Source organism: Lepidochelys kempii, chromosome 24 (genome assembly GCF_965140285.1).
Source record: "Lepidochelys kempii isolate rLepKem1 chromosome 24, rLepKem1.hap1, whole genome shotgun sequence".
In the NCBI taxonomy this organism is placed as follows: domain Eukaryota; kingdom Metazoa; phylum Chordata; order Testudines; family Cheloniidae; genus Lepidochelys; species Lepidochelys kempii.
Window position 1 is genome coordinate 10,879,817 of NC_136403.1, and position 69,450 is coordinate 10,949,266.

Sequence of the window (69,450 nt, forward strand, 5' to 3'; positions counted from 1 at the left end):
TAGAAAAGCTGAAGGTCCAGCCAGGTGCCAGATGTCAGCAGCATGAGCCGCAGAGTCTGAATTCAGTTACTGAAATGAGTTACAATGAGCACAGCAGTGTTTAATCTGATGTGAGTGCTTGCTGCAGATCACTCTGTTATATCAGCGCAATTTATCTCCTTGCTGGATCTTGTGAGCCCAGCGGGTTTATTCCGTAGTGCCCTTTGAGTTAGCCCATGTGCCCTTCTCTGTAATACTATACCAGGAAGAGTGACACCACTGTGCCAGGCAGAGAGGTGGTTTGTCAACATGGCCCAAGCCTTGCGGTCCCGTTGGTCATCCTCCGCAGCCCAAAGCTACTGACTTCCCAGAGGGCTGGGAAATGCCTGCCCTTCTGTGCGGGGTGCTTGGCCAGCAGCCAGTGTGCTATCGAACCTGCTAGTTGTTGTTCAAGCTCTCAGAGTTGCCATTGCCTGTAAAAGAGGATTTATTACTCACTTGCAAAACGAGCCCTCCATTGACCTCTGCCATGGGAGCAGCAAGAGGCCTTCTCCCCAGGCTTTTAGAATCCAAAGGGTAACCCCACACTGGCTGCACTGTCTCACCAGACAGATGTGCAGCCAACAAAATGGAACGGAGCAGGGAGCTCTGCTTTCACTGGCCAGGCCAGCAATTACATGAGCACTTGATTCCTGCAAAAAGAAAAGGAGTACTTGTGGCACCTTAGAGACTAACCAATTTATTTGAGCATGAGCTTTCGTGAGCTACAGCTCACTTCATCGGAGCTGTAGCTCACGAAAGCTCATGCTCAAATAAATTAGTTAGTCTCTAAGGTGCCACAAGTACTCCTTTTCTTTTTGCGAATACAGACTAACACGGCTGTTACTCTGAAACCTGTCTTGATTCCTGCACTGTCTCAAGGCAAACACAGAGGCCGTTGAAACCACGAATGGCTGAGCTGGGAAGCAGCGAGTTGGCTTAGAGGCACTGGCACTGCTGCTGATAGAGCTGCATAAGCCCGCGTACCAGAGGAGAGCAGTCGGGCTCCACTGAGTCACGGCTTGGCTAGCTCTTCTCTCTTTCATCACTCCCGTTCTTTTGGCAGCACCATCTGTAAAAAGCCTCTTGGCCTAGAAATGACAGAAGCTGCCACCACTTCTCCAGCTAGGATGCTCACTTACGTCAAGCCGTCTCTTTGTGTGCCAGCCTCTTCACTGATGTCCGCACGTGCCATTGGGCGGCTGGGCCTGGCTCCTGCTAAACTGTCTGTTTGGTTAGTGATTGGCGAGTGCATATTTTTGTCCTATTTTGGACTCTAGAGGACTTTCTGGTGGAGCTCCTCTCTTACAGTTCAGACCTTGAGGGGATCCTCTGAAACTTGCATTCCCAGATAGTTTGGCTTATGCTCTAAGGCCCCGATTCTGCAAATGCTTGAGCGTGTCACTGTGCTCTGAGGAATAGTCACTGGGGGCCACTTGCATGAGTCTGGTTACTCCCATACTTCAGTGTTGGCAGGACTGGGGCCAACAGTAAGGTTCTTAATAGCCTTGTTGACTTCAGGGGGTAATACTGTGGTAACAAAGTGACCTCACACCTTATATTCTGTTACTATTTATTTAGCAAAGCTGAGACTGTGACTGGAATTGTTCTTAAAGGCGTAAGTGTGTCAGAGCAAAAAGTGACCTCTCCTGCAATAATCACCTAAAAGTAACTCTCCTTCCATCTCCTCACTATGACATGCAGAATTGAAGGCCGCTCCCTGTGGGAGTTGTGCTGTACTGATACAGAGGAACCAGGAGAGTGGGAGAAGGAAGTTGGCTCATTTTGTGGAGAGTTAGCACTGGCTTTTCAGGCCTCAGGAATAGGAGTCCCTGGCTCTCAGCTGGGAAGTGCTGATTCTCTTGCAGAGCTTTCTCTTTCCTGACTTTCTCTTTCCTAACACTGGCAGCTGGTTTGACTTGTGGGTTCTTTCTTTTCCAGGGGTGTCTCTCTTTGGTCTGGCTGCCTTGATTCTCCCGGAACAGTTCCCCTATTACTTGGCATTTGTGAAGTCACTCAGCCTGGGGCCTGCTCTTATCTACTCTGCTAAGTTTGCCTTGGCTTTCCCCCTCACCTACCACACCTGGAACGGAATCCGACACCTTGTGAGTAGCCTTGATGGAGCTGCATGTATGTGTCTGTCTAAGGTGCAGGGGTTTGGGTGGGTATCTGGGGTAATACTTTCAGAAGTGCCTAAGTCCCATTTCCCAATGTGACTTAAGTCACTTTGGCACTCCTGAAAGTGTAACCTTTTGTTTAATATCCCCAGCTTGTAATGTCATTGTCCTGTGATGATGTGAGATCTTCCAAAATGACTGTTTTTCAGTGTCAATATCAGCTCACAATAGCCATGTTCTATTATATAGTAATATTATATTACATCTGTCTGTGATCTATTTTAGTCCCTTTATAGAAACCAGCCCTTAATATTTTCCCTGGGCTGAAACTTGGAAAACCGTCTCAGTGAAGGAGAACTTTGCAGATTTAAAAAACAGCTGAAGAGAATATTGGCTCCGCAATGTAGGAACAAGATGTGCTGCAGATAACGATTGTCTTGTGTTTCTGTAACTTCAAATATGTTTAGTTTTACAAAATCAAAATTGCAGAGGCAGCTGGCTCATAGTGTGACCTGATCCCTTCTGCTTTAGGGGAAGTGTGGCAAGTGTGGCTTCAGCACTTCAAACATGGATTTGTGCTGCACACGTTGGGTGCCCACTGTGTTCTCATCTTGGTGGCATAAGTATTGATTCCCAGAGTTTGTATCTTGCTTCTGGTATTACCAGATGCTTATGATGAAAGAAACGCATCATGCACCTGGCAGAGCTGTCCCTGTAGTGATCAGTGGCACCCTGAGGAGTGAGGTGAGGGGGCTTTGTAAATCCCGCAGCTGGAGAGACTGGTTGACTCTGGTATGGCTGACACTCCTGCAAACATTGTTCAGTTTGCAGCCTGCCAAGAATTCCAGATCAGATCTGCGAACATGAGGCCTGGCCCAGGGCTCCAGCATTGATCCAGCTGGCTGAGCCCCATTTGCTCATGGACTTGCTGTCAACCAAATAGAACAAGCCTTAACAATCATCTCATTAGGGCCTTTGAGTCAAATGTGGGTTGAAAGACTGTAACTGTGTATTTACATAAAAAAGGCAATGAAATGGCCTCCAAATCCATGTTAAAATAACTAGCAGTGCTGACAGCTGGCCAGGCTGATGGCTACATTGCACAAATGTGGGTCAGGGAACGGTTAATGCTTACATTGTTAGGTGTTGCATTTCCTTGAATAAATTGCAGTGCTGTGGTGGGGGGATTTGGGGGTGTGTGCATGTGCGTGCGTGTGCGTGCATGCACTCTGGTCGCTCCACTGCTGGAGAGCTGGTTATTGTTGTGCCTGGGCCTACATTCAGCCCTGTTATCACAGCACTAGCAACATAAACCAAAAACGCTGCCAGCTTAGGCTGAAATTTCCAGCTCTCTCCACCCTTAACTTAGACTTTTAGTGCATTGGTACATATTCTGATCACCTGATAGCACCTGTATGTGATACGGAGCAGTCCTACATTGGCCAGGGCTAGCAGCAGACTGAATGACCAACTAGGTCCATGTCTGACACTGTGGTGATTGACTCAGACCCCGTGTACAGAGGCACAATCAGAGAGATATTAAGACGATGAGGAAAATGACTCCTGAATGCTGCGTTCCCTGTCTTTGAGGGGATGGGGCTGACTGCATGGGTGGCTGGGTTAGGTGCAGTGCTGCTCTCTGGTAAGATTCCCCACTGGAGAAGGGAGATGCCTCCTGTGACTGATTTTGGCTCTCCTGTGGAGCTCCTTGGCGTAATACTGAGTGGGGTCAGGAAGTTCCCATGTACAGAGGGACAGCTGAGGCACGGAGTGACTATTACATCCAGTGTTTTCTGGAGTGTGGACTAACTGTGGTTGCTCACTCTGAGACATCTGGGGCCTGATTTTTCCAGTGGTGTCTCCATTAGATTTTCGTTTAGAGCTGAGGCTACCTCACACCTTTGAAAACCAGGACATTCTTGGGTTGATCACCCAGCATCAGTGGATGCTTAGAAAGTTTAGGCCTAAGTAACTAGCACAAACTCATACAGGTAGTCAGTGGCAGAACTGGGAACAGACAAGATGGTCTGCCTTGTCTGTTGCTGCCTGCCACCTCAGTGCATTACTGATGGCTAAGGCTAAGTTTTAGTCGGGTATTTTAAAGTCATGGGCAGTAAACAAAAATTCACAGCCAGTGACTTTTACTAAAAATACCCGTGACTAAAACTTGGATGGGGAGGGGGCTTCCCAGGGGCCCAGCGAGTGCTGGGGTAGTGCGGGTGGCGGAGCCCTGCCTGCTGCCTCTGCTGCCCCTGCAGCTCCCATTGGCCACGGTTCCCCGCCAATGGGAACTGCGAAGCCAGTGCTCTGGGCGGAGGCCTCGCACAGAACTGCCTGGCCATACCTCTGCCTAGCAGCTGAGCGTGGGGGATGTCGCAGCTTCCGGGGAGCCCCCCAGGTAAGCGCCACCCAGAGCCTGTCACATGCCCCAACCCCCTGCCCTGTCCCACACCCAAACTCTTCTGGTGCTGCAGGGGTCAGTGGCCTGAGACTGCCCCAGCAGCGGCTGGTGCGGCTGGCGCAGGAGCTGCCTGAGCTGCCCCTGAGCCAGGTGCACCAGCCGCTGCAGAAGTCACAAAGGTCACGGAAAGCCACGGAATCCGTGACCTCTGTGACAAACTCGCAGACTTGCTGATCGCCAGTCAGAAACCAGCTGGAACCAGCTTCGCTGGGACAGGGTTTGTCATTTGTGTGATGAATGAGTCACTGTAGCTAACTCCACAGGGCATTATCAAAGGTTGTTCATTTCTGTTGGGTCATCTAGGCCATTCCCAGGATGATCCTGGGCAGCAGCATCTCTAATGCTCTGTCCAGTCTAAGTGCTGGGGCTCGCACTGCCCCTGTGCGCAGCCTGCACCCTTCACCCTAGAGACTCCTACAGATCTTGTCATAGGCTCAACTGCCCCTTCCTCACTTGGGCAGTTCTGAACACCCGACTGCAAATGGGAGGGAGTGCAGAGAACACACTACTCCAAGTGGGATCTCGACAGCTCCATAGTCAGAGGGGCTGTTCCCTTCTCTGGCTTGTTCTTTGCATATTTTCTGCAATGCACTGATGGCCCTGGCTTTGGAGGCCTGGCATGCCTGGGGTTCGGTTGCAGACTGTGTGAGTGCCCCCGTGTGATGCCCTGATTCTTTGCTGAGTGTGTCTCTGTTCTCTTTGTCTCTAGATGTGGGACATGGGAAAAGGATTTAAGATTCCCCAAGTCTACCAGTCTGGAGTCCTGGTCCTGGTCTTGACCCTGCTTTCCTCTGCTGGACTCGCAGCCATGTGAAGGCGCCTCCCTCCTGAAGGCCCTCCCTTCTCCTACAAGGATTTGATTCATCTGGTGATCTGGTCCAGACAGAGCTCAGTGTGTATATGGGGGGAGGGCAGGAGGGACTAGAGACTCCTAGATAACTAAATTGTTGAGGCAAGATGGTGCTTTCCCTCTTTGTAAAGCATGTGAATGATCAGAGTTTGCTTATCACTAGCCCTGAGTGATGTGCTGTCTCCAGCTATCCTAGCCCAGCGAGATCTCAGAACACCCTTCCAGAATGCCACCAGCAGGAGTCCCAGTCCAGGATGTTCAAGACTCTAGGTAGCCACAAGCAGCTGGTAACTGACAGCTGATTCACAGTTGATTCTTATCCACCTAGAGCATGCTCAGAGGAGCTGCCTTTCTTAATTAATTGCTGTTCTTTCAAACTAACTCTGGTTCACTTGCTTTCTGCTCTGCCCTGAAGCTTGAGACAATACTGGCACTGTGTGCCCCCTCACTGGGCCTGAGGGGGGTTGGGGGAGGAGATGTGAGTGCCTCTAGCCTAGTGTATGTGTGTAGGCTCACATAAAAGACAACTCTCCCCATTCATGCTGGCGCTGGGTCTAGGGCAAGCACAGACTGAGCCGCCGACGCCAGCGCCCATGATGCTAGCAAGGGGAATAAGGAATTTGACGCTGTCCTGGGTAAAATGCCTAATTGCTGGAATCTGGCTTTCTGCTGCAGTCAGCATCCTGTGGGCTTTACAGTGGGGAGAGGGGCAGCCTGTAGTGGGCCCAGTGCTTGGGGGCTGGGCATGTTGAGTTCAAAGCGCTCTGTGCAGCAGCTCACAACTCTTCCAGCAGATGAAGGATAAGCACCCGTATATTTTTGGAGTCTTCAATCAAATGTGTTTTTTTTTTCCCCTCTGAAAATAAATCTGTTCTTTGAACCTTTTGGATGACTGCCAGTGCCACGGTCTCCCTCTCACTGTGCACTGTCACTCCGGCACGTGTGTTTGTAACAGACCCACCCTTCCTGGTAAAGCAGGCTTGCTCTTTCACACCGCACGCTGGCAGCTGAGGAGTTGTTACAGATTTTCAAATGAGCTGCCACTTCGGCTTTTCAATAGACTCTAATGAAACATCTGAAATCTGAACAGACATATGGAGTATTTACCCTGAGAAGATGGCGAATGTCGTGTTCTCTTCAGAGAAGCAGTGCAGAGGTGTGTGATGTGACTTGGGAGTCAGGGCCCTTTAATTTCATGTTATGGAGCTCATAGTGACTGGCTGCCCCTTGGGTATGTAGTTGAGGAACCTGATACTGTGGGCCTGCACCCCAAGGTCATTTACATTGATGTGAAATGCTCCTGCCTCAGTATGGTGGCATTTCAGACACAGTCTGTGCTCACTTTGTGCTAGGGTAATGGCTGCCCCAGGTGCAGGCTGCTGGAGAGTCTGCTCAGGGGGCTAGAGATTGCTGTTAAAACCCAACGTGCTCCAGTAGTTGTGTTTACACTGTTCTGCTCTTCCAAGTGACTGTAAAAATGGCCCCTTCCTATTCAGGGGCTCTGCCTCCTCTATGGAGCAGTTGGAGCTGTTGACTCTACTGTCTGTAGGAGAGGTTTTCCTCCCCCTCCTGTCGATGTGGTGGAGCCAGCATGGACTATCCTGAAACATGAATTCCTCTGTCTCCAGAGTGGCTCCAGGACCAGCAATAGCAGCACAAGGTTCCTCTCACACTGCCCCACACAATGCTTCAGCTCTGGGTGCTTTGGTGTCCAGTGACGATTTGGCCTCGGAGAGTAACAGTGAGGTTATAACTCCCCTGACAGCTCTAGGCCCTAGTGTGGGTTGCCATTGGGTTAAGATGCATGTGGCTATAACCACTCTAGTCAGTGCTGGTGACAGAGCAGTGTGGGGGGAGTGCCCTAAAACTGTCAGTGAAGGTGCAGACCCAGAGAGGCAGTGGTGCATGGGCACCTCTCCCGGAGGAGGCAGAGAGATGATCCCTCTTCCCGTCCAATGTCATGGAGCCAGCAAACAGCGCTGCCTTTTGGTGGCTACCAGCTTTAGTCTTTCACTGGTAATTCCCCACCCCAAGTGAGCCAGGCGAGTAGTGACCAAGCAGAAGCATGGACTGATCTGGAGGCCCCAGTGGTAAGGTCAGGGCCTGGTGCAAGTGGTGACTGGATAGAGGAGTGTCTGCTTAAAGTGCCCTGAAAAGCATTTATACAAGATGGGGTGTGGGCACCATGTCTGTGCTGGATCAGGGGGCCTAGCAGGGGATGAAAGGGTTTTTTTGCTTTTAGAAATATTAGCAGCCTCCAGTCTGCTTGTCTTGGTTTTTCTGGGGGATGTCTGTCCAGGAGTCTCAGGATGTCTATGAAGGGAGCACTAAAAGCCCTAGTTAAAAGGGAAGGGGTGGAGTCTTGCAAAGGCTTCCTTTATCCAAAGGGTTAGTCACTGATGTTAGATTCATAAATTCCAAGGCCAGAAGGGACCACTGTGATCATCTTGTCTGACCCCTTGGATAACACAGGAGAGAAACGCCTCAAAATCAGTCGAAGAGCAGAGCTTTTAGAAAAACGTCCAAACTTGATATAAAAATTGTCCGTGAGGGAGAATCCACCCTGAGCCTTGGTAAACTGTTCCAATGGTTAATTACTCTCACTGTTACAAATTGACACTTCTTTTCAGTCTGAACTTTTCTAGCTTCAACTTCCATCCACTGGATCGTGTTATACTTTTCTCTGATAGACTGAAGAGCTCATTATTAAATATTTGTTCCCCATTTAGATATTTAGAGACTTCGATCAAATCACCCCTTAACCATCTTTTTGTTAAGCTAAGTAGATTGGCCTCCTTGAGTCTATCACTGTAAGGCAGAAGTGGGCAAACTATGGCCCACAGGCCCCTCCTGCCCAGCCCCTGAGCTCCTGGTCGGGGGAGGCTAGCCCCTGGCCCCTCCCCTGCTGTCCCCCCCTCCCCTGCAGCCTCAGCTCACTCCGCCGCCGGCACAGTGCTCTGGGCGGTGGGGCTGTGAGCTCCTGGGGCAGCACAGCTGCCGAGCCCAGCCAGACCTGGTGCTCTGTGCTGCGTGGTGGCAGCATGGCACGGCTGTAGTGCCGCCAGCCACCGGTGCTCCAGGCAGCGCAGTAAGGGGTGCCGGGGCAGGAGAGTTCGAGGTTGTGATCAGAGGGTGGGGGTGTGGATGGGGGTCAGGGCAGGAACAGGGGTTGAATGGGGACTAGGGTCCCGGGGGGCAGTCAGGAAGGAGGAGGAGTTGGATGGGGTGGCAGGGGGCAGTCAGGGGACAGGGAGGAGGGGTGGTTGGATGGGTCAGGGGTCCTGGGGGGGATGTGTGTGGTGGGGATAGGATGTGGAGGCTGGGCCACAACCCCCTCTCCTAACCAGTCCTTCATACAATTTCTGAAACCCAATGAGGCCCTCAGGCCAAAAAGTTTGCCTGCCCCCTGCTGTAAGGCATGTTTTCTAATCCTTTAATTGTTCTCATGGCTTTCTAAACCCTCCCCAATTTATCAACATCCTTCTTGAATTCTGGACTTCAGAACTGGACACAGTATTCCAACAGTCCAGTGCAGAGGTAAAATAACGCCTCTACTTCTACTCGAGATTCCCGTTGGAAGTGATCCAGAGATTCAGCTGATTATCCACCATGATCCTCCAATCTTTTCCAGTCAGTGCTTCCTAGGAGAGAGGCCCCTGTTGTGTAAGCATGACTGACATTCATTGTTCTTAGATGTATATGTTTACGTTTAGCCATGTTAAAATGCATATTATTTGCTTGCACCCAGTTTACCAGGTGACCTGTCCTCTTCATTACTTACCACTCCCCCGATTTTTGTATCATCTGCAAACTTTATCAGTGACGATTTTATGTTTTCTTCAAATTTATTGAAACAAGTGTTAAATAGCATAGGGCGGAAAACCAGTCCCTGCGGGATCCTACTAGAAACACCTGCGTGATGATTCCCAGTTTACAATTACAAAATTGCAAAACATAAAACAGCAAAAGCAAACACAGGAGTGTAACAGTCTGAACAAACCCTTCCTTCTGCCAGGTGTTCAGCTTTCACTTCTGGCTCCTGCGATATCATCCTCACTGGTTCCTCATTCACCACAGAGGTCTCCAAGCCCAGAGAAAACCTGAATCTCCAAATTCAAAAATCAAGCGGGGACAAATATCTTTTTTTAAAAAAAAAAGAGCTCTAGCCCTCCCCTCCGCATCAGAAAGTGTGTGTGTGGGGACGATGGACACAAACTCAATCCCACGTGCTTTGTAGCTGTATTCTGCAGCCATCCACTGATGGCAGCTCAGCAGGAGTTACCTTCTCTCAGAATGAAAATTGTATTTCAGCCCTTAAACCAATTTCATGTTGCAGTTGCTGAAATGACTTTTAATTGGAGTCCTCTTGATTTGAAATCAAGAGATTTGGCATATGCCAACTGTTATGTTTGGACTTTGCCATGCCTAATTACCTCTCACAAACGCTCCCGGTACCAAGTTGGCTTCAATGCAGACAGAGAGATGGGAAGACATGCTCTGAGTTCTGGGGAATCAGGGCAGCCCAGGACCCTGGTAACTCTGGGGGAGAAGCAACAGAGGCAGGCGCTGGTTTTACAGTTGCAGAAATTGGGGCAGCCATGTTTTCATCGTGCCCTTTCTGGTGCGTTGCCTACAATTTTTCTGTCCATTTGAAACCTGCCTTGTAAAATCTGACCCTGGGCTTGCGTCCCACCCTAAGAGAGTGGGGTGGATGTCACTGGCCGACTGGTTAAATTCCTGGCGATTGTTCTGGGCTCGCTAGGAGGCACTGGGCAGGAGTGGGGTGTGGCTTTTATTTGATGGGAGGCATGCCAGGGTGGGTTTGGGAGGATCCAGTCCTGTGCACCCTTGCCCACTCATGCTCCACAGCTGCTGCTGCTCAAACTGTTCTTCAGGCTGGGACTAGCAAAGGGAGGTGAGTCGGAGTGCGAGGGCAGATGGCAGGATGAGTATGGAGGAGCCTAATGCTGGGCCCTGGTGGTGGCATTGTCTAGCTGAGAGGCTGGGAGTGTGAGTGCCATAGCCTAGCTCTAGGTGGTGGCCAGTCAGGAGCGGGTGCACTGAAGGCCTTGGCCAGGTGATGCATTTTACAGCTGAGGCATGTTGTCCTCCAGCCTGATTCTTCTTAAATTATTTTTCTGTAATGAAAATTGATGCTAATAAAGGTGCTGCAGGGCCAGCTTCCCTTGGCCACAGGTCTTGCCCTGGAGAGCTCCACCCAGCCTCCATCTCCGTTCAAGCTGTGGCCTCTCTGGGGCTGCTGTTAGGGAGCTCGAAGATGCCCGTTAGGAAGAGCAGAAGGCCCCCTGCTCCCACAATCTGATAGCTGTTCTGTGCATTGCATCCCCTCTCTGGCTCATGCCAATCCTGGGCTGGGTTCAGACCAGCTGCTGAAAGGTGTTGGGTTTCCTAGCCCCTGCCAGCCCCCCGCGGCCCCCCCCCAGCCTGCCGCTCATCACTGCATTTTAGACAAGCACAGGGGCCCTACAGTGCAGTGAAAGCACCCCTATCCCCCAGGCTTCAGAAAGGATGATTCTTCTGCCAGCGCTGAGTGCGTTAGGCCTGGCTCGCCGTCCCCCATGCTGGGCAGAGAAGAGCCAGCCTGAAAAGGTGAGGCTACAGGTGGTGCAATACTGAGGGATTGCAGCCTGTATCCCTTTGGGACAGAGTCAGAACATCACTGAGCCCCCCTGGGGACTGGCGCTGCGTTTTTTTCCATGACTCTAGACTGCCCCACATTGGATGTTGTTCCAGGGGTGAGGGAAGCTCCTAGCTGTGCTAGTAGAAGAGCCAGCCCTGCAGGAAAGCACTCAACACCTCAAACTTGGTGAGGCCGCTTGTGGCTGAAGGCTGCAAGGGCATCTCACCAGGAGCCCCAGAGCTGCACCTAATCGGCCTGAAATGGAGAAGATTGCAGCCCCCCTGCAATTAGAACAAAGACAGGACCTGTGGAGAGCAAGAGGCCCAGCATACTGTGTTCTAGCATGGTCTGATAGTGCAGCATTGAGCATGCTGTCAGGAGCCAGAGTGGATGGGCGGCAGTGGAGGGTGAGTGGCCCTGGGTACTAACGTTTGGGGGAGTGGAGGCTGTGCGCCGGCCCGTGGCCCTGGGTGCTAATGCTTGTGGGAGTGGATGGTGAGTGCCAGCCCATGGCCTGCCACTGATCATAGAATCATAGAATATCAGGGTTGGAAGGGACCCCAGAAGGTCATCTAGTCCAACCCCCTGCTCAAAGCAGGACCAATTCCCAGTTAAATCATCCCAGCCAGGGCTTTGTCAAGCCTGACCTTAAAAACCTCTAAGGAAGGAGATTCTACCACCTCCCTAGGTAACGCATTCCAGTGTTTCACCACCCTCTTAGTGAAAAAGTTTTTCCTAATATCCAATCTAAACCTCCCCCACTGCAACTTGAGACCATTACTCCTCGTTCTGTCATCTGCTACCATTGAGAACAGTCTAGAGCCATCCTCTTTGGAACCCCCTTTCAGGTAGTTGAAAGCAGCTATCAAATCCCCCCTCATTCTTCTCTTCTGCAGGCTAAACAATCCCAGCTCCCTCAGCCTCTCCTCATAACTCATGTGTTCCAGTCCCCTAATCATTTTTGTTGATGCTAATGCTGGTAAATGAAAAGTGAGGGGAGAATTTTTTTAGTTTTTTTTAGTTTTATTTTTGGGTTGATTACAATGAACACACACGCTGGCCACATGGTACTGTCGAATCATCAGCATCACTTGGGCTCCTTCAGAACCAATCACCCTCTTGCCAACCTGGGCATCAACCCTGGCTGGTTTTGTTCCCACGCTCAGGTTGAAAAGCGATTTGTGCATATGGGTGAATGTCCCTGTGAGGCAGCATCTTGGTCTGAGAGCCCCAACCTTGGGGCTCGACAGGCTGGGAAGTCGATTGTGTCACTGCTGGGTCAGTTGGGCTCACTCTTATGTGGGGGGAAGCTCCTACTCGCAAAGAAACTAGCTCACAAACAGGATTAAAAGTTGAGATTTACAGCTAGATGGAGGGAAAGGAAACACCACCAGCCTGGGGATGGAGGTGACTAGAACTGAAGAAAGTAAAGGGCCAGAAGGCTTGAAATGCTGAGCAAGATGTTTGTCCTTGGTCTCATTAGCGTTCGTGTCTCGGACATAGAATTTGCTTTGACCTTCAGTTGAATGTTTGCCCAAATCTTTCTTCAGGGCAGGACTGGGGTCTCGCTGACCCTTCCATCTTGGGCGACATGCTCCCGTTCCCCTCCGCTACCCTCCTTGACATCCTCTTCTGGGTCTCAGCTGCTTCGCTAGCCTTTGAACCAGGGCGGCCTGATGCCAAGGCCTCAGGCGAGATGGCTCCCCTGGGGTTGGCCTCTATTGACCCAGAACAACATAAAGCCACAAGCTCAGGTGAGCTGACTCCTTTGGCTTTAGCCTCCATTGACCCAGGTCGACTTCCAGCTGGGACTTCGGCAGAGATGGCTCGCCTGGGATTAGCCTCCCTTGAAGGAGGTCGGTTGGAAGCTGGGACTTTGGGTGAAGAGATCTCTTTGATTCGAACATCCATGCAGCCAGGCTGGCGTGACAATGGGACTTCAGATGACACACTTCCTCTGTGCCAAGCCTCCTTTGAGCCTGGCTGGTGTGAACCTGAGATCTCTTGGGAGGTAGCTCCTTTGATTCGAACGTCCATGCAGCCAGGCTGGCGTGACAGTGGGACCTTGGGGGTGGTGGATCCTTTGTGATAAGCCTCCTCTTCAGGGGGCATTTTGGCTGAGGACCTGGGGCCCTCGGAGCCTCTGCCAGATGCCCGACTGTTCTTATTGGAAAGCTCCTTTGTGGTCTGTGTGTGTGATTCAGGCTCTCGGGGCTGTTTGGGGAGGAAGAGGCCATCAGTGCCAGGGAGGAGCATGCGAAGCCAGAGGGGGAGAGGGATGTGAAGAGCAGAGCTGGCACTATAGGCAAGCTCTTTACTGCCAGTTGGGCTCTTCACCTGGGCCCCCATGCAGAGAGGGGGTTTGCTGCAGTTCTTTCCCTGCCTGGGTCTCCACGTTCCTAGGTCCCTCCCCAGGCTGGCTGTAACCCCTTCCCTTCCGCAGTGCTGCTGCAGCAGGCTGTTTCCACTGACACCTGAGGATGAGCTGGTGCCGCTTAAGCACCGGCCAGGGACCATCTGCTTTCATCACTGACTCCAGCGGCACTGGAGACCTTACTGTCAGTGCTGCAAAGTTAACCCTTTAGAGATGTTAACTCATGGGATTCGGGCGCTGGCCAGAATCCCATGAGTTCAAGAAGGGCTTCTGGCCGCTGGGAGAACTGGTCAGGCCTGACCTGCCTACCTCCTACCAAAAGCCCCTTCTTCCTGCCCTGGGCAGCATGTCCAACATGACCTACCTTCACCTGTAGGTCTATGGTTCCAAGCCCCTCCCTTGGGAGGGCAATGTGGACAGAGGTCCCCACCTGCTTGGGGCATGGGCTTCTGTGCAAGAGTGAGTTTGTCAGGTAAGCAAAGAGATGCCACTCAGCACTACCAGGAGCAGCTGGGGCAGGGGCATTTCTGCATTCTGGGCAGCTCCCACTTTGGGCAGCTGTGGTTTGTGAGCACCCCCTGCTGGCACAGCTGCAGGACTGCATGGGCACACGCCCCAAGCTGCCACGGCAGGGTACACAATCAATGCTATACTGAACCCAGCAGCCCTGTCACACCGGCCAATGCAGCCCTACAAGCCAGCAGAGAAAACCCCCCAGCACCTACCCAATGGGAAAGGGACCAAACCAGGGGGGAGGAGAAGGTTCCACTCCCCAAATACCAGGAGCTGTCAGTTTCCAGAGCCCATGGCCATCGTGAGATGAGACCGAACCCTCAGCATTAGCCTCTGCTGTGCTAAGTACAGAGATTAGGGTTTTATTTGTGCATGTGGGTTGCAGATTGGGGGGTGGCAGCCCTTCAAGGTGCCTTTGCCATGCAGCTGAGTCAGCCCCTCCCCAGCACGGCACAGACTGCCATGTTCAGGAGATTAAATACGCTCTGAAAGGATGGAGAAGAGGCTAGGAGAGTGTCCTTGAAATCTGCCCTCGGGACACACCCAGCTGGCTTCATAAACCCCGGCCTTGGTATTTTGGGGCACAGCTACTATTTGATGACTTGCCCAGCCCAGAGACCCAGACACCCTCATGTCAGTCAGGGCAGGCACAGATTAATACCAACAGTTATATACACTTGCAATTTCCTAGTGCCCATTGAGGAGGCCCACAAGCCCCCCCCTCCAATTCTGCTCTGCAAGAGTTCAACCCAAACCTCGGCAAACAGGTGTCTGGTGCCACCTGCTCCCTGTAGGAAGGTGTGGCCCCTGCACGCAGGGCTCCCTACCTTGCCGGTGATCTGCGGGCGGAGGCCGTTGCAGGCGCTGGTCAGTGCGGTGGACTTGTGGATCCAGTTGGTGAGGTGCGAGGCTGCGGCAGCCGAGCGAGAGGTCAGGTTCAGTTTGGTTGGGGGAATCTTCAGTGGCATCTCCCAGGTTCCCATAAATGTTCCCCAGGGGGAAGCCTGCAGGGCAGGGGGAGATGGCTTTGGTCTTTGGCAGCAGAGCCCTGGGAACTTCTCTGTGAGACAGAGCAGCCCTGTCTGCACTGTCATCAAAGGACTGCTACAGCCATGTTTGAAGGGAGCTGAACCCAGCCAGCTGGCAGTGAAACCCCATTACCCAAAGCTTCCTGCCCCCAGAGGAAAATCGAGCCAGCAACAACCAGGTTCACGCACAATTGTAGCTTCCTTAGCTCTGGTTCTGAGGGGGGCAGGAACAACCCAGGAATCCAGCTACTGCCTCCGGCTCCTCCGCACCAGTTTCCTAGGGTGACTAAATACTGGCACTGGCTAGCTGCACCCTCTCTGAGGGAGGCACAGCCTGAGCTTTCACCTTACCAGGCAGAGCTAGTCCTCCCAGGAGAGGGCTCTGCACAGTGGATTGGATGCCCCGGGAAAGATGGGCTCTGTATAAAGCCAGCTGGTTTCCCAGCTCATGGTTAGAAAATACCTTCCCCACACAGAACTCCCTCAAACCGCGGCCAGGAAGGGCAAAATGCAGCAGCTTCTGCGGTGGGGGCTCATGGGCACATCCCCATCTGTTTGTGACCACACCCCTCCCTGGGCCAGCACCAGCACTGAGTGCTAACGGGCAGGGGCCTTCAGGGTTAACTACTCAATGTGATTCAACAACGGGACATGAAGAAGAGGAGTCGTCACCATCTGATCACCCAGGGCTTGGGCACTGCTGCTCAGTTTAGTTCCCTCTAGCCTTCACAGTGCAGGTCTGATGTACCTGGAAGGGCTTAGATACGATGGTGATGGGCACCAGAGACAAGGCAGATAGTTACTTGCCCACTCGCAGGGCTCCCAACTCCAAAACCTGAAAACTGCTTAGGAAACAGGAGCCAAACTAGCCCACTCACCTTTGAACGTGGCACTGCAGGGAGCAGGTGTCCTCGGTCATTGGCTACAAATTGGGTGTAGCCTTCCCGGGCAGAGGGGTGCTGAGGGCAGAAGGAAAACAACAGGGGTTAAAGTGTCCATGTATAGGTAGAACAGAAATGGACGGACACAGCCACTCAGGCTGGTCTATGAGGGAGTGCCTGGGAGGGCAGCGGGAGTCCACCAGCCTGGCTGTCAGCACTGGACAAACAGGGTTTCCCAGCTGCATGGGATCCAAACGCATAGGTCCCCAAACTGGCTGCCTGGCCCACTCTGGTCTGATCCCAGCACAGAGGCAAGTGGGAGGCAGGGTCTGTCTCCAGATTACTCTGGCTCCATTGACACTATCTTATTGCCACACCACTCCATTGGGTTCCAATTCATGTTAGAGGAGCAGCCAGGAAGAACAGCAGAGGTGGCCAGTGGGGCACAGGCTCTGTTGTGAGATGGTACAGCCACCCTTTCTGCACAGGTGAGGTACAGATGCAGTATAGCCAGGCCTGCATAGAGCTCTGGAACCCGTCTCCATGAAAGGGAAGCAGAGGCAATGCAGGGTGAGGGCAGAGAGGTCCTACCTCCTTGTAGAGCTTGGGCAGGGTCCAGTTTTGCAAATTCTGTGCAGTGAAGGCATCCTCATACTGCAAAAGAGAGAGGGGGCAGGCCATTAAACAGAGCCAGAGAGCTCCACTGCCCACTGCAGGTACTCAGGGTATGCTTAAATAGCCTGGGATGGCTCATCCCCCAAACCTACCTCCTCCTCCCCTGCCAGAGGTCTCTCCAGCCCCTCCTACTGCACTGACACCCTTGTGCCCTTAACAGCAGGGGGCAGGTGGTGAGGAGGGCTCACAAAACCCTATTCCTGCTTGGGATGCATGTGAGCCACCCTTGGGTCCTGTGAAGCAACCCAGAAACACCAAGGTCGTGAGCTTCCAGTACAGCCCTGTGGCCAGGCAGCCTGGCCTGGGGGAAGGAGCCCGGGGTGGGAGCCAGTCACGCGTCAGCTCGGAGCCAGGGACCCTGGTCACACCTGCACTGCGACCTCGGACAAGTTGCTTCCCACTGGGCCTTAGTTTCCTATGCTATAAAGGGGGTGAGCATGATTCCGAATTCCCGGCCGTGGGTGGGTGGGTGGGGGGTAGGGCCAGGGAGAGCCCGCGAGGGGCCGGGGTCGGTGGGGACCCGCGCGGGGGGGGGATCGGTGGGGACCCGCGCGGGGGGGGGTTGGTGGCGGCCCGCGGGGGTTTGGGGCAGGGGTCGGTGGCGGCCCGCGGGGGTTTGGGGCAGGGGTCGGTGGGGACCCGCGCGGGGGGGGGGGTCGGTGGGGACCCGCGCGGGGGGGGGGGTGTGACGATGTGACTCAGCAGGGAGGGGGGAGTGTTGACCTGGGAATGTGCCCTGGGGATGGGAGACCTGAGAGCCTGTCACCTGAGCCAGGAGGGGGAGGGGGAGGTAACACCTCTGCCCAGGAATGTGAACAGAGGCTGCAGCAGGGAACCTGCTGGGTGGGTTTAGTTTCAGTTTGGGGCTGGGTGGAGAAACACAGGGAACCCCAGGGCTGGGGTCTAAGCTCCCTGCTCCCCCAGAAGGACTTGACTGAGGGGTCCTGGTTGTACCCACAAGCTCTGTTTGGGACTGTTCCTGTTGTCCAATAAACCTTCTGTTTTACTGGCTGGCTGAGAGTCTCAGTGGATCCCAGGAAGAGGGGTGCAGGGCCTGGACTCCCCCACACTCCGTGACAGGGGGTCGGTGGCGGCCCGCGGGGGTTTGGGGCAGGGGTCGGTGGGGACCCGCGGGGGGGGGCCGGGGTCGGTGGCGGCCCGCGGGGGTTTGGGGCAGGGGTCGGTGGGGACCCGCGGGGGGGGGGCGGGGTCGGTGGGGACCCGCGCGGGGGGGGGTCGGTGGCGGCCCGCGGGGGTTTGGGGCAGGGGTCGGTGGCGGCCCGCGGGGGGGGGCCGGGGTCGGTGGCGGCCCGCGGGGGGGGTGGGGCCGGGGTCGGGGTCAGTGGGGGGTCCCAGGGGGGTGCCCGCCCCCCGGCTCTCACCTGCCCCGCTTTGTAGTTCGTTGCCATGCCGCGTCCGGCAGCTTTCCGCTCTGTTTACACCTGTCTCCTAGCAACCACGCGGGGCAGACACCAACCAATGGGGAAACAGCGACCTGGGCCCGCCCCCGAATCCCACTAAGTCTCGCGTCACTATCCGAGAGCTGAGCCGTCCCTGTCGCCCCGCCCCACGTGACCTGCTCCGCCCCCTCCCTCCCCCTCCTCGCTGGGGCCCCCCGCATTGGCTCCTCCTCCCAGCTCAGGGCCCCGCGACAAGCGCCCCCCCGAGACCCCGCCCCCGTCTGACGGGCTGACTCCGCCTCCCGGCGCTGCCCGCCCCGAGGCCGCCGGGCGCGCGGCGCGCGGAGAGGAGGGTCGGCGCGGGGCGGCCGCGCGGGGCCCGCTGCTCCCGCGGGGCGCCGGGAAAGCCGCTGTGTTTCGCTCCTTGTTGCTACTGCAGCGGCCCTGCCCTGCCCAGACAGGGAGCCCAGAGGCCCCGTTTTATAGGGACAGTCCCGGCGCTCGGGGCTGTGTCCCGTAGAGCTGCCTCCCCGCGCTGACCTGTCACACGAGCTGTCTGGGCCCCCGAAGTCTGGACCGGGCACAGCAGCTGGCCCAGGGAATTGCACAGCCGCTGCCGAGCCCTGCCGCCATCCCGCTGCCCAGGCTGGGTTGACAGCGAAGGTCCGTCTGGTCCTCTCCAGCATGACGCTGTGGCCCCCCAGGCGGGCAGAAGCACAGGCTCAGGCCTGCTGGGCGGGGAATGTGCTGGGCTGTTACCAGAGGCGCACAGCACCGCCCCTGTGCTCCTTACGCCAGGCTGCCACCTTGCCTGGCTGGTGTCATGGCCAGCTGGCAGTACCCCTCAGAGAAGGGCTGGAATCGAGCCCTGCAACAGCTGGCCCCCAAGCCAGACAGCAGCAGGAGAGGGCAAGGGGCAGGACATACATCCAGTTGCTGCAGGAGAGCTGCATTTTCGGCTGCAGAGCAACAGTGACGCCCTGTGGCTAAGTGGGGCTAACCACGGCTGCGGGATTTGTGCCTCCCCTGCCCCAGCTGTCCAGTACTGCAGGGCATGTTCCAAAGGGGCAGGGCTGGCTCCCAGGAGTTCTGATGTCTGAAGCTGAACTTCCCGATTATCACTTGGCTCAGTGCAGCCCATGTCCCTGCCGCTGTGTCATTACAGCTGGGCCCAGCCTCTGGGCTGCTGCCACATTCTTACAACAGGGCTCCAGGGATACTAGCCAACAAGCATACAGGTGCAGGTGTAAAACCGACAGACCCCAGTTCTCGGTGGGCAGGATCGAACCAAGGACCTCTGGAGCTTAGTGCATGAGCCTCTACCTCATGAGCTAAAAGCCAACTGCCTGTTAGCTAAGGTGGCAGAGCAGACTCATTTTCTCTCTCTCTTTAAGTGGTCTCAGTGCCACTAGATGGGACAGAACACCACACACAGAAGGTGTGTGGGTTACATAGGTACTTCAGTTGTATGTATATGTTTGTTGCCCCATAGGCCCTTGTAACAGTGCAAATCACAGCAGATCGTTTAGCAGGGAAACACCTACTCCGTATCCCTGCACAGCACTCCTTTCATCTGCTGTTGGATCATTGCATTGTGGGTCTCAGCACAGCTTCCCAGAGCACAGACTCAGACACCCCATGAAGAGTTGGCAGATTCCTAAAGGTTCAACACTCCTGCCATGAATGCTCCCAACACACATTTCTGGATCCTCCAGCAAAACCAGGGAAGCTCGGATTTGAAATTCTGGGCTTTCCATGGTAAACACCAGACAGAGGCTGCCCCCTTCACCCCAATGGGTCTTCTTCAGGCACCAGAAAGAAGCAAAAAAAGGCACAAACCCACTTTTTTTGCTTAGTTCAATAAGTAAAACAAACCGCAAACAGACAAGAGTTGTGAGGAAATATTGCAAATACTAGTGGCATAGAACCTTTGCTATGGCCAAAATGCCGACAGGAGGATCTGGGCACCTGCCCCTGAATCCATTGGGGTATCCAGAGAAGTCCTGTTGGACTATGCAAAGGGATGGGATTTCCAAAAGTGCTCAGTGTTGGCTTGATTCTGCTCCAGTTGAAGTCAATGGAAGTTTTACTATTTCCATGGGAGCAGAGTTAGGTCAACCCTGAGCCCCAGATCTGTGAAGGTATTTAGGCTCCTAACTCCCATAGAAATATATGGGAGTTAGGTGCCTAAATGCCTTTGTGGATCTGGAGCTGAATGCTTTTGCAGATCTCATGCAAGGTGCCTACATGTATCTGGGAGGCAGGGAAGAATGAACCTCTGGGTAGGTGCTGAGCCCTGCTCAGGGATAGAGGAGGGATGGCCTGTGCTCTTGGTGCTGCCAGGAGCCCATTTGGCCCCCAGCACAGATTAGAGCTGCACTACCAGATTTCCTAGCTTGTGACCTGGCTGCAAGAGCCCCCCTGGGATACCCTGACCAGCACCTTCCTGCCCCCACCCTGGGGACACCAGTGGGGTGGGAGGGCTGCAGCGCTGCTACGTCAATTGCACTGGCTAAGGAAGCCCCCATTCTGCAGGTTTTCTGTGCATTTCCATCCAGGCCAGCAGAAAGTGACCAGAGTGCACTGAGGAATCCCCTGCTAGCAGTGGGACAATGGTGGTCCTGGGCTGTTTGATAAATGCAGCCTCCGATACCTGTTCTTCTCTTAAGGCTGCCAGTACACTGGGTCTCTGAGAAGTCCTGAGTGCAATGAGTTTGTGGTTCTCAGTCCAGTCCCTAGTGGGCCCACTTGACCCAAACCACCCTGCGACTGGCTGCAGTTGGCTCCCTTGACTGGCAGTGTTAGCAGCCTGAAAGTATCAAAGAGGATGACCCCACTTGGGGGTGTAGCGGGGCAGCTTGCCTTGTTGGTGCCCCTGCTGCCTCATTCTGCGGCGAGAACTGTGTCGTTCAGGCTGTGGTGTCCAGGCGGTGTTGCTGTCCCCTCTATCCCACCATGGTCACAATGGGATCTTTCCAGTCCTAGTGGGTTGACTTTGTCCTTTCACCCTAAAAACGTGAACGCACTTAGAGAAGAGGAAAGTGATCAGGAACAGTCAGCATGGATTCACCAAGAGCAAGTCATGTGTGACCAAACTGATTGCCTTCTATGACGAGATAACTGGCTCTATGGATGAGGGGAATCATAGAATCATAGAATATCGGGGTTGGAAGGGACCTCAGGAGGTCATCTAGTCCAACCCCCTGCTCAAAGCAGGACCAATCCCCAACTAAATCATCCCAGCCAGGGCTTAGTCAAGCCTGACCTTAAAAATATCTAAGGAAGGAGATTCCACCACCTCCCTAGGTAATGCAGTGGATGTGTTATTCCTTGACTTTAGCAAAGCTTTTGTTACAGTCTCCCACAGTATTTTTGCCAGCAAGTTAAAGAAGTATGAGCTGGATGAATGGACTATAAGGTGGATAGAAAGCTGGCTAGATCATCGGGCTCAATGGGTAGTGATCAATGGCTCCATGTCTAGTTGACAGCCGGTATCAAGGGGAGTGCCTGAAGGTCCCGGGGCTGGTTTTGTTCAATATCTTCATTAATGATCTGGAGGATGGCATGGACTGCACCCTCAGCAAGTTTGCAGATGACACTAAACTGGGAGGATTGGTAGATACGCTAGTGGGTAGGGATAGGATACAGAGGGACCAAGACAAATTAGAGGATTGGGCCACAAGAAATCTGATGATGTTCAACAAAGACACGTGCAGAATCCCGCACTTAGGATGGAAGAATCCCATGCACTGCTACAGACTAGGGACTGAGTGGCTAGAGAGCAGTTCTGCAGAAAAGGACCTGGGGGTTACAGTGGATGAGAAGCTGGATATGAGTCAACAGTGTGCCCTTGTTGCCAAGAAGGCCAATGGCATTTTGGGATGTATAAGTAGGGGCATTGCCAGCAGATTGAGGGACATGATCATTCCCCTCTATTCAGCATTGGTGAGGCCTCATCTGGAGTACTGTGTCCAGTTTTGAGCCCTACAATACAAGAAGTATGTGGAAAAATTGGAAAGAGTCCAGCGGAGAGCAACGAAAATAATTAGGGGGCTGGAGCACATGACTTATGAGGAGAGGAGGGAACTGGGATTATTTAGTCTGCAGAAGAGAAGAGTGAGGGGGGAATTTGATAGCTACCTGAAAGGGGGTTCCAAAGAGGATGGATCTTAACTGTTCTCAGTGGTAGCAGATGACAGAACAAGGAGTAATGGTCTCAAGTTGCAGTGGGGGAGATTTAGGTTGGATATTAGGAAACAGTTTTTCACTAGGAGGGTGGTGAAGCACTGGAATGTGTTACCTAGGGAGGTGGTGGAATCTCCTTCCTTAGAGGTTTTTAAGGTCATGCTTGACAAAGCCCCGGCTGGGATGATTTAGTTGGGGATTGGTCCTGCTTTGAGCAGAGGTTGGACTAGGTGACCTCCTGAGGCCCCTTCCAACCCTGATATTCTATGATTCTATGACATGACTGAGCCCAGTCTCCTCCAGCTCAGCTGGCAGTCATCCCCTTGCTTTAGGAGCCCTGTTTGACTCCACATAACTTAAATATCTGTGAGGGGGCATGAGTGTGTGTGTGTGTGTGTCTGCACAGAGGCGGGGTTTTCCTCCTCCAGGACTTCCTTCCTGGAGTCTGGCAACCCATACGGTGCAAGGCTGGGAGCATATGCTGCAGACGGTGCTGCCTCCCTGGAGCTTGCAAAGTAAGTGACAGGATTTCCTGGGGCTCTTCCCACTTCCCAGTCCAAGGGGAAGAGCTGGGATCAGATGAGGGGGACAGAATCTCCCCAAACTGCAGCTTTCTGAGTGTGAGGCGGAATAAAAATGAAAGTGAAAGTGATGGGTTGGGCGGGAGGAGGTTCTGCCGGAGGGGCTGGGGGTGGGGTGTCTGGCTTTTCCATTCCACCTGAGATCTTGGCAAGAGCTCAGCCGAGGAGCCTGTTCCCCAGAATGTGCCTGAGGGTTCTCCACAGGGGCCCAGACCTACAACCAGCCCCAGAACTCACTGGAGTCGCCTGCTTGTGCCGGGGCAGACTTTGACCTCCTAACAGGAAGGCTGCAGTTTTTGCACAGCTGGTCCAATGACCCGTAAGTGATCAGCTCAGTTTTCACTGCCAGAGGCTGCTGCCTGTTGAGCTGGTTCATGTGCCCATGCGCATGAAAGATAAGCCCTGCAGTTTGGGGCTGGTACAGGCAGGGTCTCCTCTCTGCACACTGACCAAACCTCCCATCCGCTGTGCTCAGTGTCTCAGGTTTTGGCTGTGGTGCGGAGTTAATTCGAGCTATAATTCAAGTGTTGCCCCTAATCTGAGTCCAGTCCACACACAAACCCTTCATTCGAGAGCAGTGGTGCTTTTAACTGGAGCTGGCTGGCCCGTCAGGTCATGGGCGGCCTGTGACCTGCCCGTTGGGGGAGGCTAGCCCTCGGCCCCTCCCCTTGTGCCCTCGGCCCCTCCCCTCCCTCTCCCCCTCCCCTTTTGCCCCACCTCCCCCGCAGGAGCCTAGAGCACCCCCGGTGTGCCAGGCAGCCAGCCCCGGAGCGCTGGGTGGCCGGGTGGCATGGCTGCAGCGGCCCCAGCCCTGAAGCGCCAGGCGGCCAGGCAGCAGGGTCTGAGCGTCAGGCAGGCAGTGCAGCCCCATAGTGTTGTCAATTTAGCTACTTTGTCACTAGATTTAGTGACTTTTTGGTTTCCCTAGCGAGAAAATAAGTGTCAAAGTGACCAGTGACAAATCTAGCGACTTTCGCTGCCAATTACAGTGACATTCAGAGAAAGAAGTCACCAATATGTATAGTCATAACATAATTCACAAGCAGCTCGATAGTGGTGATAAAATCCATTCCACGCTCTTCTTACTACATTCTGCTGCACACCAAGTCAATGTCATTATGTCTCAATTGAGCATGTCCTCAGAAGGAATCGCATTCCAGGACTTCTTGGGCTGAGATCACAGTAATCTGCAGGCGAGGAAAAGAAGTTTGTGGAGGCTAATTGAATACTTTGCTAAAGCCAGGCGCACTTTGGAGAGAGCAGCACATTAGCCAGGGCTTGTTTTTACCCAAATGTTCTTTCTCGCTGCTCCGTAGTAGGTAGCACAGCCTGTGATGCAGGGAAAGATGGGTAATGAAGCGGGCTGGGTGGGCGAGGCAGGTTAGCCAGTGAGGAGAGCCGCATGGATGGAAGGTGGGGTGGGATGAGACAGGGCCCTGTGCCCAAGGGGATGGGGGTCACCGTGCCTCCAGGAATGAAGCCCTTATTACAGGATCAAAGGTGGAGCTAGCTTGATTTCAGTTTCCCTTTACTCCTTCCCCTGGCTCTGGGCCCAACTGTTTTCAGAAATGAAACCCTGGAAGTGGGCGGAAGGGGTCTGGCAAGTGGATTTTTGTTTTTAAATCTACTTTCTTGGCTCTCTGCAGTGCTGAGCTCAGGCCAGGCGAATGCCCTCTTCCCCCTGGCTCTGGGCTCTCCCTTTCACTAACCTGTTGGGTCAAATCCAGGGTGGCAAGAAAGAGTCGGCTGAAATTAAGCAACCCCAGCCAGCCTGGGCTGCAGTGTACAGAGAATCCTTCCCAATCAGCAGAGGGCTGCAGTTTCCTTCCCAATCAGCAGAGGGTAACCTTCTGATGATGACAATGTACTGGTGTAGTTGCTGCTGGTGTGCAGCAGAATGTAGTAAGAAGAGCATGGAATGGATTTTATTAACACTACTGAACTGCTTGTCAGTGATTTTAGAACATTGCAAGCTCTCCCAGAGGCTGGGTCTCCAGCCCCGTCAGGTCACGCAGACTGCTAGTTTCGTCGATATAAGAGATCTCAGGTTGCCGTGTTGACCTTTTGTTCCTAGTCCTCCAGTTTGTCATGCACCTTCTAGTACAGCACAGAGCTGTGATAGTTTGTTGTTGTCGTCAAGGTTCCTTCCCCACTCTGAACTCTAGGGTACAGATGCGGGGACCTGCATGAAAGACCCCCTAAGCTTATTCTTACCAGCTTAAGTTAAAAACTTCCCCAAGGTACAAACTTTGCCTTGTCCTTGAACAGTACGCTGCCACCACCAAGTGTTTTAAACAAAGAACAGGGAAAGAGCCCACTTGGAGACGTCTTCCCCCAAAATATCCCCCCAAGCTCTATACCCCCTTTCCTGGGGAAAGCTTGATAATAATCCTCACCAATTGGTACAGGTAAACATATACCCAAACCCTTGGATCTTAAGAACAATGAAAAATCAGTCAATTAAAGAAAAGGTAAAAGACTCACCTCTGTAAAATCAGGATGGTAAATACCTTACAGGGTAATCAGATTCAAAACATAGAGAATATCTCTAGGCAAAACCTTAAGTTACAAAAAGACTCAAAAACAGGAATATACATTCCCTCCAGCACAGCTTATTTTACCAGCCATTAAACAAAAGAAAATCTTACACATTTTACTAGCTAGCTTACTTACTAACTCAACAGGAGTTGGAAGGCTTGCATTTCTGATCTGTTCCTGGCAGAAGCATCACACAGACAGACAGAACCCTTTGTTCCCCACCCCCAGATTTGAAAGTATCTTGTCCCCTCATTGGTCATTTTGGGTCAGGTGCCAGCGAGGTTACCTTAGCTTCTTAACCCTTTACAGGTGAAAGGGTTTTGCCTCTGGCCAGGAGGGATTTTATAGCACTGTATACAGAAAGGTGGTTACCCTTCCCTTTATAATTATGAGAGTTGTGTTCTCTCCCAAGGCCTGAAGCAGCTGGTCAATACCTGAGTACACAAGAAGGGAAGAATACTTTAGAAGAGCATGGAATGGTTTCTATTAACACTATTGAGCTGCTTGTGAACGATTTTGTGACTATACTTGCCTGGGTGTGTGTGTGTGTATATATAAACATTCTCTGTTGAATTCTCTGGGTATAATTCTCTGTAAACTTTGTTTGGTGACATTTTTTACTCCTTTTGAGTGCTTAAACAGCTACATCTAATGACTTTTCAGGGTTTGTTTGGTGACTTCCTGCTATGTGGAGTTGGCAACACTGACTTCCCCCCTTACCAAAACAAAACATTCCCCCAGCACGTTACACAAACACACTCCATCTAAATTCACATATGCCGGAGAGGGTTCCCCAAGCTCCCCACAGTTCTGAATGCCAGTCTCACAATTCCAACCATCACCAGCCCAGTCGGTGGAACCCCTTCTTCCTCTCAGCATTTGTGAGGGCTCTGAGCTCAGAGACTCTATTTCTCCCTCTTGCTCACTGAGCATCAGGATCAGGAGACCTCTGGTCTCCTGGGTGGCCAGCTGCTATTTCTCCTGGCAAGCCATCTGTAGTTCGCTTTCTGTGGCCTCCAGCCCCTCTGGGAGATCTCCAGTCCTCAGGATGGGAGCCATAAAACAGGCATCACCTGTTTTATTCCCAAACTTCCCTTTAGCCTAGTAGTCACTAGAAGGGAAAGCAACTCACAGTTTCCCAGAGGGTTACACAACAGTGGTAGAACTCTCAGTCTAGGGACTCAGTCATAGATTCCAAGGCCAGAGGGGACCATTGTCATCTAGTCTGACCTCCTGGATAACACAGGTCAGAGACCTGCCCCAAAATAATTCCTAGAGCTTTGAGAAAAACAGCCAATCTTGATTTAAAAATGGCCGGTGATGGAGAATCCACCACGACCTTGGGTAAATCGTTCCGGGGTTAATTACCTTCACTGTTAAAAATTTACACCTTATATCCAGTCTGAATTTGTCTAGCTTCAACTTCCAGCCATCAGATTGTGTTAGCCAGCAGGTCTCAAACTGTGGGTTAGGACCCCAAAGTGGGTTGCAATCCCGTTTTAATGGGGTTGCCAGGACTAGTGTTAGACTTGCTGGGACCCGCTGCCCGGGCCAAAGCCCGAGCCCTACCACGTGGCACTGAGGCCTGAGACTGAAGGCTTCAGCAGGTGGCAGGACTCAGGTTACAGGTCCCCTGCCTGAGGCTGAAGCCCTTGGGCTTCGGCTTTGGCCCCTCTGCCTGGAGTAGTGGGGCTCAGGCTTTGGCTTTGGCCCACCTGCCCGGTGCAGCGTGGCTCGGGCAGGCTCAGGTTTAGGTCCCCCCATCCTGGGGTCATGTAGTAGTTTTTGTTGCCAGAAAGGGGTTGCAGTGCAATGAAGCTTGAGAACCCCTGTGTTAGACCTTTCTCTGCTAGACTGAAAAAGTCCATTATTAAATATTTGTTCCCCATGTAGACACTTATCGACTGTGATCAAGTCTCCTGTAAACATTCTCTATGTTATGCTAAATACAGTGAGCTCTTTGAGTCTATCACTGTAAGGCAGGTTTTCAAATCCTTTAATCATTCTTGTGACTTTTCTCTGAACCCTGTCCAATTTATCAACATCCTTCTTGGATTGTGGGCACCAGAACTGGATGATTTTGTGTTTTCTTTCAGGTCATTGATAAAAACATTAAATAGCCAAGTAGGGCCAAGAACTGATTCCTGCGGGACCCTACTGGAAACATACTGGCTCAATGACAATCCCCTATTTACTGTTACATTTTGAGACCTATCAGTTAGCCAGTTTTTAATCCATTTAATGTGCCATGTTAATTTTATATCGTTCTAGTTTTTAATCAAAATGTTGTGCGATACCAAGTCAAACAGCTTACAGAAGTCTATGTATATTACGTCAACATTATTACCATTATCAACCAAACTCATAATGTCATCAAAAAAAGATGTCAAGTTAGACAGTGTCAAAGCTGAATCCCAACTCTGTCACTCTGAGTGTAGAAGTGGGGCCCGCAAGGATTTTAAAAATTAATACTGGCCACTCCAGGCTTGTATTAAACTCCCAAGGTTACAGTTTTTCTCTGACCCTGGCTTGGTAAATGCTGACACCACCCAAATGCAAAAAACCCAAACCCTTTGAATCCAGGAAGGAGCACTTGGGAATTTCTCCCTGTGGGGTACCCTCAAGCCCTTTCACCCCCCCTCCGGGGAAGAGCTGAGAAAGAAAACAAAGGAAATTAGCTGTGGTTATCAGCTAATCAAACAACATGCACAAACCTCTTGGGACACCAAAAATCCAATCCTGTTTTTAAAAGAGGTAAATTTTATTAAAAACAAAAAGAAAGAAAATACATTTGGAACATAGGCTTTTTTAGGGCTAGATTTTAAAAGAGCAATTCCAAAAATCAAGCACCCAAAATAGCTTTCTTGGGGGTTCAGCTTAAAGGTTACAAGCAAACAAAAGCATCTGGGGCTAGCACAGAGGAGTTCACAAGCCAATATGAAATAAAAGAAATAACCCTAATTGCGTCTAGCTAAACATTCTGATCTACTTACACATTTTGAGTTCAGATAAGTAGTTCTAGGCATGATCTGATGATTTATGATCATACCCAGCTTAAGCTGCTTATAGCATGGCTGCTCTTCCTCCAGCCCAGAGAACAACAGACAAAGGGAAAGTTTCTTTCCCAGCTTTAAAAAGTTCTACCTTCCAATTGGCTCTTTTGGCCAGGTGCCCACTTTTTTTCTTTACCTGGGGGACTTTTTAACCCTTTACAGGTAAAACAAGTAAAGAACAGCTACCAAGAGGGATTTTACAGCTAACTGGTTGGGTGGGTGTCCATCAAAGGGAGCTATCACCCTCTTTATTTATCACAGATAGAATCTACTTTCCATAAATCCATGTTGACTTGCATTAATTACATTAGCCTTTTAAAATTCTTTATTAATCGAGTCCCATATCACCCGCTCCATTATCTTGCTGTGGATTGATGTCATGCTGACAGGCCTATAATTACCAGTGCCATCCCATTTACCCTTTTTTAAAAATTGGCACATTAGCTTTCTTCCAGTCTTCTGAAACTTCCCCAGTGCTCCAAGACTTATTGAAAATCAACATTAATGGTCCAGTAAGGACCTTAGCCAGCTGTTTTGAAACTCTTGGATGCAAGTTATCTGGACCTGCAGATTTAAAAATATCTAACTTTAGTATCTCTGTTTAACATCCTCCAGAGATACTAGTGGAATAGAAGGAGTGTTATCACCATGTGATGAGACTATATAATCTGTTTTTTCCCTAAGTACAGAACAGAAATATTTATTAAACACTTCTGCCTTTTCTGCATTATTATTGTTTCTAATATATTAAAAATACCATTGTCAGCATTCTTTTTGTTTCTAATATATTAAAAAAAATCATAGAATCATAGAATATCAGGGTTGGAAGGGACCCCAGAAGGTCATCTAGTCCAACCCCCTGCTCGAAGCAGGACCAATTCCCAGTTAAATCATCCCAGCCAGGGCTTTGTCAAGCCTGACCTTAAAAACCTCTAAGGAAGGAGATTCTACCACCTCCCTAGGTAACGCATTCCAGTGTTTCACCACCCTCTTAGTGAAAAAGTTTTTCCTAATATCCAATCTAAACCTCCCCCACTGCAACTTGAGACCATTACTCCTCGTTCTGTCATCTGCTACCATTGAGAACAGTCTAGAGCCATCCTCTTTGGAACCCCCTTTCAGGTAGTTGAAAGCAGCTATCAAATCCCCCCTCATTCTTCTCTTCTGCAGGCTAAACAATCCCAGCTCCCTCAGCCTCTCCTCATAAGTCATGTGTTCTAGACCCCTAATCATTTTTGTTGCCCTTCGCTGGACTCTTTCCAATTTATCCACATCCTTCTTGTAGTGTGGGGCCCAAAACTGGACACAGTACTCCAGATGAGGCCTCACCAATGTCGAATAGAGGGGAACGATCACGTCCCTCGATCTGCTCGCTATTCCCCTACTTATACATCCCAAAATGCCATTGGCCTTCTTGGCAACAAGGGCACACTGCTGACTCATATCCAGCTTCTCGTCCACTGTCACCCCTAGGTCCTTTTCCGCAGAACTGCTGCCTAGCCATTCGGTCCCTAGTCTGTAGCGGTGCATTGGATTCTTCCGTCCTAAGTGCAGGACCCTGCACTTATCCTTATTGAACCTCATCAGATTTCTTTTGGCCCAATCCTCCAATTTGTCTAGGTCCTTCTGTATCCTATCCCTCCCCTCCAGCATATCTACCGCTCCTCCCAGTTTAGTATCATCCGCAAATTTGCTGAGAGTGCAATCCACACCATCCTCCAGATCATTTATGAAGATATTGAACAAAACCAGCCCCAGGACTGACCCTTGGGGCACTCCACTTGATACTGGCTGCCAACTAGACATGGAGCCATTGATCACTACCCGTTGAGCCCGACAATCTAGCCAGCTTTCTACCCACCTTATAGTGCATTCATCCAGCCCATACTTCCTTAACTTGCTGACAAGAATACTGTGGGAGACCGTGTCAAAAGCTTTGCTAAAGTCAAGAAACAATACATCCACTGCTTTCCCTTCATCCACAGAACCAGTAATCTCATCATAAAAGGCGATTAGATTAGTCAGGCATGACCTTCCCTTGGTGAATCCATGCTGGCTGTTCCTGATCACTTTCCTCTCATGCAAGTGCATCAGGATTGATTCTTTGAGGACCTGCTCCATGATTTTTCCAGGGACTGAGGTGAGGCTGACTGGCCTGTAGTTCCCAGGATCCTCCTTCTTCCCTTTTTTAAAGATTGGCACTACATTAGCCTTTTTCCAGTCATCCGGGACTTCCCCGGTTCGCCACGAGTTTTCAAAGATAATGGCCAATGGCTCTGCAATCACAGCCGCCAATTCCTTCAGCATTCTCGGATGCAACTCGTCCGGCCCCATGGACTTGTGCACGTCCAGCTTTTCTAAATAGTCCCTAACCACCTCTATCTCCACCGAGGGCTGGCCATCTCTTCCCCATTTTGTGATGCCCAGCGCAGCAGTCTGGGAGCTGACCTTGTTAGTGAAAACAGAGGCAAAAAAAGCATTGAGTACATTAGCTTTTTCCACATCCTCTGTCACTAGGTTGCCTCCCTCATTCAGTAAGGGGCCCACACTTTCCTTGGCTTTCTTCTTGTTGCCAACATACCTGAAGAAACCCTTCTTGTTACTCTTGACATCTCTTGCTAGCTGCAGCTCCAGGTGCGATTTGGCCCTCCTGATATCATTCCTACATGCCCGAGCAATATTTTTATACTCTTCCCTGGTCATATGTCCAACCTTCCACTTCTTGTAAGCTTCTTTTTTATGTTTAAGATCCGCTAGGATTTCACCATTAAGCCAAGCTGGTCGCCTGCCATATTTACTATTCTTTCGACTCATTGGGATGGTTTGTCCCTGTAACCTCAACAGGGATTCCTTGAAATACAGCCAGCTCTCCTGGACTCCTTTCCCCTTCAATTTAGTCCCCCAGGGGATCCTGGCCATCCGTTCCCTGAGGGAGTCGAAGTCTGCTTTCCTGAAGTCCAGGGTCCATATCCTGCTGCTTACCTTTCTTCCCTGCATCAGGATCCTGAACTCAACCAACTCATGGTCACTGCCTCCCAGATTCCCATCCACTTTTGCTTCCCCCACTAATTCTACCCGGTTTGTGAGCAGCAGGTCAAGAAAAGCGCCCCCCCTAGTTGGCTCCTCTAGCACTTGCGCTAGGAAATTGTCCCCTACGCTTTCCAAAAACTTCCTGGATTGTCTATGCACTGCTGTATTGCTCTCCCAGCAGATATCAGGAAAATTAAAGTCACCCATGAGAATCAGGGCATGCGATCTAGTAGCTTCCGTGAGCTGCCGGAAGAAAGCCTCATCTACCTCATCCCCCTGGTCCGGTGGTCTATAGCAGACTCCCACCACTACATCACACTTGTTGCACACACTTCTAAACTTAATCCAGAGACACTCAGGTTTTTCTACAGTTTCGTACCGGAGCTCTGAGCAGTCATACTCAGCAATCCTTCTTATTGTCCTTAACTCTGCTGGCCAGAGATTTTTCTTTGAGTCCCTTATAACTTTTCTACAATTCCTAACTTCTGATTAATATTCATTACTGTCAACTTGCCCTTTTCCCCACTTGTTATATAGTATTTTTTTATTTTTATAGCTGCCTTCACTTCCCCTCTAAACCAAATCTTTGTTTAACCAGCCCAGCCTTCTTCCTCAGTTTTGGGATTGTGGCTTTTGGGGCAACTAGTAAGGTGTTATTAAATAATTCCCAATGATCATTCACATTTTTCTGATTACATTTTTCCTCCCAGCTGATCTGGCCCATAATTGTTTTTGTGAAATTGGCCCTATTAAAGTATGTATATTACTGGTCTGGACTTCATTCTGCTTGCATATTACAAATGTGTTCAAGTGATGATCACGAAGCTATCATTAATTTTAATTCTGAGATGGAAGTGTGGTTTAGTGGTTAAAGCAGGCAAAACTGGGGGTCAGGAAGCGTAAGTTCTACTCCTTGCGCTGAGAGGGGAGTATGACCCAGCAATTAGAACAACTGTGATAAACGGCATAGGTCTGACAGATTTGTGCTAAGTGGATGAGGTTGGAATCCACCATCTCAGAGACCAAGGTTCTATCCCCTGCTGTGCTAGGAATGACCTGGTCCAACCCCACGGTTTATTTGTAAAATGGGGCGGCTGATGCTTTTCTGCCTCTGCACCACTGTGATGAACATGGTGATGCTTGTTCTTGTTTGGGAGGGGTCAGGCAGGAAGAAGAAGATGGTCACTTAGAGCTGTCAGGGGACAAGGTCAGAACTATTGGAGCTCTGATGATGCTGGCTCGACCCCCTGCTGAGCCTACAGAATTGGCTTGGCCCGTGCCAAACTTGCCAACATTGCAGAAGCCTGCGGGAACCAGGTTGCGAATTCACTCAGATGTGGAAACTGAGGGGGTATCTGCGGAACATTGTTGGCCAAGTCACCGTGATGGCGCAGTAGTACTTGGGGTAAGGCAGACATGCCTTCAGGTTGTCCATTTTAACATCCTTTTCTCTAATGCTTTGTCCCCAATGCTCAATACAAATACTTGGCTTTGAGGAGGCTGCTGGTCATTAACACTGGTCACAGGCTCCTGAAGGGAAGATCCACAGGTGCCCAGAATCCAATTTTGCCTGACGGGTGTTAATGACAGGCACCTGGGGTAGCCTGACCTAGTCCTGGCCTAAGAGTGGAAGACTCCCGCAATTCCAACCTGTGATAGGCAAGTGGCCCAAGACCTGAGGTGAGTGCTCCCAGAGAAACCAGCAAGGGGAGAGAGGTTGAGCTAGCCTTGTAACCATGACAACCACTATTATGGTACAGGAGTAGAGGGTACGTACCATTTAGGTGTCTTAACTTTTTCATTTCCTTGTATTTGTGTCGGGACACCATGTGTAGATTACACAGAACCAGCAGAGTTTTCCCCAGGTTGTTGGATTAAGAAAAGCTCTCCAGCACAGCAACGGCTACTTCCAGGAAAAAGCAGATCTTTGTGAAAGCGCCCAGATGGCACCAGAGCTCCACATTCATCAGGGGCATTTCATGAAGATCTTATTCTTGTGGAAGTAGCCACTGTTCTTTCTAAGTCCTTCCTCTACAGTGCAACACAAATGTTAGTGGCCTAGAAAAATCCACTCCCGGGTTGGATGGAGGGCACACTGTCAAAGCTGGCTGTACCCATTTGTGACTCTCTACAGTCTGTAGTATTTAAGCTAGAGGTAAGAGATGATCAGGAGCTCAAACGTCTGAGGGTTTGTCTACATGGGGAAATTTACTTGCATAATTTCACCACTGTCGTTATACTGGTATAACTCCCATGTGGACACTCTTAGTCTGTGATAACTACAAAGGCCCTACTGCCTGTTTACATGCCTCTGGCAGCAAACTGTAATGTGTGCCCCATGTAAAGCCCTTTCACACAGCCAGAGTGATGTGCAGGGGCCTTAATGTGAAAGAAAACCAGGCCTTATCTGCAAACTTTTAAAAAACTGAATAGAACTCAGAAACTAATTAACAGATTTCCTTGAAAGTCTTCAGACAATCCAAGCTTTATCCTGAGACTAGGGTCTGAAAAGCAGAAGTAGATACACATTTTCATACAAAACACAGAGGTAAAATTCCAGATGTAGATATGGCTGCTCCTCCCTTATGCTGAGCTATTAGCCTGGAGATGGAAGTGACGTTCCTTGCCTCTGTGTGACGTACATTTCCCTCTCCCTAGACTTCTCAGAGACATAAGAGCAGAAGTGAATAAAATGGCTTCCAACCAACGGGCTGCGGTGAGTGAAGGTGAGTGTGACTGATGGGCTCCTCTCATCATAAGCAAAGCAGCACTGCTCCTACAGACAGTAAAACTCAGTGCGGTTCCTGACAGCGCCTCCTGGGAAAGGCTGGGACTAGAACAGTGAGGGCATTGTAACAGCCCTGCTCCTGAACCATTCCCTGCAGCGCCTCCTGCAGGGAGAGGCTGGCACTGCAGTTACTGTGACCAATGCTCCTATATGATTCCTTAAAATGCAACCTTCTGGTAGAGGCTGCATCTGGAGTAGCTGTGATGTCTCGGATAAGGGTGCTAGTTATCAGTGAGTGGATATGAGCCCACCCCAAGCTATAAGTGCCATACTGTCTAAGTGCTGGTCTTCTCCACAGACAATATTGTAGCCTTCAGAAATCACATGGATAATTATTCATCCGGGGAGCTGAAGAAGCTGAGCGACCACTTCCGCCCCGACTTGGTCTACGTCATTGAGAATGACATTCTCACTGTGCTGGAGGAACTCACCAGCAGAGGTGTCGTCACTGCTCAGCAGGCCCAGGTACAGCACCGCTCACTGACCAGCAGGAAACCAGGAAAGGCCCTAGGTATTCTAGAACCTTAGAGCTCTCCCCATGGAGACCTGGTCGCTTGTTGGTGACAGGAGAGAGGCTAATGCTGGTTATGAGGTCCAGGGAGATATAACAACAGATACCAGAAACTGTAAACCACAAGCAAAGGTAAATACAGTGTAGAAGTGAGCACCCAAGCTGAGTGACAGAGATCTGCCCCCAGCTCATCATTATTGTAATTCATGGTTAATTGTAATCACACCCACACCCACACCCACCCCCTCATGCACAGACTTCATGTTGCCTTTTATGAGATCTCTTGTTCTGAACGGTTCCCTGGCTGGTGGGACACTGTGTTGTTCAGCCACTTTCCAGCTTTCAAATACCTCTAGGAGTGAGGGCTCTCAGCCTGGCCCTCCATTCTAGGCCTCTTTGCATCCGTCCATCAGATGTCTCTACAGGTGTGCAGAGAACAAAGATAACCCTTAATTACACTTCGAGCTGGCAAGGAGAAGGCACTGTAAGAATGATATTTGCCCCTGACCTCTTCTGGGAATGAAAATGCAGCGCAGCCCCCAATCTGCATTGATCTGAGGACTAAATGCAATGGGGAATCATAGAATATCAGGGTTGGAAGGGACCTCAGGAGGTCATCTAGTCCAACCCCCTGCTCAAAAGCAGGACCAATCCCCAATTAAATCATCCCAGTCAGGGCTTTGTCAAGCCTGACCTTAAAAACTTCTAAGGAAGGAGATTCCACCACCTCCCTAGGCAACGCATTCCACTGTTTCACCACCCTCCTAGTGAAAAAGTTTTTCCTAATATCCAACCTAAACCTCCCCCACTGCAACTTGAGACCATTACTCCTTGTCCTGTCCTCTTCTACCACTGAGAATAGTCTAGAACCATCCTCTCTGGAACCACCTCTCAGGTAGTTGAAAGTAGCTATCAAATCCCCCCTCATTCTTCTCTTCTGCAGACTAAACAATCCCAGTTCCCTCAGCCTCTCCTCATAAGTCATGTGTTCCAGACCCCTAATCATTTTTGTTGCCCTTCGCTGGACTCTTTCCAATTTATCCACATCCTTCTTGTAGTGTGGGGCCCAAAACTGGACACAGTACTCCAGATGAGGCCTCACCAATGTCGAATAGAGGGGGACGATCACGTCCCTCGATCTGCTCACTATGCCCCTACTTTTACATCCCAAAATGCCATTGGCCTTCTTGGCAACAAGGGCACACTGCTGACTCATATCCAGCTTCTCGTCCACTGTCACCCCTAGGTCCTTTTCCGCAGAACTGCTGCCTAGCCATTCGGTCCCTAGTCTGTAGCTGTGCATTGGGTTCTTCCGTTCTAAGTGCAGGACCCTGCACTTATCCTTATTGAACCTCATCAGATTTCTTTTGGCCCAATCCTCCAATTTGTCTAGGTCCCTCTGTATCCTATCCCTGCCCTCCAGCGTATCTACCACTCCTCCCAGTTTAGTATCATCCGGGAGTCAGACATGAACCCAGATCTCTGCCACAACAACAAAACATCACCACTTTCACTTCCCCACCACTCTGCCCTGGCAGAGCCTTTCACTGCCCTTCTACCCAGGGGCCAGGTACTGTGTTGGTCACTTTTAAGAAGGAGCCCTTGGCCATGGGGCATTATGTCATGCTTCTGATTGCATTCTAGCTGCTACATTCCACCCTGCCATGGCAGGCAGCTTCTGACTCTTCCTCCTCTGGTGTCCCTCTGTGGTTTAGGATTACCATGACTGGGAGAGGAACCACGACTCAGCGAGCGCTGCAGAGAAGCTGGCAGATGACATTTTGGCTATGAACCAGGCCGCAGGGCTGGGTCTCTGGGAGTGTCTGTTTGCTCTGCAAAGCAGATGGGCTCACCCCAATCTCCATGGGATGGTGGAGGAAATCATTCAGAATGGTAATGTACCCATTGCACAGAATGGGGGACACATGAAGTGGGGGGCATAGGCGGTGGGTATAATAGGCAGCTGGTACCGTGGGATGCTGGGTTGCAGGTTTTTGCTTATTATTATGTGCCATGCAGACTCTGGGGCAGCTGAGGAGGCAGTATCTGCTATTCAGCTTCCTGGGTTCATCAGTCATCTCCTTGGACTCCAGGAAGATGACTGGTGAACCTGGGAAGCTGAGTAGCAGCTACCGCCTCTGCAGCCGCCCCGGAATCTGCATGGTGCATATAAAAAGCTCAGCGTTCTTCCGCTGGGTGGCTGGGGGTCACGGGACGGGAGGCATGCCGCATTTCTCATTCTTTGGCTGGCGCAGCTGGGGTTGTTGGGGATGGCCCAGGCCAGCTCAGGGCTGTTCAGGCTGGCTCAGGGCTGTGGCGGCTGGCCAGCATGACTTGGGCCAGCCCGGCTGGCTTGGGGCGACTGGGTTGGCCTGGGGCCAGCCCAGTGCTCGGGTCGGCCGGCCAGTGTGGCTTGGGTTACTCGGACTGGACCATCTGGGGCCGTCCCGGGGCTAGGGTGGCTGAGGCCAGGCTGGGGCTGGGGTGGCTGGGTCCAGCCTGGGGTTGGGCCAGTCGGCCGGCATGGCTGGGGCGGCTCGTGCTGGACCGGCTGGGGCTGGCCAGTGTCTCGGGTCAGCCCTCCGGTGAGGCTGGGGCTGGCCTGGGGCTTGGGTTGGCTGGCTGGTGTGGCTCGGGCTGGCCCAGGCTGGCCAGTGCTTCTCCGGTGGTGGGAAGGTGTGGGGCTTGGGGTTCCAGCCACTGGCGGGACCCTTGTATGGAAGGGGTGGGGCCGGGGGGGGCTAGCCTCCCCGAAGGCTATGTGAGGGGGAATCCACAGGAATCATATGATCAAGTGACCAGAGAGCTGAGGAAAAGCGAGTGTGACCAGAGCTGGCCATAAGCAGAGAGAAAGAAGGATCTTTACAGAAGAGGGAACCCCTTTCGGATGGATAAAGAGCCTGTAGAGAGATTGCTGGGCAGAGAGCAGCTCCTACAGTGCAGTGATGAGACAGAAAAGAACAGCAAATAAATGGTCTGGAGACAGAGGACTGTGTCCTGATCTCAGACACGGCTTCATGTCTGCACAAGGGTGGGAGCTGGTTTTACCAGCCATGTGGAGATGAGCCCAGGGTACCTGCGGTCTCTCTCTCATAGTAGGGAAGAAACAAGATTCAGTTGTAATAAATATAAAAGGGACACTCGGTGTTGCATTGCTGATGTTAAATAAAGAGGTAAAACTAAGATCCCAGAACAGTGAAATGTGATGGTATTAAGGCCATATTTGTAACAGTAACCCATGTTGCATAACAGTGTAGTCTGCTCCTTCTCTCTCTCTCTCTCTCTCTTTCTAGGTCAAAATTTGTTACAGGAAAATCTCCTGAATGAAAATGGGCATGCTCTTGATGCCGAACTGAAAGGTACCATGATGCAATTTCATCCCTGTTCATGCCAATAAAGGGCTCAGTCATGCCTTATAGGCACTGATCTGTACTGGGGTTGGGACAGAACTGCTTGACTCAGGGTCAGCTTCAGTGGGGCACAGCTCCACAGTGGTCCGAGGAAATACCCCTGTAGAGCATGCAGCTTACCCCCCACTGTGAGCCCAGCCATCTCTGCTAGCCAGGGCACCCAGAACAGGGCCATGGCCCTGCCTCCTCCTCAGCCCCTGTAGGGGTCTCATGTGTCCCAGAAGGTGCTAGGAAGGTGCAGGCAGCAGGAGGAGGAAGCTGGATAATTGTGCCATTACAACTGTGTTCAGCTGCTGTAGAGGTAGGAAGGCTTCTTACACCCTTTCCCCCTTGTGAAAGCGTAGAGCAGCTAGGCTCAAACTGGCTTAGCATGGATTGAACTGCTGGGGCTTCTCTGCTCTCCTTCAGCTACACCTGCAGCGGCAGTTCTAGGGATCCTTATCTTACAGGCACACGGAACAAGCTGTGGTGAAAATTAGACCTATTGGAGTTGCTGGGTTTGCTGGCCTTGAATCACACAGGCTGGAACAGGAAACCTGATTCCATCTCAGTGCAAGTTCCAGGGTAAACCAGAAAGTATTCATGATCTGACTCAGCAAAGGAAAGGGCAGAGGGAAGACAGAGATGTGAGATCAGAGCAGTTACTTATCTGTCCAGGCCTCAGCTTGGTATCTGATTAGAATATAAATTAGAAGAAAAGTGTCTCTATCAGGCCCCTGCTTGGTATCTCTCCAGGTGCACATGGTCATGGGCAGTAAGGGGGAGGTCCGAAATGGGAAAGACAGAGAGAAATATGACTGGGGGGGTGTAAGAGAAAGGCTGTCTGGGTTTGTGCCATGTCCGTCTCAACACATTTCTTCATTCCAGTGTACCAAAAAAAGTACAAAGATGATCTCTGTGACCTGACATGGATGGTGAAGGAAAACAGGAGCTCAGGGAAGTCATAGGGACCTCAGCCTCCCTCCATCTCTAGCCACTTCCATTTACTAACCCTCATAAAATAAACAGCTATGAGATGAGGGAGGGGGAAATAACCGTAATTCTCCTTTTCAGCTTGTCAAGTAGAGCACAAAGCCAAACTCTGTGATCTCACAGGGATGATGAAGGAAAACAAGATGCCAGGGCGATCTGAAGGGCAGATTTTCCCCATCTCTAACCGCTACGTGGAGCTCAAGGTCATCTCAGACCATCACTTCAAGAAGCAGACACACCAGGAGCATGAGGCCCTAGCAGCAGCTGGGGAGCTGAATGAATATCGCCTCCAGAGAAGAATAAAGAGTGAGCTGGAGCGCATCACCCCTGACCGGCTCTTCCGCTGGTGCTTTCGAACCCACCATGTCCCCCTGTCTGTGATGGTGAGCGGAGTAGCTGGCGTAGGCAAGACAACCCTGGTGCAGAAATTCATCTTTGACTGGGCAATGGGGAAGCACTACCAGAAATTTGCCTTTGTTTTCTTCTTCAAGTTCCGGGACCTGAACACTATTACTCAGAAGAGAAGCCTAGAGTCTCTGATCTGTCAAACATATCCGCACCTCCAGGACAAGCTCCCAAGAGTCCTGGAAGACCCTGAGAAGTTGCTCTTCATCTTTGATGGCTTGGATGAGAGCAAGACTGATTTGAAATTAAGCAGAGGTGGATCCCAGGAGCTGTGTATGAACCTGGGGGATGTGAAGCCAGTTACTGTGATTGTCACCAGCCTGCTGAATCAGACTCTGCTGAAGGGATGTTCTGTGCTGCTGACCAGCCGCCCCAGCAAGTTGACCAGTTTGGAGGCTGGAGTCTTCCATAGGGTGGCCAGTATCGTGGGCTTCCTCTCCAAGGAAAGGGAAAGATACTTTTCCATGTTCTTTGGAGACGAGCGAGCCTCTAGAAAAGCCTTTGCATATGTGAGGGACAGTCAGGTTCTGTACACGCTGTGCTACAACCCGTCTTACTGCTGGATCACCTGCACGGCCCTGAAACCCTGCTTCATGGCCGCGGCAGGGAGACCACAGCCTGCACCCAAAACAGTGACCCAGCTCTTTGTCAGCTACGTCACCCATATTATGGCCAATCACACCCAGGAGCGGCCTGAGCCTCAGAGGATGCGAGATACATTGGTAAAGGTTGGATGGTTGGCTGAATACGGCATCACAAACCACATTCTAGTCTTTGATCTGAAGTATTTACAGGATTTCAATGTGGAGTTTTCTCCCTTCCTCAGTGGCTTCTTGGTGGAGAACCCTCAAACTGATGACTCTGCCCAGGTGACCTACTCCTTCCTTCACCTCACCATCCAGGAGTTCTTTGCTGCCCTCGTGCATTATCTCGATTACAAGGAGGACAAGTTCAGAGACACAATGGATAAAGCCAGGTCCTGTAAGGAAGGTGATTATGAGATCTTCTCTCGCTTCCTGGCTGGGCTCTCCCATCCTGCAACCAAGATGCCCCTGGAGAAATATGTGGGGAAGTTCTCTGCAGAGGCAACTCGCAAGGTTATTGAGTGGCTCAGTGAGATTAACTATGAGGAGCTGCAAAGCCCAGAAGAGCCCAAGGGGAAGAGGAGGCTGATGAATGTATTAAATTTGTTTTTTGAATCCCAGAACAGCCAACTTGTGCATGATGTTGTGGGTAAAGCTGCCCATATGGACTTCTCCGACTTATACCTCATGCCGGTGGATTGCTCGGTCCTTGCTTATGTGTTGAGTTGCTGTGAAGAAATACAGCGCCTAACCCTAGATTCCTGCTTCATCCAGAACGAGGGCCTGGAGCGACTCAGACCTGAGCTGCACAAAGTCAGAGAACTGAGGTAGGAAAAGAGGTCGTGTGTAAAGTTTAAAATATCAGGACTTGACGTGCCAGTGGCCTCAACAGGGCTGTCAGGTAGATGGTGATTCCCAAGAGTGTTACAGATATGGACATTACACCATTTTGTAACATACAGGATCCAAGCCCATGTTATAGTCATCCTCTGTCTATTTCTCTTGTGGCCCATTTAGCAATAGAAAAGTCATTTCATGGACCAAACATCTCATCTCCCTAAGGCTTGCTTCCCAAATATTTAATTCTGCAGACCTCCAAGGAAGGGCTCCATGGATCACTGGTGGTCCACAGACCCACAAGTGGAACAGTCTGTCTATCTTAGGGTTTTATACTGGCACCCATCATCACAGTAGGTGAGCACCTTCAGCGTGAAATCTGTATCAATAGTGAAGTCCTTAATCTGGACGTGATGAAGCTCCAGCACTTCTCTATATTCAGAGTCAAAACTCTGCTTGGAGAAGGGTTTTTGTTTTTAGATTTTTTTAAAGCTTTTATTAAGTTTCTCTCTTTGGGGGGTTGGTAGAAGGTGTGTCCATGCCATGGCATGTAATTACATGGCATGTAATTACATGGCTGTGTAATTATTATCACTTAGTGGGAATGAGCACTTCCTGAAAAAGACAAGTTTAGAAGAGTTCTTTGCCCTGACAGGGATCCCCATTCAACATGTCAAGATTTAGGGTAGGTGTTTCTCTCATACTCACCCTCCGGAGCAGTGGTGTGGCAGAAATTCCTCCCCACTCTTGTGAATTCCTGACTCTCCCCAGAACATCATCCCTGGGATAAAATTGCTCCACCACCAAGCAGAGCCAAATGTGAATCAGTTTGGAGTCCAGCTCAATGGAGGAAGCATTCATGTCTCCTCCAGCTCTTCTCCCTGAGGCTCTTGCTGTGCACAAAACAAACTACCTCCTGTACCTGCAAAGTAGCAGGAAGCCCTGGTGTCCTTCCCGCTGCGATCTCTGTGATCGTTGTGTTTTTTGGTTACAGCTGCAGCTTTTTGTAAAAATTCTAAAGGAAATGGAATTAAAACATCCTCCCCAAGATGTTACCAGACTGTAACATTTAAAACTGGGAAAGCACAGGGAGGTTCTGTAGGACAGTGGTCTTCAGCTCTTGTTAGTGCTGGTCTCGGGGGGAGCTCAGCTTTTACAGCTGAGGTATTGGGGCAACAAAGTGAACAATAAGGTCTGAATTACTTTGGCCTCTTGCCACCATAGATTCAAATCCCAGGGGGATCCGCTTAGCAAAAAGATATACTTAGTTCCAGGGTGTTACTGTATGTGTGCTTGGAATCAAGGTCCATCAATAGCTATTAGCCAGGATGGGCAGGGATGCAAAACCATGCTCTGAGTGTCCCTAGCCTCCGTTTGCCAGAAGCTGGGAATGGGCGATAGGAGATGGATCACTTGATGATTGCCTGTTCTGTTCATTCTCTCTGAAGCATGTGGCATTGGCCACTGTCAGAAGACAGGATACTGGGCTAGATGGACCTTTAGTCTTACCCAGTATGGCCGTTCTTATGAATCAAACTTTAACAACCAAGGCTCTGAGGGGACAGTAAAGGCCCCTAGGCACTCTGGTTAAGAACAGGGTGTGATGGGATGCATGGGGTGCAGCCTGGGACTGTGGGACTGCTGTGCCCCCTTAACTCTCCAGCCTGGGCTGTTTCTTACAATGCTTTGCTAGCGACAAGCAGCAAACCCCTCCTGGTGCTGTGATCACTCAGCACAACCCCATGTGGAGCCCCACACCCAGCTAGATTGCATGAATGCTCCCAGACCCACTCATGGATCACACAGAGAAAGGCACCGGCCAAATCCCCCCAGCTCCCAGCCTTGTACCTCAGGAATATACCGTCTTTCACTGCTGAAGATGAACAGTGCAAACTTATTAATTGGTTCACCACTTCATCAATGGAATGTGGATATACACCAGCCTTTACAATCCTATTAGACTGGGCAACATCTAGATTAAGCAGTTTTTCTCACCTCATTGGGTATTGCAGTCCTTAGTATACAGGTTTGTCCCTTAAATCTGGGCCAGTCTCTTCTGTTGGAGTCTTCAGTCTTCTGAGTGTCCTTGTTGCTTGTAGCATAGGTGGGGGCAGGAGAAAGCACCCAGCATGTGGCCCCGGTGTTCTTTTTTATACCCTTAGTCCATATGCTTGGAGAACACACAAGTCCAGACATGTCTGATGGGGATTGCTGAGTCCCCAGGCAAGGTTGAGCAATTCCCCTGGTGTGGCCTTATGCAGGTAAGTCATTGCATTGTAGCTCCCTTGCTAGACAATGGCTGTTGATGGTTGTTTGACACCCCACCTGGGCACTGGTAATTTTCCTTGCTGTTGTCTCTGGGGAGCTAATATCTGGCCGATTCCGCAATTTACAGCATGTTTTACTGACAACCATACGACACAATCTCATAACTTCATACGGATTAATGACATACATATATTTAGATGAAACAGTGACTTTCAGCAGATTATAACCTTTCTCCTGATACCTTACAAGGTGTGCTTTATATGCAAGATCCCAATTCTATATAAATGAGGAATATGGGGGTTACAGGGCGCTCCCCCAAGGTATAGAATGTCACGCAGGGGTTTGCCCCAGTGTCCTGAGACAGACAAATTCCTCTTCCTCACCGAGGTGTAGTACACTGTAGCTCCTGCCTGTCACTGCAGAGCAGGTTGCATGTCAGTGCTAGTCTGTGTCCCTGGAACCCAATTCTGCTTGTCTTGTGCACCCAGCACTCCCACTGAACTCACAGGAGTTTTGTGTGGGCAGGAAGGGCAGGATCAGGCCTTGCACTTTGGGAGCCTGCAGGATGAAAAGTCCCCCCATGCTAGCTGCGGTGCAAGTGAAGGTTAAGATGCAGCTCCCCCTCTGCTGTGCTCTTGAAAGGAAGGATGGATTTGTGGTTAAAGCACAAGTTTCTGCCTGGCTCTGCCGCCGACTCACTGTGTGATCCTAGGCAAGTTGTTTCGCCTCTCTGAGCCTCAGTTTCCCCGTTTCAAAATAGCAACACTGTGGTAGCACATGGTGGGAGGGTTGGTGGCTGGGTGGTTTCACTAATCAGTGTCCATAGGGCATTTTAAGATCCTCAGGTGGCAGGAGCTGGTGAAATGCACAAAGGCGTTCGGCTGGACCTGGTTTCATTCTCTCCTAGCTGTCTCAGGATCTCTGAGCTGGGGATAGTCTTTAGAAGGCTTAAGCCCAAAGCAAAGCAAGTCCTGGCAGAACGCAGGAGTCGTGAGTGCCTGCCTGAATCATGCTGCCCCCCCGGGAATGAACAGAGAGCTCAGCCCAGGGGCGCAGCACTGAATGCAGCCCTGCACCAACTGGCCTGGAGGCTCCCAGGAGCCTTGGTCCTAAGCCGCCGCTTCATTCTCCCAATTAGGCACGTCACAGAGTGGTGGGGAGGCACTCTAGGCTGTGTCTCTATGGTTAGACCCCACCGTGGGAGGTCTCTAACCAGAGACCCCACATACAGCACAGCTCCCAACTTGCCTGCAGCCATAGAGCTGTGGCTAGAGTGACACTGTGCCGGGTGTTGTAGGGTGTCGCTCCGGCTGTTGCTGTGAGTGTGTTGGGGGCCCTGCTTTAGGCAGAGGTAGCTCTGGGTGGGGGACACTGAGTGTGGATGGGGGGACTTGAGCAGCTGCTAGGCACGGTGGGAGTCAGAGCAGGTTTCGGAGCACACCGAGGGTCTGTCTACACTGTGTTCAGAGGTGTGACTGCAGCCCGCGTCAACGTGCCTGAGTAGCTTCGATCTAGCTTGAGTGACAGCAGCGGTGAAGCCGCAGCAGCGTGGGCTATGCGTGCACAGTCCATGCTGCCATGACTTTGCTGCTGCTGTTATCTGAGCTAGCTGGATCTTTCTCCTTGGAGCGCAGCGTAGTGTGAGCGGGGGCAGGGCAGCCAGTGAGAGGAGAGTGGGGAGCCAGCCGGGAGGACTATGGGAAATGCCATTGGGGTGCCAGAGAGAGCCATGAGACAGGGAGGAAGCTCAAAGAGAGGATTCTGAGGCGCAGGGAGGATTTATGGATTGGAGAGGGAGGAGGAGCGAGCAATAGAAGGATTTGATGGGTCTGGAATTGATGTAAATGAGGTAATGCATATGGAACAAACATGCAAATCTTCCATTGCATAATTTGCATAGCCCATCCAGCTTTCCAAACCCGCAGTCTTTGCAGATTTGTCTCCTTATCCAGCCTGAAATGCTTTGTTCTTTCATTTCCCCCCAGTCTCCTGGATAATGATCTGAAGGATCCTACAATGAAGGATATTTGCAAGGCCCTAAAGCACCAGAACTGTAGGCTAGAGGCTCTGAGGTAACTGGGTGGTCGGTGTCTTATGAGTAATTCACTCACTTTCAAATGTATTTCATGTTCTGAAGCGTCATGGGGCCTGCAGCCTGTGTACATGGGGATGGGAGATAAGGCATAATGATAAGCTTGGGGCTCTGCCATTTTTTCCTGGGCCATTGTCTGTTCTTTTTGTTTTGTTCAGTACTTGGATGGGGGGTGGGGGATGGCCAGGGGAAATCCAGGATGCACAAGAGGTTGTGGTGGTGATTTGGAACACGGCTCTTTTCCTTTGGAGTTAGCACGGAACCAGTGTCCCAGCAGCGGCCATGCTAGGGAGCTGTGAAATCCAGCTCCTCCTCAGTGCTTGTGGTCACTAATTATCCTTTGGCTGCTCACTCTGCCAGCTGTAACCCATCCCCCTTGAGATCCTTCTGGCTCAAAGGCCTGTCTGGGTCTCCTCCCTGCCAGGCTGGCTCCTCAGTTCGGTAGTGTGATTTGTGCTTTATCCCTCGCCACCTCCTGGGGCCAGGTGTACTGCTCCCACAGGGCTCGCAGACCCTGCAGGGCCAGGAAGTGACAGGGTGAGTTTGAGAACTAAACCTGGGTCTCCTACTTGGCCACGTGCAGCTCAGACCCTAGTTCACCAGGCCTGTCCCCCACTCTTCCTCCCTGGCTGTGGAGTTGACTCTGTGTGTGAGTTATAGTGCAATGTTACACTCTCCTGGGGCTGCGCATGATTGCATTTCAGCAGGTCACTCTGCTAGAGTCCCAAAGACAGAATCACATCCCAGCATGCAAACTCTGCAGCTCCCAGTAGCAGTCTGTAGTGCTGCAGTGCAGAGTACGTGTTAAGCAAAAAGCTAATGTAACCGTCTGCTACTTCTTCCTCATTCTTCCCTGGGGCTCCTGCCCTCTCTGTGCATGTGGCCTCTGTATCCCATCCCCATCTGTGTGCCTTTGGTTCTGATGGGTCTCCTCCCTCCTGGCTGGCTGATTGTTCTTTGGGCCTCTCTCTCATTGTGTCTCTCACTTATTTCCTTCCTACCTCTGTTCTCATTTGTCAGCTTCTTGTCTCTTTGTTCTGTTCTCCTGTTTCTTCTCATTAATCCTCCTCCTGGCTTTGACAGTTTCTCTCTTTCTCCTCTTTATCTTTTCCTGTTTTTCTCTCTCATTCATTTGGCTCCTTCTCTCCCTGCCTGCTCTCTAGCCTAGGGAAGAATGCATTCACTGAACAGTGCTGTGAAGAACTGGCATCTGCCCTCGCGGGAAACTGGACCCTCCTGAGTCTTGACCTCAAGAAGAATAAACTGCGGACAGGGGGCCTTTCTTACCTATCAAGGGTGTTTGAGTCCCCAGAATGCAAGATTCAGAAATTAGGGTAAGTATAAGTCTGACAGTGATGCTTCGTCTGTCAAAGCCCTTCACCCATTTCCTGGCATAAGCATCATTTCAGATCCTGTCAGAGAAGGAGACACAGAAGCAAAGTTTCACAAGGTACAAAGAATCTTGTCAGGTTCACAACACATGCTGGTCCCATCTCCCGTGGGGCAAACCGCCCAGGGGAAGGGGAGGTGAAACATTCCTCCGCTTAAGGTGACCAGATATCCCAATTTTATAGGGACACTCCCGATACTCAGGGCTTTTTCTTATGTAGGCGCCTATTACCCCCCACCCCTGTCCCAATTTTTCACACTTGCTATCTGGTCACCCTACTCCTGCTCCATGTCCTTGGCAGGAATGGCCAGCCCTGCCTTGATCAGCCAGTTGCTGCCACAGGAGAGAGATCAATTAAATTTTCACCGCTCTGAAATCCCAGCCCAAAGGATCTCAAGATCCTGATCATGCCTGGGCTCCAGAAGCAAAATGCTTTCCAGAAAAGAGTGGTTGGGGCTGTTCTGATCTTGGGCTGGTGTGAGCACAGCAGGGAGTAGAAATGGAGGGGTTTCTAGGTACTCAGATCACTGGTCAGCTATAGCACTAGGAGGAATTATTTCTGGGAAGTTCTATGGGCTATGTTGTGCAGGAGGTCAAACCAGATGATCCTAATGGTCCCTTCTGGTCTGAGAATCTATGCATCTAGTGGATTGCCGATTAGGAATTAGCATGGTGAAGAGTCCCTGCTAATATGGATGCAGCCCCTGTGTCAGCTTTAGATTTGTTAAACCTGTGTGATTCTGCCATACGTGGTAAGATTAGCAGAAAGAGGGAGTGAGGCAGAGGGAGGCAAAGTGACATGGAGGAGTAAAGTGAGGATGGTCGGGAGATGGACATAGACATCGGCAGCCAGACAATGCAGGAAGCCCTGTCAATTCTCTGTTTCAGCCTTTCTCTAAGGCAGGGGTTCTCAAACTGGGGGTTGGGACCCCTCAGGGAGTCACGAGGTTATTACATGGGGGGGTCGCGAAGACAGCTTCCACCCCAAACCCCGCTTTGCCTGCAGCATTTATAATGGTGTTAAGGATATTAAAAAGTGTTTTTAATTTATAAGGGGGGGTCGCAAGCAGTGCTGGGTGAAAGGGGTCACCAGTACAAAAGTTTGAGAACCACTGCTCTAAGGTATGTGTCCGATGCTCTGCTGCAGCCTCCAGGAAACTGGTTTGTCAGATGAATCCTGCGGGGCACTCTGCTCTGCTCTCTCCCAAAACTCCACCCTCCGGCATCTGAACCTGAGTGCAAATAATTTCACTGATCGGTGCGCTGAAGACATGCATCTCCTTATCCTGACGTGCCCCAGCCTCACCGAGATCAGGTAAGGCTACGAACCTGGCTTGTCCTGCAGGGCAGACATGGCAAATTTGTTTTCTTTTCTCCTCTCGTTATGCACGCCCCCTTTGCCTGTGCAAACCTGTTGTGTAATTTCTTTATTCTTGGTTGTGAAGAGGTTGATGGGAGAGAGATGCCTCAGGGGACTGGGAATGGATCCAATCCTGGTTGGTGGGGCCCAAAGGTCACTGTCTCCCATGGCTGGTTGGTGACCCATGTCACAAACTATGGTGCTTTTAACCACTCCCTAGTGGACAAGTATCACATCACAACAGTCAGTCCCCAAACTGGCATCACTTACCCTGGTCTGCTGGCAATCTCAGAGACACCAAGGAAGACGTGGGCTGTGGAGCCGGGTAAGGAGTGAGGCACCGGCTAGTGCCAGTGCGCATGGCAGGGGCACGAGGGTTTCCTGTCCTGTGCTTATTCTGGGAATCTGCCAAGGAATCAGACTCCAGTGATGTCCGTTCAGCACTTGTCACTGCCCGAAAGTCCTCTGCCCCCCAAATAATGATTTAAAGAAACAACGATTGCCATTTGTGTTTTGTTCCTCCGAATGGAGGAGCTATTCAGAGCGGGCCTCGCCCGGCTGAGTTGGCCTTGCACATCCGTGGGCAGAACCATGTAATGAACAATGCAGGGAGCTCTGTGGATAAAGGGTGATGGGAGTCTGTTGGTCAGGCTTTAGAGAGTTTTTAGGCTGTCTTGGTGGTCCAGTGCCGGAGACCAGTGACTCAGTGGCCAAACAGCTGTGAAGGCCTTGGGGGGGGGGGGGGGGGGAGTTTGGCAGCTTTACAGGGCTGTGTGGACATTGCATTCAAGAGACCCTTTCTGTCTCTACAAAGATTGATCACAGGGACTTGAGCTGACGTCCTCCTGACTATTCCACCCTCCAGCTTTCTGCCCTCCCTGCTTTCCAGCTACTTTGTCTCAGATTTTATACCACACCCACCACTGTGGTGCCTTCCCAGTCCTGCTCTTCCCCGGTCTATTCAGAATGCAGCCAAAGTCACCTTGGCTCCCCACTCTGCATCCTGGTCCCCGGCGCACAGGGTTGCCTCTAGCATGCAAAATCACTCCCAGCTATGTTTCATTAATGCTCTGCCAGCCACTGATGAATTGTATTGCAGAGCGACACCAGTAAATTCCCAGTCCTAGCCTTGTCCCCCAGAAATGTGCATCTTGTACTGCCCAGCACTCTTCTGGACAATGCAAGCTCATAGAAAGTCCGTCATTGCATCAAAGGAAAATGATATGCATAGGCCCTGTTATCTCAAGTGAAGATTCCCGAACACTTCAATCCAAACATCCACTGGTTTAGATAAAGCCACAAAACAGCTTATTCACTACAAAAAGACAGATTTTAAGTGATTACAAGAAATGAGGCATAAAAGTCAGAATTGGTTGCAAAGAAAATAAAAAGATTAAACTGCAAGCTAATACCTAACTTAACTAGTTAAGTGAACGTAAAAAAGTAAAAAGGTTCTTTTTCTCACCAAAAGCTTATAGCAGTCTGTACTGGCTGAAAAGCCTCCCTGCCAGGACCCCTCTCCCAGTTCAATGATGCTTCTTTTGTCTTTGAACCACTATAGCTGCCATGAGTAGCTATAGGAGAAGAGAATTGTGAATTGTGTTGTGTGTGTCCTGTATTCTTATACCATTCCCCTCTTTGAGGATTATCTCCAACTGGGGTCCAGGTGACAGCCAGTCTCTTTAGACAGGACCTCCAGCTGTTTCATTGTCAATATATAAAGTTCTTGCTCACATCCTTCTTCCTGGCAAAGAATAGCTGCTTAACTAGGTGATGGGGGGCATGGATCAGCATTCACGTCACATTTCCCATCAATACCTGGCCCGGGCCGGGGAAGCTAATGATCCAACCAGCGGACTAAATTTGGTGATGAATCCTGGTCACATGCCACCTGAGACACGTTGCGCATATACTAAGAAGACTAGGCGATAGCCCATAGTAGGTCATCTGATTATGCTGATACCTGGCCGGGGCATCAGTGTGTCTTTTGTCTCTAAAAAACTTGTTTGGGCCTGCTTTTCTAATTCTGGAGGATGTTACAGAAATGCTATGCAGTAGAATTTTATAACTTTACATACAATGTTGAAACACATATTTTACCAGGATAATAATATTCTGCAGATTATATGTTTTGAAAGGATATCTCACAAGGTATTCTTTGTACAAAATGTATCATAGTATTGTAAAAGTGGTGAACATAATGGTATAGACTGGCACACTGGGTCTCTGTTTGTGTTTTCTATAATGCCAAGCATGCTGTCAGTGCTTAACAAATAACAATAAAACACGATTCTTGCAGTGAAAACAGCTGTTCTCTTAGAGCAGGAACAATATGGGACTGTAGGGCGGTCCGGCCGGGGTCGTCGCTCTCCGGGGCGGTGGGGAACCAGACCGCCTCGCTACTTCTGTCAGGTGTGTCAGGGAATTAGCCTGCTTGAGCAAAGAGTTCAATAGCAAGGCCCAGGCCGTGGATCAGGGCGGGGCAACAGTCAGTAGCTCAGGGCCCTCAGGCAGGGGCTGAGCAAAGAGTTCAATAGCAAAGCCCAGGCTCCTGGCTCCAAGCGGCCTGGGAGAGGGGGAGACTGCCACCCGTGAGATGGGTGGCAGGGGGGACGCAGGCCCACCCACTCCACTGCGTCCCAGCCGGGGGCCCTAGCAGTGGCAGAAGATCCGCTGCTGTGTCAGTGGGATTCCTGGCCGCAACACACTGACATGGGCTCTGGCAGCATTGCAGCCTGACTGGGGTTGGCTGCCCCCGGGCTACTTCCTACCTCCCCCTCCAGAGGTACCTGGGTCCGGCCGGCGTCCTCTTAGGGGTCGCACACCATGGGCTCCTCAGGGTAACTGGTGCACGGTTGGTTTGGCGGCTCCTTGGGGTAACTGGCGAATGGCAAGCTTGGCAGTGTCCCTGGGCTTGCGCTAGCATCAGGCATTGGCTGGTCTGGCCAGTCCTCGGGTCGCCCGCCGATCGCTGTGGTCTCCCAGCTGGGAGCTCCACCACATGCATCTGGTCTCTCCGGTGGCTGTGTTTCAACTGAGCTCTGGGGCTGGGCTTTTATACTTCCGGTCCTGCGCCTTGACCTGTGAGGGGCGGGCACAGGGCTCACTGGCTCCACCCACTTTGGCATCCAGAGAGGCTCGTCCCGCTCTGGGGCGGCGGAGAACCAGAACGCCTCACTACAGGGACACAGAAAAGAACTGCTACATCTTGGAAATCAGAGATCATAGTGTTCTGTGTATAGAGACTAATCATGGAAGAAAGATATTCCATGTCTCTGTGGTCCTGGTAACCAGTGATATTCCTATAACAACATGGTAGCGCTGCAGTCCAGGGTTGCTGGGTAACAAGTGGAAAGATTATGCAGTGGTTAGGATGCTGGCTTGGGGCTTGAGAGACCACCATTCATTTCCTTGCTCTGGCACAGAGTTTCTGTGGGCAAGTCACTTAGGATAAACTCTTCAAAAGCCCTTAAGTCCCATTTCCAAAACTAACTTTCAATGATACTTAGGTTTCATTGACTTCCATGGAGACTTAGGCACCTGAGCCATGTTTGAAAATGGGATTTGGGATTCTAAGTTACTTGGATGCTTTTGCAAATTTCACCCTTAGGACTTGTCAAGAAGAACAGTGAATGCGCGGCATGCTGGGGTATATACCTACAGCGCCCCAGTGTGCCACACATTAGGTGACCGTGTGGACCCTACTACTGCATGCTAAGAGTTCCCTAGTGCACATTGACCAGCTCTGAAATGGGTGTAGGTCAAAGAGCACCAGGGAACTTTCAGCGTGCGATAGCAAGGTTCACATGGCTGGTGAGCGCACAGCGGGCTCGTGTGTTGTAGATTACACCCCCTCCTAGGGGTGCTGCATGGATAAATATGCTAAGATTGAGAATAGAGCCATATAAATACCTAACAGAGAGAGCAATAACAGAGTCCTGTTCATTTGTGATGAGACTTACCGGAGGGTAACCCTGGGTATTTTCTGTTTGTCTTCAAGGCTAGGCTTGACCGACTTCTCTCCAGAGGTGGAAAAGCAGCTGAAGAGCCTGCAGAGAGAAGGGCTGGACATTCATTTTTGAAGACCAGAGCTCTGCTGTTCCCTGCTGTGAAAGCAGCACTGGACGCTACTGATGCACTGCCTGGTGCAGCGTCTACTGCCTGTGATTCAGTGCGAGGGGTGACAGCAGCTGGAGAGTAAAGCACACTGCATAAGACATATTGGGCCACATTGCAATGAAACTCGGGCCAATCTCCTATGATGGATCTGCTGAGCTGGGGACTACAACTCCCATCAGTCCCCTCTGCACATCCCCTTCCTCCTGGCCAGGTAAGTAAGTGGCTGCAGGGAAAATGAAACAGCAGCTGCATGGCAAGCAGGAAGTTGGGAAGAAGCTGAATTCAGAGTGGAGTTCCCAGGAACCATATGTGCGGAACACAGCCATGTGTGGAATCGGCTGTGACTGTCCGACATGACAGCGGGTGCAGGTCTGTGTGGGACTTATGGGGGAGCAGCAGCGGCTGGGCAGGAACCCAGCACAGAGGGGCCCCAATGACAGACACTAACTGAGCCTGGCCTGGAAACCTACAAGTTCCTATTTGCTTGGAATAGAGACTGGACTGGACAGGGCACCCCAGCACAAGGCGGGATGAGCCCTGACTCTTGATTGGACTGCCCCAGGGGCCCAAACGTTTACTGCTATCATTCCCTTTGAACTGTAATTGTTTAAGCCTCTGTACCTAGGGTATCTACAACCTTTCCTTTGCTGCTGGCATTTCTAAACCCTATTCAGCTGCGGAAGGACCTCGCTTCTCGGCTACAAATCCAGCATTTTAAAAGTCTCCCAGGCCTCTTGCCCTTCCTCCAGAGTCAAGGCAAGTTCTGATTTGAGCATCCATTTTTCTTGGATTTCAGTGGCAGATTACATGTTAGATTGTGTTAGAGGATAATAAGGCGATAAGTAACGGTCAACTTGGATTTGTTAAGAAGAAATCATGTCAAATCCATCTACTATCCTTCTTTGTCACAATAACAAGCCTTATGGATTGGGAGGGGAAGCTGCAGATGTGATATATCTCGACTTTAGTAAGGCTTTTGAGACTGTCTCACATGACCTTTTCATAAACAAAGTAGGGAAATACAGCCTGCTGTAGGGTAGGTGCACAACTGGTTGGAAAACCATACTCAGAGAGTACTTATCACTGGTTCACTGTCAAGCTGGAAGGGCATAATGAGTGGGGTCCTGCAGGGATCTGTCTTGGATATCTTTCTATTCACGATCTTCATAAATGATTTGGATAATGGCATAGAGAGTAGACTTATAAAGTCTGTGGACAATACTAAGCTGGGAGGGGTTGCAAGCGCTTTGGAGGACAGGAACAGAGTTCAAAATGATCTTGTCAAACTGGAGAAATGGTCTGAAATAAATAGGATGAAATTCAATAAGGACAAATGCAAAGTACTACCCTTAGGAAAGAGTAATCAGTTGCACAAATACAAAATGGGAAATGACTCCTGAGGCAGGAGTACTGTAGAAAAGGATCTGGGAGTTATAATGGATAACAAACTAAATAGGAATCAATAGTACCTCAGAAAAGTGAAGGTCATTCTGGGATGTATGAGCAGGAGTGCTGTAAGAAAGACACAAGAAGTAATTATTCCACTGTACTCATCACTGATAAGGCCTCAACTGTAGTATTATGTCCAGCTCTGGAAAAATGTGGACAAATTGGAGAAAGTCCACAGGTGAGCAACAAAAATTATTAAAGGGCTAGAAAACATGATCTATGAGGAAAGATTGAAAAAACTGGATTTGTTTAGTCTGGAGAAGAGAAGACTGAGTGCGAGATATAACATTCGTCAAGTATGTTATAAAGAGGAGGGTGATAAATTGTTCTCCTTATCCACTGAGGCCAGGACAAGAAGTAATGGGCTTAAATTGCAACAAGGGAGGTTTAGATTAGATATTAGGAAAAGCTGCCTAACTGTAAGGATAGTTAAGCACTGGAACAAGTTACCTACAGAGGTTGTGGAATCTCCATCACTGGAGGTTTTTAAGAGCAGGTTAGACAAACATCTGTCAGGGATGGTCTAGATCAGGGGTGGGCAAACTACAGCCCGCAGGCCGCTTCCAGCCCGTGACATGTTTTCACCTGGCCTTCGAGCTCCTGCCAGGGAGTGGGGTCAGGGGCTTGCTGCACTCCGCCCGCTGCTCCTGCTGGGGAACGGGGTTGGGGGCTTGCTGTGCTCCGCCCAGTGCTCCCAGCCCGACTCAGCGATGAGCAGTTTGACTTTGAGCATCATCTTCCATGAAGATTGTTCTGGCACACAGAAGAGCCACATTGCGCGGGTGCAACTTCACCATCCCTACGCAGCATTGCGCCAGATCCCCTCTTGGTCTCCTATGGCCCCACCCTTGAGAGCCTCGAGTGGAGGGAAATCGCACAGGGGCCACAGCTGCACCCATCCTAGCTTGGGGGCCTCTGCATGTGGCATTGCTGCCTTGGTGTCACACTGCCCGCAGGGCCCCTAGGAGTCCCTGGTACTGCCCCGTAGAGCCCCCCATGTGCCACACCTCATGAGTCCTCTCGCCATACCTCAGTAACGTTCCTAACATCTCTTACAAACTTTCAATGAATACAACAGTGCAAATAGAACTCAAAAGTACAACAGTAAGAACATTTTTTGTGGGAGGCTGGGGCATAAAGTTTCAGGTGTGTTTACCCCTGCCTCTGCTTCTTCTTGTCCACATGGGTTCTAGGATAGAGTGCCATGGCTCAAAATTGTCAGGGGCACTGACGCCCGACAAATTCAGGCTCGAGAGAGGGCCCAGTTTTTTCACAGTGCATGCCGTCTTGTAAAACAGCAGTTTGAAATAGGGGCAGCAGTTAGGATTTTCTTTTCCCTTTCAAAAATGAGTGCTGCAAAAAGTAAAAAAATAAAAGTGGACAGCGAGTGTTGGGTTTTCAACAAAGAATGGAATGCAAAATATTTTTTCACAAACATGAACTTGAAGGCTGTATGCCTGATTTGTCAGGAGAGCATTGTGGTGTTCAAGAAGTACAATCTGAATTGCCATTTTTCAACAAAACATCCTAATTATGGCAGCAATTTAACAACCGGGGAAAGGGCAAGAAAAATTGAGAAACTTGCCATGAACTTAAAAATTCAGCAAAATATTTATGGGTGACAAGCTGCAGTTCAGGAAGACACTACAAAGGCAAGTTATGTTCTGGCGTTTAAAATCGCTAACCAAAATAAGCCTTTTGCTGAAGGGGAGTTTTGGAAAGAATGCATGGTTGATGCTGCTGGCATGCTGTGCCCAGAATACTAAAACAAATTTGAGAACATTAGTTTGTCATGAAGAACTGTTTCTCGCCATGTAGAAGTGACTGATGAATATTTGGCTTCTGAGTTGAGCAAGAAAGCACAGGGCTTTATGTTGTTTTCATTAGCTCTCGATGACCGCTCTGCCATTAAGGACACAGCACAGTTACTGATATTTTTCAGAGGAATTGACGACACATTTGAAATCACAGAGGAATTTTTATCAATTGAATCAATGAAAGGCACAACTAAGGGATCGGATTTATATGAGAGGGTGTCTGGCTGCCTTGAACATCTGAAGCTCCTCTGGAGTAAACTGGCAAACGTAACTACAGATGGATCACCAAATTTAACTGGGAAAAATGTAGGACCTTAAAAAAGAATTCAGAACAAAGTAAAAGAAGATGACCCTGATAAAGAGCCCGGCTAAGCAGCAGTTCTGCAGAAAAGGACCTGGATATTAGAGTGGATGAGAAGCTGGATATCAGTCAGCAGTGTGCCCTCATTGCCAAGAAGGCTAACGGCATATTAGGCTGCAGTAGTAGGAGCATTGCGAGCAGATCGAGGGAAGTGATTATTCCCCTCTATTCACACTGGTGAGGCCACACCTGGAGTATTGTGTCCAGTTTTGGTCCCCTCACTACAGAACGTTTGTGGACAAATTGGAGAGAGTCCACCGGAGGGCAACGAAAATGATTAGGTGGTTGGGGCACATGACTTATGAGGAGAGGCTGAGGGAACTGGGTTATTTAGTCTACAGAAGAGAAGAGTGAGGTGGGATTTGATAGCAGCCTTCAACTACCTGAAGGGGGGTTCCAAAGAGGACGGAGCTCGGCTGTTCTCAGTGATGGCAGACGACAGAACAAGAAGCAGTGGTCTCAAGTTGCAGTGGGGAGGTCTAGGTTGGATATTAGGAAACACTGTTTCACTAAGAGGCGGGGAAGCACTGGAATGGGTTACCTAGGGAGGTGGTGGAATCTCTATCCTTAGAGGTTTTTAAGGCCTGGCTTGACAAAGCCCTGGCTGGGATGATTTACTTGGTGTTGGTCCTGCTTTGAGCAGGGGATTGGACTAGATGACCTCCTGAGGTCTCTTCCAACACTAATCTTCTATGATAAGAACATAAGAACGGCCATACTTAGTCAGACCAAAGGTCCATCTAGCCCAGTATCCTGTCTTCCAACAGCGGCCAATGCCAGGTGCTGAATTACAACAAATCTTGCTACAGATAACTGACCAGCATCTCAGCTCAGTATTGCAGATTTCCACAACAAGAATGACACTGGACTTTGATGCCATTGTAAAGAAGGGTGACCAGCTGCATTGTTCACATTAATCAAAGAGGGTGTGGGAAGGGGTTAAGTTTGGTTTAATTATTGTAATACATTGTTATGATGGTATACTTATAATAGTAAGTAAGGTTTTATGTTTATTTCCACTAAAACATATCTTTATTAAATAGAGTTTATTTGAATATCTCTGAATTGTTAATTTTGTGAGCATTCATGGCCCACCATACAATTTCCATACCCAGATGCGGCCCACAGTCCAAAAAGTTTGCCCACCCCTTAGGAGGCAATACTTTCCCTCTCACAAGCACAGAGTCTGAGTGTAGCAAAAACTTTTATTAAAAGGACGGAAGTAACTCAGCATTAATTTGGGAAAACACCACAACTAGGGTTCATAAACATAAAACATGAGCAAAAGACCCACCCCTCAAGTAAGTTGGGCAGTGTCCTTTTCCCCTCAGGTTCTTAAGTCCAGCAACCCAAAAGTCTCTTTAACACCCCCCATCCCTTCTTTGCACCCCACTCACAGTTGTTTTCCTTGGCCAGTGCAGGCCCAGAGTTCAGAGGTTCATCCGCAGAGTTTACCTCCCACCCTGTGTGGACGGGAGTGGGGGTAAGGAGGCACCTTACACGCTCCACTGCTCAGGCACTCACTCATCGCCCAACAGCCGATTGCTGTGCCTCTCTGTAGGGCTCTGCTCTGACCCTCTCTGCCAGCCGCCCTGCTGTCCGCTTGCCATGCCTCTCCATCAGCCACCCTGCTGGCCGCACCTCTCTGCCAGCTGCCCGCATTAAGATGTCTTCAGGCCCCACACTTAACACAGCTCTTAGTGATTTCAGCTGTTATTGGGGGAGTCTCACTGCTAGTGCACACTAGGCACACTCTTGCAATAGAGACATTGTTCCAAAGTAGGTCTCCCCGCTCCATCTTTGGCTGCATGCCAGCGGCAGCTCGGCTCTCCCCGCTCCGTCTTCGGCGGCTCGGCTCTCCCCGCTCCGTCTTCGGCGGCTCGGCTCTCCCCGCTCCGTCTTCGGCGGCACGCAGGCGTCCGCTCAGCTCTTCCTGCTCCGTCTTCGGCGGCACGCCGGCGGCAGCTCTTCTTCCTTTTTTTTTTTTTGTTTTGCTTCTCCAGAGCTGGCCCTGTGGGTGCGCATTCAAAAAGTTTGGAGACCCCTGGTCTAGTTTGCTGATGTCTTTGCATTGCAGGGTAATGTGGGTGAGGAGATGTGGGGCTATAATGAGGGCCTGTAATTCAGCCGTGGTTTCAATGGTTTTAATCAGTTTTTACTACTCTCAGTTTGTCATGGGTGTTATGCGATTATTAAACTGTGCTCTTCTGGTCCCTGCTAGCAGCTGCTCTGTCCAAGGTCTCTTGATTACAGGTCTCTCAGACTTCCAGGGACACAGTCTTCACTCCCTGAATTCCCAGCAGCAACAGAGTACCTCTAGCCCTGCAGCCCTTTTTATGTGAGCCTCCTGGGCCATGATTGGCTGCTCCTTGCAGCCTCTCTCCTATTGACGGCTTCCCAGACAGCCTCCCTAGGGCTCTATTAACCCCTTTTATGCCAGTGTGGGTAAACTCTCCTATTACCGTCAATCTAATAAGAGACACTGGCTTAGCTGGCCAAGACTCTATTTTGCAACTCTGGTGTAAGTCTGTGACTAGAGAGACAACTAAAAGCACTTCCCTAAACAGCCTGATTCTGGTACAAGTTTGGCAGGTCTCAGGGTGGCTGACTGGACCATGGGCTGGGCTTGTGCTTCTCCAACAGTAAGTGTGCAAATGACAGTCAACTCCAGAGACAGACGCTGCCTTTTCTATCTTTGTTGTTCTCTTCTTTCCTCTTTTAGACTGCAGAACATAAGAACGGCCATACTGGGTCAGACCAAAGGTCCATCTAGCCCAGTATCCTGTTCTGACAGGTTTGGTCACAGAGACCCCCTTGGGACTGTCACCTGATGTGGTGAAATTACATCTGAGCCCATTTTCCCTGCCAGCTTGGGACTTCCAGAACCCTACCTTTTTGAGCCAGACACACTAGCCTGCTGAAACACAGACCCAGGTCTGGCCCCGCCCCCAAAGCTGCAGACTTAACTGAAAACAGCTCAGCAGGTTACCTATCTCTAGCACCCGGACACCCAGTTCCCAATGAGATCCAAACCCCAAATAAACCTGATTTACTCCGTATAACTCTTATACAGGGTAAACTCATAAATTGTCCGCCCTCTATAATTCTGATAGAAAGAGATGCATAGCTGTTTGCTCCCCCAGGTATTAATCACTTACTCTGAATTTATTAATAAACAAAAGTGATTTTACTAAGTATAAAAGGTAGGATTTAAGTGGTTTCAAGTCATAACAGACAGAACAAAGTAAGCCACCAAGCAAAATAAAATAAAACATGCAAGTCTAAGCCTAATACATTAAGAAACTGATTACAGGTAATACCTCACCTTCAGAGATGTTCCAATAAGCTTCTTTCACAGACTAGACTCCTCCCTAGTTTGAGCCCAATCCTTTCCCCCCTTGTTAGTTCCAGCAGACATTTCAGGTGGGAAGTGGGGTTTTCTCATGACTTGCAGCCCCTTTTATAGTTTTGGCACCAAGTGGGAATCTTTTGTCTCTCTGGGTCCCCATCCCTCCTACTAAATGGAAAAGTACCAGATTTAAGATGGATTTCATTATCAGGTGACATGGTCACATGTCACTATAAGACTCCTAGTCTCCATTCTTCCTGGGTTGGCCCACACATACACCTGAAGGCTTGCAGGTAAAGAAAGCATTTACAACCAATTGCCCTAGTCAATGGGAGCCATCAAGATTCTAAACCGCCATTAATCGCCCACACTTTGCATGATTACAATAGGACCTCAGAGATATAGTTCATATTTCTAGCTTCAGATACAAGAATGATACATGCATCGGAGGATCATATTCAGTACTTTATAACCTTCATTATGATACATTACAAGAGACCTTTTGCATAAAGCATATTCCAGTTACATCATATTCATAAGCATACTTCCATAAAGCATATGGAGTGCAACGTCACACCTGTCTTCCAGCAGTGGCCAATGCCAGGTTCCCCAGAAGGAATGAACAGAATAGGTACTTACTGAGTGTGTGTTTGTCTTGTTTTGTATTCTGAGAAATGGGTTTAGACTGTAACAACAGCAACACTGACAGCTGCAGCCCATCTCAACTCACTTCTCCTCATTTCCCCCAAAAGGACAGTAAATACAATTTTTCCTACTCTCTAAGAGACTGCCACATAGGGAAGGGAAAGGAAGGGAGGGTTCCTTTTAAAGACTTTCCAAAGCTAAGGGATCAAGGCTTAGTGTTAAAATGACAACCTTATTTAATACTTTATTTTGTAAATGCTAATTGTTTTCCTTCTTGTTCTGTATCCTTAATAAAAGGTTATTAAGATTTTGAATGGTGAGTTTGCCAGGGGACTAAGCAGGCTGAGGTCTGTGTACTTGGAACCCTGAACCATGTTTAAAACTATGAATAGTGTACAGGGACCCTTGAACCCAGGGAGTGGCATGCAGATAAGAAATGAGAAGCAGGGCTTCACTTCCGCACTGAGCTGCCTCTGACCCACGCAGAACCAGAGGACACATCTGGGAGGGGGCTGCAGATGGTGCTTCTTCCCACAGCCTGCAAGGTAAGTGACAGGCTTTTCCTGGGCTCTTTCCACCTCCCTCCCCCACGGAGGAGAGCTGGAGGCCTGAGATTGGGGTGGGGTGGGGGCAGAATCTCCCCAAAGTGCAGTTTTGGGGAGATTCTGGGGTGGGAGGCAGACTGAAAGTGAACGTGAGGGGCGGGGTGGGAGGAGGCAGTGCAGTCTGTGACGCTGCAGCAGGGCTTTTCCATTCTCTGCCAAGGAGTCCGAGATAGTTACATGAACTCAGTAAAGGACGTCAGAAAACAGGCTTAAGTCAGCCTCCTGAGGGCTCTTTGAAGGGGACAGGGGACCAGGACTACACCCAGCCCTGATGTACACACCTCGTATCCTTTGCAGATCAGCACAGCAGGGACTTGTCATACTTACTCATCACTGGGTTACAGGAGCCCAGGGAGCTGCATGGAGTGACACTTGGATAGATCTGACCATTGATTTAGAGCAAATGAAAGGGAATGACAGGGAACGGAAACATGTTCTATTTAGAATGGACCATTTAATATAAAGCATTCTCTAAACCACAGTTCTCCACTCAAATCCTGATGCAGTCAGAACCCACTTTGATTTAACAAAGTTATCTTGCCAGAAGGACACCTTATTTGCAAAGGTGGAACATTGGCCCCAGTAGGGACTGGTTGCCTCATTGCTCAAGCACTATGGAGCCTTTCCCCTGCAGGTTTCCAGTTCGATTCCTACCCAGCACAATTAGGATTAAAAGTTATTCCCATCTAATGGCTGTCTGGGCACCTGGAGATGAGTTTGGTGGGTCCAAATTCCAGCTCCCACATCACTGTGCTTAGCACTGGATTGTGAAATGTACCTGTGCCAGCTTTGATCAAACTAGCAGGCTAAAAACAGCAGTGTAGCTGCAGTGGCACAGGCTAGCTACCCAGGAACATATCTACGGACTCAGACAGGATGTACTCAGATGGCCAGCCCATGTTACCCCCCCAGCTCACTGGCTGCACTTCTGGTTTTAGTGCAGTAGCTCGCTCAGGGCTAGCACATGTAGTTCTACCCAAGCTGGACATTACACCTCCTGCTGCAGTGCAGATGTACCCTGTATCTTCCGATGTGTTTGTACAGTGCCCTGCACAATGGGGTCCCAATCGTGGGTAGGTCCTTTAACAAGAGCTCCTGCAGCAGCAGCTGAAAGCTAGTGCTGTATCCCGAATGGACTGTACGGGACCAGAATGCCCCCACTGGGGCGACCTCGCACGCAGGTCTGAGGTCACGCTGTTTGGAAAGTGCTATTTTGTTCCACAGAATGGCACCCTCCATGCGGTGTGACCTCGCATGTGTGTTGAGTGCAAGGACATGTTTTGTGGAGGATGCTATTGTGCGAGCAAAATGGCATCCTCCAGGCTGCAAAAGTGCCGGAATACCATTCTGGAGTATTCTGGCTCCATCACCCCGCGGCTGAAATGGCCCAATTGTGAGAGTTGCGTGCACTAGGTGTCACACCTGGTGGGGCTGGTGGGAGAAGGTCAGCAATTTGCAGACAGACCAAACCCCATGATGTCATCATTTTTTAATTTCATCATGTTTGAACTTTTGGTGTTAGCCATACCGCGGTTCGTAGAGCTTCGTAGAGCTTGCTGAGGTTTGTGAAGGCGAATCCCTGGATTGATGCTGAATGTTATTAATTCCGAGACAGGAACCCTTTATGGAGGGCATCAACTGTCTTCATAGATTTCTCCGAAGACCTAAAACACTAAGAACAAAACGTGAGACTGTCTTAGCTGTAGAGCGAAATGATCTCCCTGCCTCTGTCTGACGAACATTTTCCTCTCCGTAAACTTTCCAGAGAGAAAACGGCGCAGAGGGAATAAAATGGCTTCCAAACAAAGGTCTGCGGCAACCGAAGGTGAGTGTGACTGATGGGCATATCTCACTATTAATCAAGAATTAAAGGAAAGTAATATAATTAATATCAATCAACATGGATTTATGCAAAATAGTTCCTGTCAACGTAGCTTGATATTTTTTTGATGAGTTTGGTTGATAAGGGTAATAGTGGTGATGTAATATAATTAAGGCTTCTGTAAGACATTTGACTTTCTACCTCATGATATTTTGATGAAAAAACTAGAAAGATATAAAATTAACGTGGTGCACAGTAAGTGGCTTAAAAGCTGGCTAACTGATAGGTCTCAACATGTGATTGTAAGTGTGGAATCATCGAGCTGCTGTGTTTTTAATGTGGTCCCGCAAGGATCAGTTCTCAGCCCTATGCTCACTGACAGTTTACCAATGACCTGGAAGAAAATATAAAATCATCATTGCCAAAGTTTGCAAATGACACACAAATTGGGGGGTGGTAAATAATGAAAAGGACAGGTCACTGACACAGAGCATGGTAAGCTTGGCGCAAGCAAACAATATGCATTTTAACATGGCTAAATGTATATATATTGGAACAAAGAGTGTAGGCTGTACTTACAGAATGAGGGACTAAGCCCTGGGGAAGCAGTCACTCTGAAAAAGATTTGGGGGCACCTGATGGGTAATCAGTGGAACATGAGGTCCCAGTGGGATGGTGTGATAAAAAGGGCAATTGTGATCCTTAGATGCATAAACAGGAGAATCCTGAATAGGAGTAGAGAGGTTATTTTATCTCTATATTTGGCACTGTTATGACCAGTACTGGACTCCTGTGTCCAGCTCTGGTGTCCACAATTCAGGAAGGATGTTGATAAATTTGAGAGGATTCAGAGAAGAGTCATAAGAATGATCAAAGGATTAGAAAACAGGTCTGATAGTGATAGACTCAAAGAGCTCAATCTATTTAGTTTAACAAAGAGAAGGTGAAGGGGTGACAATCACAGTCTATAAGTATCTACACGGGGAACAGATATTTAATAATGGGCTCTTCAGTAAAACAGAGAAAGGTCTAACATGATCCAATGGCTGGAAGTTGAAGCTAGAAAAATTCAGAATGGAAATAAGGCGTACATTTTAACAGTGAGAGTCATTAACCACCATGTGCTGTGGTGGATTCTCCATCACTGACAGTTTGTAAATGAAGACTGGAGGTTTTTCTGCTCTAGGAATTATTTGGGGGAATTCTGTGGCCTGCATCGTACCGGAGGGCAGACTGGATTATCACAGTGGTCCCATTTGGCCTTGGAATCTGCGAATCATGAACAAAGCAGCACTGCTCCTACAATAGAGCTCAGCCCCACTGCCATAGCCCCTGCCCCATTCCTTACAGCGCTTCCTCCTAAAGGACTACACCTAAGGGTGCAGAATGCAGCAGCCCACCTCTTAGGTGATGCTCCTTGGTGGCAGCATGTTTTACTCGTGCTCTAATCTGCTCTGGCTACTGATTGGTTTGTGGGTTGAATAATATAAGGTGCTGGATTTGATGTGTGAACTCCTAGGTGGGGTTGGGACCTTGCTGCTTGAGTGACCCCCTTTCTTCTTGTACCAGATGGGCACAGCTGTGATAGGCAGAGGCGCCTGAGCTAGTCCCCCTTGGTTTTAAGGAGAGGGGGCTGGCAGCTGAGCACTTCCTGTGAGGGGCCCTCCGCTGGGGAACAGCTTTCCCACCAGCCTGAAATAGACCAGGTCTATTGACCTTCCAACCATGCTGCAAGAAACATCTGTTTCTGTGGGGTGTGGAAATCCAGGGGGCAGAAGGGAGTTTGGTGCTCAGTGGACAATCTCATGCTGTTTTCAGAATATCTGGTTGGGGCATGGATATTTTTAGTAAAAGTCATGGACAGGTCTCCGGCAATAAAGAAGAATTCACGGAAGCTCGTGACCTGTCCATGACTTTTATAAAAATATCCATGATAACATGGGAAGGGACTGGGTAGCTGTGGGGTGGCTGGGGAGCTCTGGGGCCCCCACCACCCATGGGGGCTCAGACCTCCAAGGTCCCCTTGCCCCCATGGCAGAGGGGAGCTTCAGGGTCCCCCTGCCCCTTCCCCAGCAGTGGGGAACTGTGGGAATTGCCTCCCCCACATTTGGGAGCTGTTGGGATCCCCCTGCCCGTTCCCCAGTGGTGGGGAGCTGCGGGAATCACCCTGCTGCCTCCACATTTGGGAGCTGTGGGATCCCCCTGCCCCATGGTGGCGGTGGGGAGCTGCTGGGATACCCCTGCCCCGCGGCGGGGAGCTTCCAGGATACTCCTGCTCCATGGCAGCAGCGGTGGGGAGCTGCAGGGATCCCCCGCCCACGGCGGTAGTGGGGAGCTGCCAGGATCCCCATGCCCTGCGGTGGGGAGTTGCCAAGGTCGTCTGCCTCGCGGCGGCAGCGGGAAGCTGCTGGAGTCTTCCTGGCCCCACGGCAGTGGCCGGGGAGCTGCAGGGGTCCTCCTGCCCCATGGCGGTGGCTGGGAGCTGCCAGGGTCCCCCTGCCGCTGCAGCTGGAGGGGAACTGTGGGGATCCCTCTGTCCCCCACAGTGGTTGGGAAATGCAGGGTACACCCCTGCCTGCAGTGGCGGGGAGCTGCAGGGTACCCCCCGCTGCCCAGGGCAGTTGGGAACTTGTGGGCACTGCTGCCTCAGGCGGCGGGGGTACCTCACAGCTCCCTTCCACTGCAGGAGGCAGCTCCCAGCCACCAGGGCTGAAGTCACAGAGGTCTTTGGAAGTCACAGATTCCATGACTTTTGCGACCTCCGTGACAAAATTGTAGCTGTATTTATGATCTGTATTACTGCTGCAGCTAGGAGCCCCAGTCATGGATCCCCAGTCCGTTGTGCTAGGTGCTGTACAAACTACAGCCTTAGCTACGAGCCACTTCTAAGTTTTTTTTATAATTGAATTGTCTAATCTGGGCAAAGGATGAGAGGAGAGTATCTGTGAGCTCCCCACAGCTCATGCTCCTGCCCAACTCCCTACTGCATCAACCACTGTGACCACAGCAGAGTGTGACTGACGGGCTCCTCTCATTATGGACCAAGCAGCACTCTGCCTGCAGTACAGTTAAGCTCTGGGATTAGAGATCACAGAACGGACACGAGTCCATGCCAGTCAGTAAGAGCCACGGTGTCTAAATGCTGGTCCTCTCCACAGGTGATGTTAAAGCCTTCAGCCAACACATGGATAATTATAGCCCTTGGGAGCTGAGGAGGCTGAGCGAGCACTTCCGCCCTGACATGGTCTATGTCATAGAGAACAACATTCCCATGGTGCTGCAGGAACTCATCCACGGACGCGTCATCACTGCACAGCAGGCCCAGGTACAGCACCCTGCATACAACAATGGACTCCCGGCTAAAGCTGCCATTCCCATTTCCCTAGAGAAACCTTGTCCGTGGATATCAGGGCAGATAGGGTTTGCGCACACCGAGTTGTCTTTTTCCAGGGCAGGAGAGTGTCTAGGGCTGCTGCTGGCCATACATGCCATGACATGCAGAGATAACAACAGGCTCCAGGAACTTCTGCTGGGGGACTAAGCATGCTCAGTAACACTGCTGAAGCCAGCTGCCCACACTCTGCTCCCTCTCTCCGCGTGGGCTGCACAGCAGGCTCCGATCGAACTGCCCAATAACCATAGACCTGTTAGAAGCGAAGGCAGCCGGCCAGGTTTATTGTCGACAAAGCACAGTATTAGTGCCCTATACTTGCTACAAGTACAAGTACGACATGTATGCCTGTGACAATGGACGCAGGTCAGTCAGTGGCAGGACTTTCCACTGCCCCCGAGGCCAGCCGAAGACACTCCCTCTGAGGCCTGGTCTACACTGTGTGTGTGGTTTCAGAGTAACAGCTGTGTTAGTTTGTATTCGCAAAAAGGAAAGGAGTATTTGTGGCACCTTACAGACTAACCAATTTATTTGAGCATAAGCTTTCGTGAGCTACAGCTCGCTTCATCGGATGCATACTGTGGAAAGTGTAGAAGATCTTTTTATACACACAAAGCATGAAAAAATACCTCCCCCCACCAGCAGGAGAGTGGGGTGGGGGGAGGTATTTTTTCATGCTTTGTGTGTATAAAAAGATCTTCTACAATTTCCACAGTATGCATCCGATGAAGCGAGCTGTAGCTCACGAAAGCTTATGCTCAAATAAATGGTTAGTCTCTAAGGTGCCACAAGTACTCCTTTTCTTACTGTGAGTGTGTGGATCTAAGTGACGCAACTTCAGCTATGTGAATAACATAGCTGAAGGCGACGTACTTAGATCTACTCAGCGCGGTGTCTTCACTGCGGTGAGTCGACTGCTGCTGCTCCCCCGTCGACTCCGCCTGCACTTCTCATGCCGGTGCAGTACAGGAGTCGACGGGAGAGTGCTCGGGGGTCGATTTATTGTGTCTAGACAACCTGGCGGGTAGTATAGGCATACCCTGAGATACCTCTTTATACACCCATACAAACAAGCTACATATAGCCCCTCTGATGAAGTTAGTTACTGCCCCCTAAGGTGGTTTGTTACCACCCATTACCTTGTACTTGTTGGTTTGATCAAAACATCTCTATCCATCACACTGAGGGCAGGGTGACCAGATGTCCCAATTTTACAGGGACAGTTCCGATTTTTGGAGCTTTTTCTTATATAGGCTCCCTATTACCCCCCACTCCCTGTCCCGATTTTTCACACTTGCTATCTGGTCACCCTAACTGGGGGTCAGTGTATCCTTGTATCATCTTTGGGGAGTGTGTTTGTCCCATACTTGGTATCGGGATGTTCTGGTACCATCCTTCCGGAATGTGTTTGCATGAGTGTCCTATGCCAAGCACTTCTCGGGGATGTGTGTGTTTTTGTTAAACCAGCCTTGGTCTTGCCACATTCTGTGAGCCTGCACGCAGACAGAGCCTGACTTCTGCGCACAGCCTGTCTCTTGCTCACTTTGCTTTATATTAGGAAGGCTTGACCGCTACTTTAGTTCAGGCCTCAGGCCCCATATTGGGCTCTGACACAAGGCTTTGTGTCTCAGGCTCCCTTTCAGCTACAGCAGGCATGGGTCGGCTCTGTCTCTGCATGCAAGAGTGTTTTCTGAAAGAGAAACAATCCATTCATTCCATTCCCTTAATTATAATTCCTGAGGAGGCCACTAGAGGGGTCTGTAAGAGTAGGACCCCCTACCCCACACCTCTCCTAGCAATGGAAATGCTTCAGTGTCCCAAATCTCGGTTGATTTGGGGAGTGAGAGCGGGGGGTGGTCTATCAGTGCCACATGCAGCCTTTACTCCATCACCAGGTCACTCTGCTATGGCAGAGCCTTTTGTTGCCCTTATAATCATGGACCAAGTGCCCAGATGGTCACTTTCAGGATGTAGCCCTTGGCCATAGGATGTTATGGGCCACTGATAAGGCCTCAAGTGGAGTACTGGGTCCAGTTCTGGGTACCACACATTGGGAAAGATGTGGACAAATTAGAGACAGTCCAGAGAAGAGTAACAAAATTAATTAAAGGTCTAGGAACCATGACCTACTCTGAAAGATTTTTTTAAAAGGGTTTGTTAGGTCTGGAGAAGAGAAGACTGAGGGGGGACATAACAACAGTCTTCAAGTATGTAAAAGCTTGCTGTAAAGAGGAGGGTGATAAACTGTTCTCTTTAACCACTGAGGATAGGACAAGAAGCAATGGGCTTAAATTGCAGCAAGGGCAGTTTACGTTGGACGTTAGGAAAAATTTCCGAATGGTCAGAGTGGTTAAGCACTGGAACAAATTACCTAGGGAGGTTGTGGAATCCTCATCATTGGAGGTGGTTAAGAACAGGTTAGACAAACACCTGTCAGGGATGGTTTGGATAATACTGAGCCCTGCGTCAGTGGTAGAGACTGGACTAGATGATCTATCTAGGTCAGAGGTGCCCGCGGGACCGTCCTGCCCAGCCCCTGAGCTCCTTGCCCAGGAGGCTTGCCCCTGGCCCCTCCCTCGCTGTTTCCCTTCCCACGCAGCTAAGCCGCCACGTGGGCAGCGGGGCTGTGAGCTCCTGCCACTCTGAGCGGCATGGTACAGGGGCAGCAGTGGGGGGGTTGGGTAGCAGGTCCTGAGGGGCAGTCAGGGCACAGGGAGCAGGGGGCGGTTGGATGGGGTAGAGGTTCTGGGGAGATCAGGGGTTGGGGAACAGGGGGGATTGGATAGAGTGTGGGAGTCCCGGGGGGCCTGTCAGGGGGTGGGGGTGTGGTTAGGTTGGGGAGTCAGGGTACAGGGAGCAGGGGGGGTTGGATAGGGGGTGTGATCCAGGGGGGCAGTTTGTGGCAGGGAGTCCCAGGAGGAGGCAGTCAGGGGACGGGAAATGGGAGGGGGAGAATAGGGGGCAGGGGCCAGGCTGTTTGTGGGGCACAGCCTTCCCTACCTGGCCCTCCATACAGTTGCACAACCTGATGTGGCCCTCAGGCCAAAAAGTTTGCCCACCCCTGATCTAGGTCCTTTTCTGTCCTCCATATCTATGATTCTATGTCACTCTTCTGATTACTATTATAGAAGCTCCCCCTCCCCTGCCCTGCCATTGCAGTCTGCTTCTGATTCTTCCGCCTCTTGTGTCCTTCTGTGTTTTAGGATTATAGTGGCTGGGAGAAGAACCATGACTCAACCAGCACCGCAGAGAAGCTAGTGGGTGATATTTTCGCTGTGAGCTATGCTGTGAGGCTGGGTCTCTGGGAGTGTCTGTTTGCTCTGCAGAGCAGGTGGGCTCACCCTAATCTCCATGGGATGCTGGATGAAATAATTCAGAATGGTAACGTAGCCATCGCACAGAGTGGGAAACAAGTCAACTGGGGGAATCCATGGGAACCTATGTTCTTCACTACAGGCTTTTCCTTGTCAAGCCCTCAGATCAAGGCTGTTTTCTGTGGGGTTCATTAATTAATCATAAGCTATGTCTTCACTGCATGCTAAGCACAGGGTAATTTAACCTGTGGTAGCCTAACTCACCATAGTGTGACCACACTACGATGCTGTCATGCCCTGCGCCTGCACTGGTGCCATAGCGGGCTGTGACACAGCTATATGGGCATGTATGCCAAGATCCGTATGTGATGGTTCTTGGGGTACCCAGTAATGTAAGTCACCCCTCTGCCTCCACCGTGAGGGTGTCTTGCTTGTACTTAACTGGGTGTCAGCTCCCTGACACCATGAGCCTATTACCACCTGAGCAACCTCCTCCAGGCTATGCCCCCTTACATTGCCTTCAGGCTAACACTAGGTGCACCCCAGTCCGTGAGCCCCTTTGAAGCGTCCCCCTGGAGTGTCCAGCCTGTCCTCCACTGAACACTCTCAGTGATAC

General features: G+C 50.5%; 4 protein-coding genes across 6 annotated transcripts in view; 3 read left to right on the forward strand and 1 right to left on the reverse strand.

The window, feature by feature from the left end:
• Positions 1–6,331, forward strand: part of SDHC (succinate dehydrogenase complex subunit C) — a 19,912-nt gene extending 13,581 nt beyond the window's left edge. For both annotated transcript variants that reach the window (XM_073323634.1, XM_073323633.1), the window contains exons 5-6: positions 1,960–2,123; positions 5,306–6,331. In XM_073323634.1, coding sequence (XP_073179735.1) covers positions 1,960–2,123; positions 5,306–5,410 — 269 coding nt within the window. In that variant the 3' untranslated portion in view covers positions 5,411–6,331. The remainder of the gene's footprint in view (positions 1–1,959; positions 2,124–5,305) is intronic.
• Positions 6,332–11,895: 5,564 nt separating this feature from the next.
• On the reverse strand, positions 11,896–18,858 carry CFAP126 (cilia and flagella associated protein 126). 2 transcript variants are annotated; one of them, XM_073323053.2, is made up of 5 exons: positions 17,941–18,017; positions 16,475–16,537; positions 15,881–15,961; positions 14,802–14,978; positions 11,896–13,301 (listed from the first exon to the last, which is right to left on the reverse strand). In XM_073323053.2, exons 1-5 carry the CDS (start codon positions 17,965–17,967, stop codon positions 12,606–12,608), a joined length of 1,044 nt encoding a protein of 347 aa, XP_073179154.1. In that variant the 5' UTR covers positions 17,968–18,017; the 3' UTR covers positions 11,896–12,605. The 2 variants fall into 2 exon arrangements, with proteins under 2 accessions (XP_073179154.1, XP_073179155.1); XM_073323054.2 differs by lacking the exon at positions 17,941–18,017 and adding an exon at positions 18,499–18,858 and having other exon boundaries at positions 11,898–13,301.
• A 3,729-nt stretch (positions 18,859–22,587) lies between these two features.
• On the forward strand, positions 22,588–56,763 carry LOC140902916 (NACHT, LRR and PYD domains-containing protein 12). The gene is made up of 10 exons (XM_078850472.1): positions 22,588–22,658; positions 34,004–34,071; positions 34,432–34,598; positions 36,360–36,537; positions 37,938–38,003; positions 39,108–40,842; positions 45,106–45,192; positions 46,376–46,546; positions 47,750–47,917; positions 51,963–56,763. Exons 2-10 carry the CDS (start codon positions 34,038–34,040, stop codon positions 52,042–52,044), a joined length of 2,688 nt encoding a protein of 895 aa, XP_078706598.1. The 5' UTR covers positions 22,588–22,658; positions 34,004–34,037; the 3' UTR covers positions 52,045–56,763.
• A 4,852-nt stretch (positions 56,764–61,615) lies between these two features.
• Positions 61,616–69,450, forward strand: part of LOC140902917 (NACHT, LRR and PYD domains-containing protein 12) — a 23,269-nt gene continuing 15,434 nt past the window's right edge. The window contains exons 1-4 of the mRNA XM_073323502.2: positions 61,616–61,700; positions 62,025–62,132; positions 65,288–65,454; positions 68,724–68,901. Coding sequence (XP_073179603.1) covers positions 61,616–61,700; positions 62,025–62,132; positions 65,288–65,454; positions 68,724–68,901 — 538 coding nt within the window. The remainder of the gene's footprint in view (positions 61,701–62,024; positions 62,133–65,287; positions 65,455–68,723; positions 68,902–69,450) is intronic.

Bases quoted from the DNA above. Each gene is read 5' to 3' on its own strand.
- CFAP126 (XM_073323053.2), bottom strand. From the start codon at position 17,967: ATGGCAACGAACTACAAAGCGGGGCAG. The intron at 16,538-17,940 runs GTGAGAGCCGGG...TCTCTTTTGCAG, and splicing joins CGAACTACAAAGCGGGGCAG to TATGAGGATGCCTTCACTGC. The intron at 14,979-15,880 runs GTGAGTGGGCTA...CCTGCCCTGCAG, and splicing joins CTGCAGTGCCACGTTCAAAG to GCTTCCCCCTGGGGAACATT.
- LOC140902916 (XM_078850472.1), top strand. From the start codon at position 34,038: ATGGCTTCCAACCAACGGGCTGCGGTGAGTGAAG. The intron at 34,599-36,359 runs GTACAGCACCGC...TCTGTGGTTTAG, and splicing joins TCACTGCTCAGCAGGCCCAG to GATTACCATGACTGGGAGAG. The intron at 40,843-45,105 runs GTAGGAAAAGAG...ATTTCCCCCCAG, and splicing joins CACAAAGTCAGAGAACTGAG to TCTCCTGGATAATGATCTGA.